The 72,089-nt window shown below is 41.2% G+C and overlaps 1 long non-coding RNA gene across 1 annotated transcript; it reads left to right on the top strand.

Moving 5' to 3' along the window:
• Positions 1-27,267: 27,267 nt before the first annotated feature.
• Positions 27,268-30,325, top strand: LOC119902188. Its single transcript, XR_005444309.1, has 2 exons — positions 27,268-27,911; positions 29,119-30,325. It is a non-coding gene; the product is annotated as an uncharacterized LOC119902188 (long non-coding RNA).
• Positions 30,326-72,089: the final 41,764 nt, after the last annotated feature.

The raw sequence follows: 72,089 nt of genomic DNA, 5'->3' as shown, positions 1-72,089 counted from the left end.
AACTGTGCAGTCCTCTTGTCTGTATGTTATCATTCACACCACATGTGTTTGCATAGAATTATCATGTTTATGGAAATATGAACTGTAAGAAAAAGACTATGTTCCTCCCTTTGTTGTAAAGGCGACGCCATGCAGATGTTGAGTGCATTCAAGTTGTAATCCAGCCGTCTGTAGACAGAACCTTTGACATACCCTGAAGTTAAAAGAGATGATTGCGTAACACCACATGGCCAAAACTAGAGGACTCAGAGTAAACATTTATAGTAATTCATCATTTAGGCACACCTTGCTTAATATTTCTACACCTTTACCCCCCCATAGGCTTAAAAGGGAATTTATCTCAGCTGTGAAATGTCCTGCTGTCCTCGAACAAAAACATCAGACGCTGGTTAACCAGTGACTCTGACATGAAAATTTCATTGCACAAAGCACAGCACAGGCTTCCTGGCGCTGTTTATTTTTTGAAACACATATATTTTTTAACTTGCCGAGAGCCAAGAGAATACTTAACAAATTACAAGGCTTTTTTGCTGATGCCATGTATTTTTCAATTAATACATGAGTTTTTAAAAAAGGCATAAAACATACGCAATGTGTGCATTTTTTATAAAGTATATATTGCTGGTAATAATAGCCTATACCATTGTCAGAGTCATGTTCCTTTTAAATATTAATGTCTCAAAGTGTCACAGCACACGGTGCATTTGCTATTAATTCACTGTATGGTTTCATATCTGGCTGATTGTTAGACGCACGTGTTCCTGCATCAGCTGGAAGACTTGTTTTGTGCTTAAAATATCCTCTGTTAAGTAGTAAATGTTATTTTAAATTAGTTTTCCATATAGCTGGTAACGAAGGTTACGATATGGTAACCCTAGTTCTATAAGCACAGGCGGAGCCCTCTACTGGACTCTATCGGTACTACCTCCTCCAATCACAGGCACGCACTTGCCACTGAAATGTTTTCGTGCACGTAGCCGACTAATAGGACGTTGCTACTAATACGTGTGTGACGTATAAATAGCAGTGTCCCTACTGCCTCAGCATCTGACCGCGGCAGGACTCATCGGTAGAGGGCTCCGCCTGTGCTTATAGAACTAGGGTTACTATATCGTAACCTTCGTTCTATCTCATATAGGCTCCGCCCTCTACTGGACTCTGTCGGTACAGTGGGTGGAGCCCGATGATTGTCCGCCCTAGCCGTGACAAGCCAAATTCCACCACACCAACCCGGTCGGCCACAGGCCGGCCAAATCCCCGACCACCACCATCACCTAGTGACAGAATGGTGGGACACCCCTGAGAAGGTTGTTGGACCGATAGGGGCTTGGCCTGACCATTAACACCTGCACTGCCCTGTCTTCTCACTGAAACTGTATTGGCAGTTGTATGTTCCCCCTCTACACCCAGTAGTCACCAGATCCTCACTTTTCAGATCCTAGGTCGCACTTGCGAGATGGATCCCGAGAAGGAGCCCGACATATCCAGGAGATACAAACGGGCACAGTAAGGGCCAAGATGCCATTGTGCAGATCTCCTCGACACACACCCCGCTGAAAAAGGGTCGTAGACACTTCCCGCCCATGTACAGGCTTGGAAGATTCACTCACAAAGCCAGCTAGCCAGGCTCTTCTTGGACAGGGTTTTACTGACTGCACTATCACTAAAACAGACGAACAGCTGACCAGTGCATCGAATGGGGGCTGTGTGCTCTACATAGGACGTTAGCCTAGCACACATGGACACAACAAATGCACTCTCCCCTGGGGTAGGGGGGTAGAAAGCATTCAGATTTATTGTCCTGGACCTGAACATGCTCCTTATGTTCATAAGAACAAAGGAGGTGTGTTGTCTCAATCTGGCTGCACTGTGGACAGCGGTCGCTGTCTTCTCACACCCTGTAGAAAGCATATCACGAGGGAGTGGGTGAAGACTGTTCTGTCACCAAACCCCCTGTGACAGCAGAGACAGCATGTCTGTAGCATGTCTAAAACTAGCTAACTAACTAAATTTATGAGAATTAATACCCAATTATGAATTCTAATATTCAGAAAATATTAACCATAAAAATCTCTCATTTCGGGGCACCACCAGAGTTGTTATTATCCTAGAGTCCCTGGACCTCTAGGTAGCTTTTAATAATTATACAATTATTCACTAGTGATCGGTTAGTTAATAATTGCTCAAATATCTTAAATCAATCAGTCAGTCTCATATTTAAAGGGTCAATTCTCTTGGCAGGGACGTAGAAATAGGCACCACACACACACTTCCTTGATTACAGTGAATTTATTAACTAACTAAAGTGATATAAAAGGGTGGTTAAATACATCAGGGCAATAAACAATAGCTAAACAATGAGAATGGAGGTTCGATTGTGAGAAGCATTTGACTCATACGGCAGAGGAGAACTAATGAAAGTGTTATGGGATTGCGTGGTGTGTGGACAGAGAGGACCCAAATGCAGCACTCTGAGGGAAGGAGGTTTATTGAGGGAAAAAGGGAGAGAGGGACAGGAGTGGAGGGAGAGGAGGACGTCGGGGAAGCACAGGCACGGGGAACCAAGGAGACAGGGGGCCAGGGAGCCGGGGGACACAGGGGCCGAGGAAGCGAGGAGAGGCAGGGGAACCGGGAGGACGCCGTGAGGGAAGTCCGAGGAGGAGTGGGCCAGCGGATGAGCCCAGCCGAACGGAGGACGAGGGTGAGTGTACCTGGGAGGGAAACCGACAGAGAGACAGGGTTAGAGATGACAGCGACAAGGCACAGGGTAAGTGTGAAAAAACAAGAAACATGAAAGCCTGAATGTGGGGGTGGCACCGGGTATGGAGCAACGACGATCAAGCGAGGATGGTGTGGAGAACCGGGGTTGAAATACAGGCAGTCATGAGGTGATTATTGGCAGGTGTGGCAGGCTGACGAGGTGGCTGATGGGATGCAGGTGCAGGTAGTTGGCTGGGCTCAGGAGCAGAGGGAGAGAGAGCACACAGGGGAGAAAACACAGGGAGGCAGGCAGAGAACAGAAAACCAAGGAAAAAAAGCAGAAAACTGATAAAAAGGACAAAAAAACCAGGACACTCACCGTCAGCCGGGCTGCCACCACAACAGAAAGTAAGCTATGAGTTTAGTTAGTTTGTTTGTTGGGTCTTACTGCTTTTTTGGCGGCCTGCTTTGGCCTGTTGCACGGGTCCCACGCTAGCTGCCCAATCCTGGCTTTTTGCTAGGGATTCTCCGGGATTCTCTGGGGTTCTCCATGTCTGAGTGAAGAAAAACCTCAAGGGTTGGCCGTCCTCCGTCTGGCAATTCGGCTGTTTTCAGGTTTCCTTCGTTGCCGCTGGTGAGACCACGTGCCTTGCCGTGTCTGACCTCTGTGAAGTTGGCTCGACGAAAAAGCTTAAAAAGGGAATTTGGTCATTCCTGAATTAGACCAGTGTAACTTAACGGACTGATAACTTTAACAAAAGAAAGAAAGAAAGAAAGAAAATAAAACAAGTTGCTGGAACTGAGGTAAAAATCGATGTCGCAGCACTTCGCGTGTGTAGCTTCAAGCGAAACAAAGGCTTCGTTGCGCTGGTCGGAATTCTTAGAGCGTTGCCGGGAGAGGCACGCCGGACACGTGCCGAAGCGTCCAGAGAGCAGAGCGGAAGAGAAGAGTGAGAGACGTCGTGTGTCGCTCTTTTGTGGTCTGGGGCGTGGTTCCCCCAGGGGGCGTTTCCGGTTTCCTGAGGGACTGACTTTCTAAACTTTTAATGTCTAGAAAAGAAAAGAAAATCTATTTGCACGTATTATAATCAAATATTTTCCACAATCAAACCTCAATGGTCAAACAGTTGTACCGTTGTAAATTAGGCATTTGGTAACAGGAAAACAATTGTCAAATTATTGTTCATGATAAATGAGTGACATTTATACATTAACGTCATTTCCGACGATGGTATGTAATACTTATTTCGTCCACTTGGGGGAGCTCAGGTTACATGAAGAAAGCTTAGATTAATCCAAACAATCTTTCCTTAGGAACAGGGGAATTTAGTTATTTAGCCTTAAATTCAAGCCGGCAATTAATAGAGTATAGTATGACATTTCTTTATCATAATTTCTAAAGGAATTGTGTGAGAAAGTATTGTGAACAAGCATTGGTTACACATAAGATGAAGGAGCGTCCTTAATCTTGCTGAAAATAAAAACACTGCAAAAGTAACTTATTTAGATTCTTTTCAGCAATAATATCAACAACAGATAGCAACAACATGGTAACATAACTACTCAAATAGAGGCAAACGTAATCAAGTAACTAAAAGATTTAATTAAACAGTTAATGCTTTGAGTCTTTGGAGACTGCCGTCTTTGTTTACACAAGGTTCAGGGGGTCTGTGGTGCTCTGGATTTTGTCACATCTGGGTGTGACAAGGAGTATCCCTTTGATGGGATAATGAAACACAGAGCACGGTTGCCACGGTTACGTGTGTGTGTATGGGGGGGGGGGCAGTTTAGGGTTTCCTGCCGCCCTTCAAGGAGAGTTCCGATAGGCTGTTTGTAATCTCTGGTTAGTTTCTTTATCATTTTAACAATTCAGACACCGAGAGACTTATCTCAGCTGTTGCCAAAGGTGGCCAGTTTCACGATCAACTGCTCATGAATAGCACTTAGAGAAAGTGACCTCTCCACCCCCCTTCCGTTGGTGTCTCTTCAGCCGTTTCTAGAGGGTTGATAATTAACCTCCCTGCTTCTCTCTCTTTTAGGAAGAGAAGAGGAATAGTTTTGAGTAGTTCAAATTTATTTAATATAAAAGGCACAAAGGAGGAAAACGCACCACCACACTAGAAACACAACCTGGAGTGGATTGTGGATGTGTGTGTACAACAACACTCACTGCACTCCCCTGGCAGGTCCCTCCCCATCCAGTGAGAGACTCATCTATGAAGACTGACATGGATAATGACACCCTGCCGAGCAGCACCCGCACTGCCAGACACTGAGAGACCCCCAGAATCGCAGGTCCTCCTGCACTAGATTTGAGAAGGGGAGGTGTGCATGTCATGCACAGAGACAGCCTGCTTCAGCAGAAGTTGCTGGATCTCGGCAGCCAGGAAGTCCACTTCCTCTTGAGAGGATAGACTGGCTTCCATTATGTCCAGGAAAACTGGTGGTATGCAGCAGAACTGAAGAGAGTAGCCTCGTCTCAGAATGCTGTCCGCCCAGCTCGTCAGCATGCAGCGGCGTCACCATTCTGCATGAAAATGTGTACACGTGAATAACGCATCTTCGGCACTCTCCACCGCCAAACTTTCCATAAATGGAAGTTTAGCACAAGGGGGGGCCGGCGTCGAACGGGCTCTAGTGTCTCTGAACGCGCCAGGGCCAGTTGCTCCCTGGTGTCTTTGAACGCACCACAGCTTGCTGCTCTGTGGTGTCCTTGAATACTCCACGGTCTGTCCACCGTGTCACCGTGAGCGTGTCGTCAGTGGAGCAGTCAATAACACAGCTGCCGAGTGAAGCCAAGTCAGGACAGGGAATCCTCTTCTCCACTGCAGCGAGCTGCTGCTGAGAGAATGAGCCGCTGTTCACTGTGATAAAGTGCCACGGGCCGCACTGCTGGAAGAGACGTGTTGTCTAGTTGCGTCTCTCCGGCTATATCTGACTTAGATTGGCGTTAGCTCGACTCATGCCGTTGCAGCCAGTCAGCTGAATGCTGCGCTGCTTCGGTTGAGCATATGTTGACAATGTGGTTGTGTGTTTTAGGAACACACACACTGTCAGTGAGCTAGCAGTGTTCCCGTGAGTGCACGGGGAACGCAGAGTTAGCTTGCATTGCTGCATTGGGTCACCGTCATGGCAGCAGCCCTTCATTCGGCTGCCAGGCGATATAGGCAACCCGTTGCGCGGGCTGGACAGCCACCTAGCAAGGAGGAAGCCCAGGTCCTACTACCGTCTTGCTCGGATGCTACCAGGAGAGCGACGTGTGACATGGGCTTCTGTCCCAGTGGTTCGCCCTCCCACTGTCTCTCTCGAGCTTAGCGAGAGCAGTGTGGGCCGTAGGTCGGATCATTAGCTTAGCATCGGTGAACGTGCAGTTTTGTGGAGACTGAAACGCGTTACGCACCGAGCCGAAGATGGAGGGGGTTCGGTGGGGAGGGGAATGCTCTTTAGGAATGTACTGTATTTAATCAGTTGAACATTCACAGCATTTTCAGCGTGTACACAGCAGCACATGAAACACAAATGCATGCTGGACACATAACGGAGGGAGGCTTCCATGTGAAGCAGAGGCAGGGTAGACAGCCTCACCTGCTGCAACAGGCACTACTAGCCGCTCGTGGAGGAAACGAAACCAACCGAAGCAGCGAGCAATCTCTTTCGTCCCGCTATACCGAGAGAGACCTGACTTTGGCTGTCTCTCTCCGGCAATAGCGGACTAGCCTAGCTGCGCTGTGATTGCTTGGCGAAAGAGATGTCGGCAGGGCGGCGTGTCTGTTTATGTAACACGCTTTCACCGCCGGTGAGCTAGCAACGCGCCCGTGCGAGTCCTCGTGGGTGCGCTGGGAATGCAGCTTGTTTCTGGGCTGTCACGTCGTGGAAGCGGACCATTATGGCCGCGCGGACTCTGCGGTAAGGACGCCCACCCTCACCCACCCTCTCACTCGGTTCTGACCGGGAGAGCGGCGTGGGCTGCGGGGCGAACCGTTAGTTTAGCGTCGGTGAGCGCAGCGGCGCATTCAACACGGCTAGCTCAATGGGATGGGGTTGGTGGTGGGGAATTAGCACGTTTAAGAATGTAATGTGTTTCTAAACAGTTTAACATTCACAAGCATCACCACAGTGTGCACACAAGCAGCACAAGTTGGAACAGTGGCTACGTGAACACAAGGCTGCAGGGCGAACCCTTAGCCTCACCCCAGGAGTTAACGTTAGCTCTTTGATGAGAGAAGTTAACTTATCTCTTTGAGGAATGTCACAAACATGTTTTACTTAAAAAACGGTTTCCACATTCTCAAAAGCCTTACCATAGTTTTACACAAGCAGCACATGTAAAACAATGGCATCTTGAACACCATATGGGGGATTGTGGCAGCGTCAGCAGGCCTCTCTCCCTCCATAACGGTCACTTGGCCAGTCGCTCCCTTCCCCAGCCGCAGGTCGGCTGGCGGTGGGTGAGGGCCTGGACTCGTCCGGGCAGGACATGGGTCACCTCGCCCGGGTGTAAAGATAATTTTCATTTGTGGAGGTGGTGAATTCAGTGAGCAGTTCGCCATTTGCTCAAGTAAAAAGGAATGCTGAGGCAGTAGGGACACGCACATGTATGTCACGCACGTATCGGTAGCGATGTCCTATTGGTTGGCTACGTGTGGAGCCTGTGTGAGATAGAACCCCATTAGCCAATATGGTGTTAGGTGTCAGCAAGATCTATTCTAGTTTTAATCTAGTTTTAGTCATCCAGGTCAAAATCTACCCTTTTACACTTTTGTATTGAATATTATGCCATTTTCAGATCGATATTGGAAAGCTCGGTCCCCTCATTCAATTTAATGAGAAACAGAATCATACAAACAAACCAAAAATAACTGTAGTGTCATCCAAAGTGTGTTTAATTGTCTTATGCTTAAATTGCGGCTTTATTTCTCTCTACCAAGCAGTGACACAGATGTGATGCACAGAAAAGAGTAACTGTTTACATGATGATGAAATTATTAGTGTCTTGTTGTTGAACTGATTCCTGTTGGAGAGTTTAAATAACAAAAATAAAATCAATATTTGCCACACTATAGATTACATACATACAGCACACCCATTATTTTCTAACCTTCCCACTAGAGGGAAAACCACTTCACAATCAAGCGCTGCCTCTGTTGACTGGCGGATTGATAAGCCACGGTGTCAATCATGCCTCCAGGTGACGCTGTTTGCAGGGAACAAAACATAACAAATTAGCATCTGTCAGAGGTTGTCAACCAGAGTGCCACAGCACTAGGTCAACAGCTGCCGGGGATTTGATTAAAGTGGCTGCCAAGTTCTCGCAAAAAGCCTCAGAAAATAGACTGCAAACTTAATTAGAAATGCATTACCAGCAGATCACTTCTATCCCGGATGGTGACAAAAGAATTTGTAGGCCATTGACAGAATTATTCTTTATTCTTTTGCCGCTACAGTATTTATTACAATTGCTGCGAATCTGAATAACAAAAGCAGCGCTCCTCTGGCTCTGAAAGTGAAAATAATTACCGGTTTTGCTCTGGAAATGCGACTTGTGGAAACATTCTTTTGTTGAATTCGGAAGCTGGTTGACAGGCAAGCTCGATCCCATTTTTGGGCTGAAACCAAAGGTACTCAGACAACAGAGAGCATGCTTTATAGGCTGGTACGATCCTATAACTGCTTATAAGTGACTGACAGGCAGAAAACGTGTCTACCTTAATATACCTCCTTGTATGCATGAATACATCCTTGTCACCAGCACTGCATACTTACCATCCAATCCATACGTACCTATTCACATGGAGAGCAGACGCCGTGACAGGGTCCCTGCTGAAAGTGACACTTGTGGTGATTGATGTTAGGGGCCCACGCCTGGCTGGTCACTCTGAGAGCCTTCTGTCTCCCTGTTGCTGTGTATCGGTTCACCCCCCCCTCTCCCCTTCTCAGTTTCTGTGATCGGAGGTCATCAGTGGAACTGTCAGCGTGCAATTTCACTTAGAGAAATTGCTGTGTGAGGTTGTAGGCAGACAAGCAAATGGAGTGTCCTGCCACTAAGTTGAGCAAGTCAATATGACAGTTTAGACATGCAACTGTAAGTGCAGTGACAAACTGAACACATGTCTTGATTCTCATTTATCAGTTTGTTATGCATTTAATTTCATACATGGTCTCTTCAAGTGCTGTTAGAAAGCTCAGCTTTTTTCATGTTGCATTATTTTGCAGATGATCGCCCTCGGATGCAAAGTTGAGTTTCTAGCCCAAACAAATGTGTGATTGATAATACATTTAAAGATTCTGTGTTTCTGAGATGTGTAACTATTGATTGGTTTACAAATTGAACTACTTGTCTGGTCCTTACAGTGGTCTTTCATGGTCAAATGTTGTTTTCTCTTCAAATTAACAGCTTGGAAATATGAAGAAATAACGGAAATGGTGCCTTTGTTGCCTCCCGCTACAGTGAGGTCAAAACGTCAGCGCAGATTTTGCGACTAAAACTGTACAAATAAGACAAAAATAAACTGTGTAATTCTCAAACACCCTCAAAGGGTGAAATGCACCGCTAACTGCATCAGAAAGCAAATAGCTTCTCAGTGCTCCAGCGCACGTTTAAATGAGGTAATATGCATACATTTGGCGCAAATGTATTTCTATGGAAATAAGCCTCATTGCAAAAAATGTCCATTTCACAAACACCAGCACTAATAGCCACACGCAGTTAGAGTGAAATTATTAGTGTCTTCAGATAGTTGGTGGTAAATGAAACACATTTAGAGATGTCACACCCACACTTTCCAGTGATCATGGCAGCGGTGATAGTAGCCAGGTGGCACAACATCATATGTGCACAGATGGCACAATCAGTACAATACCTATATTCAAAAACTGGAAAACAAGGTAAAACCCGCAAAGTCCACTGAATCTGCCTGCGTGGCGTTAAAAGCATTGACTAGAACCGCGGCGCAGCTGTGAGTCCACCAGACGCAGCTCTCCGCAGAGAATAGGTAGTTAGTCAATTTTTGAAAAAGCCGTGTTAAGCAACCTGACAGGAAGTCAGACACAGATCGGCATAGACAATCCAGTCAGTTTTCAAAATAAAACACCCTGTGCAGAGTCCCGATCATGAACAATAATAAACACAGTTAAAACAGACAAAAAAAGAAACAATTTAACTACGTAGCCTACTTCATCATAGCAGGAGCACAAAATGCAAGCACTGATTACCAAATCAACAAAATCTAACCGTGTCAGCAAAATCAGGCGGGCAAAACGCTCTGTTTGATGAAATCCTCCCTGTGTGATATGCTGCTCGCCAGACGATGGAACAAAACAGGGTCACAGAAAGCTGTGAAGAAGGTAGTAGAAAAACAAAAACAACAAATTAACAACAAGTCAATAACGTGGGGCAGGCTACACACTCCCCTGCTGAAATGCTTCTGAGACGTTTCCAGTGGGCGTTGACCTTGACGGACTTTCAGAATAACAGTCCAGTAGAGAGCAAAATAAAGACAACAGCTCTCCATTTGCCCAGGCGCGTTAGGGGGAGAGCCCTGTTTAAGCACCCCAGATAAAAATTAGGGCAAATAGCAGTCACAAGGGATACGGAATTCATGGTGCTATCAGTAGCTGCAATCCATTATTCGGGACTTTGCCCCTGAATGTATTTATATATCCCAATTTGACAAAAGAGTATTAATAATACAAAGAAGAAAAGAAAATGCACATACATTACAGTCACACTATTGCTGAGTCACCATGTTTTGTTTAACATAAAGCTTGTTCATATATTTGAAAGACAGAACAAGCCTGCCATACTGCAGTGGAACCTTTTATATATAACAAAAATTCATAGGATGAGGATTAATTGTTCAGCTAAGAACCAAATGGGAGTGAGGGAATGCTATGCTCAGGTGAAGGGAAATTATTACCAAATACCAACTGTTGCCATAAGCCGATTTGGGTGTATTGTTTTGTTACAGCTGTATGAGAACACTCTAAATGTCCCCAAAAATGGTTTAATTAGATGCATGACCAGAACATATGGCCCACTGTGTGCTGGTAACTGGTGACTTCTTGGGAAGCTGGCATCAGAAGTGGAATAAATGTCAGCCATTTTTTTCCTCATGTAAAAAAAGACATGGTGACTCACTTTCAAAGCAGTGATGAATGCAAATAAATGAGGAGTGAATGCGCTCAATAATCCCCTCCCCATGCATCCCAAGTGAGTGTCAGGGAGAAGTCACATCAAGGTCTTGTTCCCAGGCATCTTCCTGTCGTCAGTGTTGGAGGATTGATGAGTTGAGCAGCATCATGTAACACTGAGACATGACCTTTAAGATTTGTTGCAGGACTTATACATTTCCTCTACAGGGCTGTGTGGCAAAATAAGTAGTAGAGAAGTTTAATGCTTCCTGAGTCTTGTAAGTGTCGAAAAATATTTTTTTCGTGGAATGTAATGATTTTTTTTTCATTAAGGATCCTGTTTTTATTTTCTATTTAACTCTTGTAAAACTTTTTTATATTTCCCTGTTGCTTTTATGTTTTATGTAGTTGTATGTTGAAATGTGCTATTCAAATAAACTTGCCTCGCCCTCGAACTGAAGTATCAAATGAAATACAGTTGAAGGTCTTTTTAAATAGAATTAAACAATTTTCTGAACCATAATTTTTAAAAGCTGGGTCTGTGGGCAAGGGCAAAAAAGGAAGTTATGAGGGAAAAGCTTAGTGCTTGCTAATAGTTAAAATGAAGCCTGAATTGACACCACACTCTTACAATGTTCTGAACCATGGGATTTATTAGGTGAATGTTAATAGAATCTTAATAATAGAAAATTTAAGTCATTAGATCATTTGCCTACTTTTGCCCATCATTATGACTGATCCTGGTTTTAAAAAAAAAATCCATCACTCAAGTGTACATTTGTCTTTTAATAGACTAAATAAAAAAGCCAGGGTTTGCTGTCTTTGACTGTGGTGTACACATCATGCTCTCTTCAGACCAGATATAAAGATCTAAAATGAGTAAAAAGTCTAGGAAACTAGCCAGACTGATCCTTTGAGCCTGAAGATTAACAGAATCAGATATTCAGATCATGTCTCAGAGCCAATAAGATGATAACACAATTTTGTTGGAAGTAGATAAACAATGAATAAAGACGTCACACTTACTTTGCTGCTGCCCCCCTCCACTCCTACTTTTGGTTTCATGTCAAGACTTCTAATAAGAAAATATGCAAACAATATGCTGAGAAATATGTGCATTGCTCTGCAATGATTCATAAGAGCGTTTTTAATCCTTTGTGGTGAATTAACAAAAAAAGTGCATTAGCGGGCATTCATTATGCAAGGCAATGACTCAGAAGTAATGTGCAAAATTACTAGGACTTTGCAATCCATTATTGTGACTTATTTTCACACTGGGTGAATAGAAAAGAGTGGAATGGAACAGAAAAGTTGGACTAGACTACTTGTATTTAGCAGCCTCATGGAAAGACACACACACACACCTTCAAGCTATCTTTCTATGAATGTCTTTTTAGCAAAAACATGTCACATCATGTCACTATTCTGCAAAGGCAGTGCTTCTATGTTGCATGATCTGATGTGGTGTGTGTGTGCAGGCACCTACTGCATATGAGTTTGTGTGTGTTAGTGTGTGTGCTGTGATTGCATGCGATTGATTCAGCGTTCACACATTTGTTCGCTGTCATTTATTAGCTGAACCAGACTGCAGCTTCAACCTGCTGGAGGCAACACGAGCTATTTAAAGAAATCAGAGCCAAGTCACCAAGTCTCTAAATGAAGAAGGGGGCAAATGAGGGCGAGACGGGGATGGGAGGGAGGGAGGGAGGGGGCGGTGGGGGAAACAGAAGCGCAGAGGGAAGGAAAATGACAAGGCGGGCAGGGAAGCAAAGGGTAGGAAATTGCGGTAGTCAGGAGAGAATGGAGAGAGAGATGCTGAGAGAAGACGGGAGGGGAGGAGTGCATGAGCTGTGGAGTGCTGCTAAGACAAGAAAGGTGCGGGGGTCATAGAGGGGGAGAGATGGAAATTTGGAAAGATGGGAAGGCAAGGCCAACTACCAGAGTGAGCGAGCATGATATGAAGGAAAGAAGGAAGTAAACAAGCCTCACTTTAAATTGAAGGGAAGCTACACATGAAGGAGGAATGGATGGAGAGAGGGAACGAAGTGAAATGCAGAAAAAAAGTCAAGAAAGGAGCTACTTAAGCTCCTTTAAAATGGCAACTAGAGATTGTTTGCAGATTGTGTCAAAATAAAAGGTTAAATCTAAATGCCGCAAAGACAAAATACTTCAGGAACTGTAAGTGTCTCTTGAATAAAACAACATCAAGAGTCTACAGCAGTGGTAGGCAAATAGTGACCTATAGGCCAAATCCAAGTCACTGTTTATTGAGTGTGGTTCAACTATCTATTATGTTTCAAGTTTTTTAACGCAACACAAAGCATACGTTTATGAAGGAGTTATTTTATAGTAACATGCTGTACAGTGACTCTGTTAGCACTCACTACCTAATGCTAGTGAAAATTACATCTGCCCAATGTCTGTACTAAAGTTCATGGCTCAAAATTCAGGGATCACACAAGTCATTAGGATTTATCGGACCTTGAATATCTGTACATAATTTCATTGCAGCTATTCATTTATTGTTGTCCCATATTCCAGTCTGGAACAAGCTATGCACTGACATGTTACAAACAGAAAAATGGCAACTCAAAGTGGTTCACCGCATTTTAGCTTGCGTATGATAGTACCTTTTGAAACTTTTGATCACCCAAAGCATAATATGAGAAGGAGTGAATGTGGCTTGTTTTGCTTTACAGCAAAACTTTCCTGTTTGTTTGCTATTGTCAAAATGCTTCTTCAAAACGCATGCAGCTTTTGTCAGCAACAAACCAGACCCCAAGCCAATTCGGCCTTTTTTTTTGTTTTGTTTGAACTATAGCTGCAATTAAGCCATGTCTGCTTGTTTTTAAAGGGGATTCAAATGATGCTGTGTCTCACTGCCCCAAGATATAATGCAATTTAAGTGACTTCATTTTACCAGCAAGATGATACATTGTCCCCAGTAGCATTGTGGTACTGAAAGTTGTGAGAAAGTTCTGTGAATTATCATGGAAGGAGGAACTGAATTTGAGCCATTGATATGCTCTGTTTTTAAAAAATGGCACACATATGTAAAGGATACACACTTTATTCCAGTAGTTTGCAAAGTCTGTGAAAGTCTATGATTTCATTTTGCAACAAACCAAAAACAAGAAGTGCCAGAACTGCGTACTTTAGAGTATTGATGAAATTTCAGGCTGATTGGTGTGACCAATCATGACCGATGCTGAGGTACTAAAATGACAGCATTTTCAGTGTATTTTAGACGCACTTTTAAAGGTTCAGTGTGTAATATTTCTGAGGATCTATTGACAGAAATGCAATATACCAATATACCAATACCCATATGTTTTCAGTGGTGTATAAAAACGTATCATAATGAACCATTATGTTTTTATTACCTTAGAATGAGCCATTTTGATCTACATAACCGTGGGCACCCCCTTCTATGGAGGTCGCCGAACAAACAGCGCTACAGAGCGCGTTCCGTCATCAAGGCGTTCTTCTTCTCCTTGTGTAATTCCGTCAGTGTCGACGCCTGTCACTACATTAAATGCGTCCCTAGGAGAAGAAGAGAAACTAATAATAATAATAATAATAAACAGTCTCTTTGTAGTTTTCTGGTTTATTAGAAGAAAGGAGAGAAGTGATATTTGGACAAATGAACGAGCACACATGTTATTTAGCAGGGGGGCTGACAGCGTGTGTATCTTTATACCATTGCATTAATTTCATGTCACCTACTTATTCTCCAGCCTGTGGGTTGGCTTTGCCGGTTATGTTAGCAAGACAATCAGCTGATCAATGACGTTAATTGGCAATAAAACCGTGATGATAATGTTAGCTTAGAGCATGGAAGCATCAGCCAGCTATATTTTACTGCCCTGGTAGAAAAATCATGTAAGGTTAGTTGGATTGGTTTATTCTCCAGTGCTGGCTTTGGTTTGTGGTGTAAAAGATGTAGTTGGATTAATTTCATGTAGTTACTGTCTCTCTCCAGCCTCTGTTTTGGTTTTGTGGGTTACCTTCCTGAGACAATCAGCTGATCAGTAATTGGCAATACAAGGTAGCTTACAGCTGGAAGCTCAGATCAGACAGCTAAACCTTTACTGCCCTGGTAGAAAAAATATGTTATTGGATTAGTTTCATGTAGTTCCTCTCTCTCCAGAGCTCTGTTTTGGTTTTGTTACATTCCTGAGACAATCAGCTGATCACTAATTGGCAATAAAACGGTAGCTTCCACCACTGAAGCTCAGATCAGCCAGCTAAACCTTTACTGCTGGTAGAAAAAATATGTAGTTGGATTGTAAATTCATTTAGTTCTTCTTTAGCCTCTGTTATGGCTTTGTTACGTGGACAGAAATGTGCCGTTACCTTCCTGAGACAGATAATGAATATAATTGGTAATGAAACGGTACCAGCTGGGAAGCTCAGTTCAACAGCTAAGCTTCACATTTTACTGCCCTGGCGGAAAACATGTATTTGTTTTTACTGCTAATGGTGATATGTAACTAGACCATGTGCCTATCAAGAGACCAACAATAAATATTTTCCGAATTCGAATTAAAAAAAGGTGTTTTTTGGATATTGATTTGCCAGTGCACACAAATGTGTAATTTGTACTTTCACATGCTAAATGCCCATTAAAAACATTGCACCGTTTTAACACAAGCTGAAATTATGGCTGCCAGTACTACTTTCTAGTTTCTGTTGTATTTTAAAACATTAAAAAAGACATCTTGTAGCACTTCATTGATGTGGCTGTTGTTTATTAATGAACAAATAATAATAATATTTTATTGGTTTTACTGAATATTTAAGTAAATATAATTTTTTAATATATCTATCTAAAGAAACCTAAATTCTTGACTGGCAACTCTCTGCTATCTCATAGATGACATCTTTGTCCTGTCTCAGTCACCGTAGCTATACAACTCGCTTGGATAGGGGAGGGGGGTGCAATTCGCAACCCTCACCACTAGATGCCACTAAAACCTACACACTGAACCTTTAAACTTGGCCTCAGTCTGTAGGAGTGTTGTTAGCACAATCTACAACTACAGCACCAACTAATTGAGTAGTAATCATAATTACTGCTTAATACACTGAGATTAATGAGAGAACTGTTTCTGCACTGCCGCTGAGTGGCTAAGGAAAGCAGCTTGAAGGAACTGTCATGCGCTAAAATACAAAGCCATCTTAAGATATATGTACACTTTGAGGTGCTCAGCAGGGCTTTCTGTATATTTATATTTATTTTATATATAAATGAACCGTCTTTTAAACTTTAATTTTGTATCAGTATGACCCATGGCATCATTTCTAACCTGTTCTTCATCTATGTTCTTCATTATACCAAGGGTAGTTGTTATGGGCGGTTTCAGATTAAAATAAATGCAGTGATAATGAACTGTAATAAATTTAACATGCTCTATTAGATTACACACAATAAAATACAATTATGTCACATTCAATAGTAGTCCAGGGTAATATAGGGGGAGCAGAAAAAAAGAGTGTGCCTATAGAGTAAGAGAGGCATGGAGAGGATCCAAGTTAAGACTCTGAGCCAGGAAAAATCAATATTGCAGAGGAGGGTCAAGGGATTAGTAAAGGGCCACTGACACAGTCCTGGGAAGAAACCTTTGAATGATTAAGAAAATGAGAGCAACAATGCAAAAGGGGAAAAAAACACAGACAAACAGAAGTCTTGCCAAGCCGGGGTTCCCCTGAAAAACAGATGGGTGGTGATCCAGTATGTACAGCTGAGCTTTGATAATTGTGTCTTACTTAATTGTAAATGCTCTCCTGCTTTAGACAATATTAAATTTGGCTTTGGGACTTACAGGGAACAAATGAACGTGTTACATCTCATGTGAGTGCGGTGGGAAATGGATTTGGTCTGTCCAAAATAAACGGATATAACGGATATGGCTTAAACAGATATGGCAACAAAATGCAGTTTGAAAATGTAAATAAATCTTGACCTTGTGGAGCCCCAATGTATAGCAGTGCTGTGACATTGAATGCAAAGGCCTCTTTTGCTCTGCTGCTAATTGAAAGACTAGAAAGTTATTCTCAGTCTTTTCACTGCACTTGAAGGCACACAAAGCCTTGTTATAACCTAACACGTTAGAGGCATCATTAAAAGTCTAATTTAATCCATCTGTCTGCTGGTGATTGCATAGAGCAGGCTCTGGAATAATGAACATTTTGTGATTTAGATACATAATACTTTGATAATATTGTCCCCTCGTATTTAGCTATTAGCATATCTGAAGTCGCCGTTAAACACATTTTAAGATGCAGCAGAAATGAAGTTTGGAGTTCTCTCCAAAATGATGTTAAGCACTTAAGGGTTGGATTCAAAGGAGACACACACAACCTTCAAGAAAACAACAATCCCCCTCTTCCCTGCCCCCCCCAAAAAGCAGGGAATAGGACAGGATATAATGATTAAAGGGACAATCTTGAAAGAGTTTTTTCAAATGGCGCTCATGGGGCTGGCTTATTGAGTTAGAAAAGGATTATGGGAGTCCACTGGATTTATCCAAAATGGATGACTTACATAGAAGGTGACAATGATGCTGTTAACTAGGGCTTTTAGTTCTTTCTTTATTTGTTCTTTCAGTATTTCTAAATATAAATCTAATTTTTACAGATGCCATTTAATAATCCAACACCTGAAAGCTTTTCAGTCAATTTTACAGCTTCAAATCCATATTAATACCATAAATCTGGGACTGACGATTGCGATATCAGCACCGTAATAACAGTGAGTTGTCATTGCCCCTTCATTATTTTTCTGATTCCTCACATAAATTTGTCATATGTTCTCACAGTACTTAAACTATACCCTCCAGTCATTGGCTCATATCCTGCTCCATCCCAGCTGCTGGTTCTGTGACACCTGGCATTACCAGGTGTTTTGTATCCATATTGGGAGGGGATGTTATTTCCACCTGTCTCTTAAATGTCTCCTCATGCATACATACGCTGGAATCCAATTTGTTGTTCACTCGCCAGACTGTCATCAATATCACAACCTCTTATAATAGTCACACCTTTTGCAATGGATGGTGAATACCTCGGGTAAAGCGTTTTCGTGACACGTCTGTGCATTTGTATCCTCTGTCAAACTAATGTATATTTTTTTTATATCAGAGGAATGTGTTTTTATTTGCATTGCTCCTCTGTAGGAAATGCTCCATTTTTTTCTGTGCAAGCTTTGAAGTAGCCGCATGGATCCTTGAACACCTCCAGTGGTGATGAGATTTCATTCTGCACTGCTTTTAGAGGTCCAACAATGCTGCATTTTCATGTGAATCATTGTTATTCAGTTATGATGGCCATCGCTGCATTCTTAAAATGTCCAAACATGATACTGACTTCTAAGCTGTTCTTAAAACCTTTTGTGTCCGCGCTTTTAATGTGAAGCAGCAGCAATAGGATGTTCGGTTTGAATTAGCAGTAAATGAATACAGCTCTGGTGCTGTTAAACACAGTGAACAGTAAACAGTGAGGATATTATCAACTAAATGAAATTATGCTGGATTACATACATTCATTGTTTCTTGTGAATCCCTTGTTCATGTGAAGATAATCTGAACGGCCACAACCAATAAAATCCAGTATAACCAAAATTTCCCTATAGGAATCTCTAAAGGCTTATCTCATATAGAGAGACAATTACTTAATGTAAAGACATTTCATGGCTATTGCAGAAATACAATCAAAAATGTTGGTTTAATATCATAAAAATCTCTAGAATTCCAACTTTAACCGAGTGTTTTAATTTCCTGACCTTAACAATATCAGCCAATCATAGTTTATTTGCCATAGCTACACTCTTTCTTAAACCTTAACCATGACGTTGTTAGTTACCATGTGCAGAAACTGTAGAATGAGAGGCTTTTTAAAACGTTGCCCTCGACCAGAACCTGGTGTTTTGCAAAATGTTCCAATATTAATTTTTGTCTGCCGGGTTATATTGTACCAACATACGGTATGAATCATTTCCTTCTGTCTAGCTGAATAAATGAAATTGGCAAAATATATTCAGACTTTGTCTGCCATCATAACAGCAGGTGGCAATGCAAAAACATGAAAAATAAACAAAACCCGTAGACAAAAATAGTACAAACTATTCAAAGGAACAGTTTTGAACCAGCTAAAGTTGATTTAAGGATGAAACACAAGCAAAAATGAAACACAGTGGTCCTAATGGGAAGTGACAAAGGCGTGAATAACTTGAAATGACACGTTGGATCAGATCTTAGCGATATTTCAGAGATGAAAGAAGCCTGACTGAACCAGTTTAGTAATATGATGATTGAAATGCAAAGAAGACTCGAAATACACCCCAAATTTTCGTGGATACTGGCATTACATGGATAGATAGGGAGCCCAGGGATTGCAGAACTGCCTCTGCGATGGGATTGGAACAGATTAAAATTTCTGTTTTATCAATGTTCAACTGGAGGAAAAAAAAATCCACCATGCAAGGAAAGAAATGTGGATTATGGTAGTTTTTGTCAGTGTGGTTTAGTCAAAGGCACTCGCTCAGTATTATTCTGATTTTACATGTGTATTCAACAGTGTACGTGCTGAATACACATTGTTGTTTTGTATTTTTTGCCACTGTATTAAATTGTAAACTTAACAAGCACCAAGGGGGTAATTTCATTGTTTATTCCTTCCCAAGGACGACTTAAACTTGATGATATTATCCATAAAGTACTTGTCTTTGTTTGATCTGTGTCATATTGAATACATTGCCTGTAATTTTATGCGCATTGTCTCAGTGAAAGTCCTTCATGTGTGCGAGCTCTCTCCTCACACACGTGAACACACACACTTGGGTAATCCCATGAGGGAAATTAGCGTAAGTGTACATGTTGAAACATAAGGGGCGAGCGTGCCAAGGACACCGTTTAGCTGTGTTGTTTTACATCGCATGGAGCTAATTGAATTTTTACGTGGAACACACTGTTCTCGTACTTTCTAATTATACATCTGCAATTCAAATACATATTATGAAATTGCCTCTAAATGAGGACATTATTCCATTACTAAATTGTTGCATCTGTGCTGCCCTTTTTAGCTTATTAATTTTTTTTTGCTACCAGGAAAAAGGTCATGCTGATTGTATGCTGAAGATACAAAAGAATTATTCCCGTGGGTTATATTACTGCTAATTTTAATAGTAATATCACTGCTCCTGCTAATATAACAATAATTATTCATTCCGCACATTTCTTTACTCTTTCTTGACACTGCAGCCTATGGTTCACTACTGCCGTCATATCATTAAATAAATTATTACTCTTAATAGGCCCATGTATGATTAATGAATAGTGTATTAGCTGACAACAAGCCATATCTATTTATTACAGTATGTGACCGCTTGCAATTAAAAGAGAACCCCCCCCCATCGAGGGCAGAGGATCTACTCATTTCCAAAGTCACGCTCAGAACACCACTAACTGTAATTACCGAACAGCTATGCCATAGCTTAATTAGACCTCTGCACTCTGAGCATGTCGGTGGTAACTAAAGCACTTTGGCTGTGTGGAATCCCTTCCCTTTCAGCCACATGTTTGCGCTGAAGTGAGCTTTTAGAGTGCCAACAGATTTCCCACCATCTTGGGAGCCCTAGACTCAAATAACAGGGTGGGTGTCAGATATGATGAACGTACAGCTGCGGTGCCGTTGATCAAGAGGTATACCCCCCATATGGACGAGTGCTAAATAATGTCACGCAATGGATAGCCCTGCAAGAGAGGTCTTTGTTGAAAAATGAAAAGGATAATGCAGATTCTCTGTTTGTTTACTTCAGTTAAGTCTAAACTATGAAAACATCATTATGCTTTTGGCCATTATTTAAAGACCCTAAACATGATTTATAATTAGAGTACAACTTGCAAAGTGTGGCATTTGAATTTATAATCTTGCCAGAATGTTTCACAATCTCATCTTGTTTCAAGACAAATCAATGCACTTTAGAGACAAATACGAATGCTTAAACAATTTACAGAATCATATTTCCTCTCTGCTTTGCATGCTGAGCAAATGTTTAGCCATGCATTGCAAATAAAAGCAAAGCTTGTTTTTACTCATGGAACATTGTTGTGAGACACTGACAGTAACTCGCAGAAGACGCTTCCATTCAAATAAGGAAGATTCAGAGCTAGGTGAAGAGCTGTGTGGTATCCATAATTCAAAGCATTTTACTGACTAACCTGCGCCAGGCAGGCATGGCAGGTGGGGTTCTTTTATTTTTGTAGTAGGGAAGAAAATGTCTTGATTGGGGATGTGAGTGCTTTTCTTCATAAAGATAAGTGAAATATGAATATTCTCAATTTAGCATGCTTTTACAAGTGTGGTTTTGAATGCAGAAGACCTAGTTTAACTGTATCTGTGGCTCCAAATGGTAGCGAGAAGTAACTTTTTAAAGTTAGAAGATTAACAGGCAATGTTGTTAGTGCCAAAATTCAAAAACTGGACTACTGCTGTGAATTAAAAATAGATGTAAATTTATTTTTTCCTAATAAATAAACGATCATTTCGAACTTCAGCCTGCATCATAGCACATATTTTAGTCTTTACTGCTAAAGCGCTGAAGACTAAAATATGTGCTATGATGCACTAGTTTTTTAGAGTAAACTACATAATTGGTATCCTGTGTTGACTTCATATTTGTCTGAAGTGTAAACAGAGAGTAATGACTGTACCTCAGAATAATCCAAGGGCACATTTACATGATATATGAGTATTTTTCCCAAGTATACTGTAAGTGTGTTTGTGGGTGGTAAATTATATTAGCTAGGCTTTTTTCTTCTTAGATTGAGCACAGTATTTGGGACTATTTTACTAGTTTTATCATTTATCATCCGTGTAATATAGGTAATTTTAAGATCATATTCCTCGGCAGAGTAACCGGTGCATCCTTTTGGGGTAGTCGACCTGTTCCTAGGGACCCACTGGGCACCTGGTGAGCGGGATTGGAGCTGGTGTCGGCCCCGTTCAGTCTCTGCTTCATTCTGTTTTCCTCCCACTGTGGGTGCAGCCTTTCCATTAATTTAGTGATACTGACGTTTAACATTTAACATAATTATCTCTATCGCTAGAATTAATTATCGCTATCTTTTCAACATTTAAAAAGAGAAGATATTGTCATCACATTTAATGATGTCTAATTGGCTCTTGATTACGTCTAATTCTTTTATTTGTTTATTTTTATTCTTATATTCTTATATTTTTTGTTTATAAGTTTACCTTTTCCCTGTTTTTCCTCACGTTGAGGGGAATAAACATATGGCTTCTTGGACTCTCCTCAAAACAACAACAACAATGCAAAACAAGTCTGAACCTAGAACCAAAGCTTCAGGTTATGGGTCATTTCATATTTCCCGTAGTGGATAAAGACCCTTAAATGTATGAGTAGGTGTATGCATTAACGTGTGATACGTGTGTATGGCCACACTGATTTCATGTACTTTCAACACCCACTACAAGTAGTTGTGCTTTACCACAAATATTATAATTCATGTATATTTTTTTAACGCATTAAGTTTTCCTTTTCCTCTTCTCCTACACCATACATGCGATGTAAAGGAGAGCTGTAACAGCATAATTGTTGTCAGAGCGTTGGTGCTGCTGGAAACATGCAATTTTTACCGAATCTATACTTAATAGAGAAAATGGCTGTACTGCACAAATACTGATGTTCAACATAAGAACAATAACAAGGAAAAATAGCTTCAATAATCCTCAAAGTGAACTGAAGGACATATAGCCTGCAGTGCTCTCAACCTACATGGTGTGTGGGGACCTTCTTTTTTTTAGACGTGATAGTTTCCATGATCGAATGATGTGATTCAGCCATGCTCACTTTGGGTGATCTGCTATCATTAGAGGCGGTTGCTCGGGTGACCTTTTCATTACAGGTGAAAATAGTGAATGGTGCTATTAGTCAGCTGCAATGTGAGCCTCCAACAAAAAAAACAAAGAAAGCCAACACTGAGACACATTTTTCACCTATAAAACCTTTCCAAAATTAATTTCTGTACACATCCAGATGTACATTTCAAAGCAAGTTATATGTCATCTGTGTATGATTGCTGACATAAGTGTGTTATACTAAAGAGTGCTGATCCTTTCCCGCCAGCTGGAATAGGTCATTCACCTGTAAAATGCCAACCGCATCATGTCCTTTTGAGCATTTTACCTTTCATATTTAAGGTCTAGTCAGCCTAGCTTCAGTGTGATGACACAACCAGAGGGAGCATTCAGATCAATACAAATCTCATTTTTGATAAACTGACAGGTGAGCCATCCCTACCAGCCGCCACTGTGGTGTGTGCATCGTGCATTACTGCATCTCAACTTGTCTTTACGCTCAATATCAGATGAGTGATGATGCACAAAGTAGTTCCTTACCCGAGCCAACTGGAGGCAGAGGAAAGTGTTGAAAGGGTTTTAAGAAGTGTAAACTACAATAGGGCCAGTCTGTATTAGAAAGAAAAGAGCAGTATTTTTTCCTCCTATGTTGCTATTAATAGTTTTGCTATCATATTCCCTAATAAATCATTTCACAGTGATGCTGGATGGAGTACTTAAATCAGAACTTTTTAAATAGCTACTGCAGTAAGTCTCAATTGGTAATCACATACTGTGACACAAATTACTGAGGCACACGTTATTTGTTTCTAATATTAGACTTTTTCTTTAAAAATGGTCCCTCTTTGGCCTCAGTGTTCTTGTTTATATTAGAAATATTTTTTTCTAGTCCAACAAGACCCCTGCGATATTCCATTCCTAATAATAATTAAGATTGGATTGCAATTTGTTACTGGTGTTGCAGCATAATATTCGTCCCTTTATTTTGCTCCTATGGGCTGCAAAGGTTCACCTCGTGTAATCACATACACAAATTAGACTTCTATGCTATGCTTTTCTATGGTAGGCCTATTTTCGATTACATTATGTATTAATTTCACTATATTTTAAACAGTATACCTTGTGTATGTGATGCATCCCTGTGCTTGATCTGGTCAAGGTGCTCCTGTCAGCCTCTGCAGCGAGTGGTGAATAGTGTTTGGGTGCATGATGGTCACTTTGTGACATGGGCTTTGGGACCATTTACATGGCGTTTAGCGCCAGCAATCCTTAGGAGGAACATTCAGATTGGACGATTCTACAACATTTCTTTTGGATTATCCAAAAGCACCCTGGGAACTGTAACATGCTTGACACTTACAGCAATTGCATTGTTTTTTCTCTTTGACTGTCTCTTGACACAGCAGATGCTTCTTAGTATCCTAAATCATTTTTTGCTATTGCAATATTTATGCTTTGATAGGATGTGTTTACCTGGACAGGCAGCTGTGTAGATTTCAAAAACTTGATAAAGTAAAGTATTCTATTTACTTATTCATTCCTCTTTCAGAGATCTCACATGTAAACAGTGTTTTTTTGTGTGTATAGACAACAAACACAACTGCCATTTCTTTTGTCAAGTTTGCTCCAACCACAGAATTTTCCCGCTGGAAAGGAATAAGATAATCAGAGACCCTCAGTCTCTGTAGAGGTGTTCTTTTCTCCCCCCCACCATAACCTCTAGTGACAGAACAATTTGGACTGAAACATTGAACACAGCCAAGACCAAATTAAAGCAACAGCACTAGAAGACGATAACCAATTTTCAACTTGTAACGCAGCAGCTTTGTTCTCAAACTCATCAAATGGTAATTAAGCTTTTCCCGCCGGGGTTCACGGTTTAGTGTGAGCGGGCGAGACAACAGAGCGCACAAGTATAAAGAACTCCACACTACAGAAAACATATGCACACACAAGAGAGTGCCTTGAAAAAAAAGAGACATATAAATTGACGGTACTAGTCTCAATGTTTTTCCCCATCCCACAGTGAAAGTCATTTAACTTTCCCCTTGGAAAAAGCTCACTCAGCTGTAACATTAAGTTCCCCAAGTTTCTATTACTCCACCTTAGAAGTAGTTCAAATAAAGGGACGTGATGCGATCCAGTGACAGACACTGTCAGGATTCACAAAGACCTTCAATCTTAAGATATCAGGCCTTGGCAGGGAGAGAGACTTGATAAATGAAAAGAAGCTGAACAAAAGTGCGAGAAGCACTTCTGTGAGTGGCTCCTCCTCAGAGTCTTTTTGACATGTCGACAGCTGATACTGAGACAGTAATGGGAGTTTGACATCGGGCTCATGGGCACCCAGCCTAGCACGACTGAGGTGAAAGGCTGTCCCATATGCCTACCCTGGGTGTGGCAGGCGGCAGCCCCCTCTCCTGCCAGCGTGGAATTCCTCACTCTCAAAAAACTATTGAAAGGAACCAGGTTGGGCATGAAACACGCCGGATGCAGACAAGCCTTTTGGGATTCAGTAAATGCTCTCTGCACGTGGGTTTGACAACAAGAACACTTGGTCTTTTGTTTTGAAATGTACCACTGTGGAAGCACATGCAGTATAACAAACCTACCAATGTGTTAACTGTGTTGTCAATTTGTCGTCACAGAAAATGAATCAGCAAAGATTTTGATAATCAATTAATCCTTTTGAGGGTTTTTTAGAGGACAAAATGCCCTCTCTTCTCTTCTCTTCTAGAGTGCAGTCCTTTACGCTGTCCTTAGCCTCATTCTGCCTTGACCATCTCTTTCTTTGGGAAACAGCAAATCAAGCATCAATCAAACAATTTAGCCATGAGGCTTCATAAATATGGCAACCAATCACAATTTAACCTCATGACAACCAGACATTTAATGGTTGTAAAAGGAAAGCTTGAATTAATTTCCCATTTGAGGGTACAACTCTTAACCAGCAGGCACTAGGGTGAAAGGATCAGGCATACAACCCCTCTTATTGCTGGTGACGTACTGGTCCTTTAATAACATCAAAGCAGTGAGCGTTATCCTGAGAAAATCTGTCTGATCCTTTTGGATCAGACGTTTGAGCTGCCCTATGATGAAAAGACTAGAAACTGGCAAAGGCTGCTTGTAGATGTGACACAGTTTTTAGCCTTTTGTCGGCTTTTGCGCAGTACATTAGACAATTTCCGCCCTGCCGTTTCAAAACTTAAAGTATTGTATCTACGTTTTAACAGGCTGAATTTCCAAGTTTGCTTTCAACTCGCTACTTTTGCCCCCTAGGCACATCATCTTTAGTCTAATGTCTAAAACTTTGAACCATCTCTGGGATCATTTCTTTCATCTCCCTGCGTTTTGCCCAATATGCTGAGGCACAATTAGGCAGACAAGAACTAATTTATACTCAGTGGTGACAAATGGTCAGTGAATCGTAAAACGATATAATTACCTTTCAAAAAATATGGCGGACCTCATTTAACTGACGTTAATTAGTCACTGTTTGAAACTACAGTTGAAATCCTTCCAACTGTGAATGGTTATACAAGTCCTACTCATAATTAGGCTCTTTACTTTTGCAGATATTATCTTTAGGTCCAGTATGTTGATACGAATATTATCTAGGGAGTTGTTCCCAGTTTTTCAGTATGGGCACAGAGCCCTGTGAACATTTTCAAATACATTTTATTATATATTTGCTGCGCTGCTGAGCAGAATGGTCAGGAAAGTGATGTCCTTTTAACTGACTGACTGACAGGCTACCCACTGACATGTTGAGGAGAGGTACGCGACTGAATCACACAAAAAATAAACCCAATTTTCAAAGTTTTGTCTAATTCAATGTTTTTATTTAAAAAAATATTTTTATTTTAGCCCCATGTGTTTGTCTACTCTGATGATCTAGAGTGCAAATGCATGTGTCCAGGAAATGTCAATAGGGAAGCATCATTGTCTAAAGTAGCTGTCAAACTGTCCAAACAGTTGTTCACAATTATGTGATGGATGCAAATTGCAAGGCAAACAATACACACAACATAAAGTGTGGAGAAACCTTTCTCCACACTTTATATTTGTGTCTTGGATTAATGTCACAGGAACATCATATTATAGAACAGAGTGACAGGTAGAAATGTGATTAGGAGGATGTCCGAGGATAAAATAATTCATGCAGTTTCAGTAGATTTGTTGTGAGATGATCAACAGCATGCAGGAAAAAAATATTCTGCACAAAATGATATACCCGTGCTCATTTTCTTGGGAATAACAGGATTTAACCTCTTCAGGCCTCTTAAAATAATTTGCCCTAAACGGGGATGACCTGGACATAACCCAAAATGTTTTAAACCCCCTGTTGCTGCCGCAATTTGTACTATTTCACATCCCCTCTAACAGTAACAGCAATGGACACCTTGAACCTCTGCATGGGCAAGATCGTCCTGGTCAGAACCAGTGTTGTGGGATCTGGTAGGGGAAGGTTTGGTTATTAGCAAAATATTAAATATATTTGATAAATATTATACAATTATTAATAAAGGTTAATAAATACGGGGCACCAATCTGGAATCAGTCTGCAGTCTCGAAAAGGGGGTTGCCCACCTATAAATGCCAACATTTAAATACATCATTGGGGTGGACAGTAAAGGGTGAATTCAAGCACTGACACACACTGTCACAACCAGCTGTTATCACAACGCAAACACATAAATAACCACAGGCAACTGCGCTTTAAAAGTACAATAGGATTTATTTAACTTAATTAACCTTAGCAAAGATAAAATAATCAACAACTTCAGCTAATAAACCACTATCATCTATTCTATGCAAAACAAAGCATACAAAGGGCCTTTTCTGTGGTTGGACCTAAACAGCCCCTACAGTTGAGTGTTTTAAGTTTCGTCTAAAGACAGATTTTTATTCTTTGGCTTTTAACTCCGCGTGAGTTGTGTGGTCCTCTGATGTCTTTTATTGTTTTACTGTATTTTAGTATTTAAACCTGATGCTCTTATTTTGTTTTTACAAAATTTTATATTAATTGTTTTGTATGTTTGAGTCTTCTGTGTAGCACTTTGGTAACTTTGTGTTTGTAAAATGTGTTATAGAAATAAAGTGGATTGGATTGGATACATCAATCAACAGAGGGGAGGAGGGAGGAAAATTGCAGACATGACTGTGTGGGTGTCTTGTCAGCCACGGATCCAAAATGGCAGGTAGGCCCGCAAAGCTTAAGAAAAGGGCTTAGACCCAGAACCAAAATGGCGTGGAGCACAGCTGGAGTTTAAGCTACAGCTGTGGGTCCCGTGTGTGTGTGTGTGTGTGTGTGTGTGTGGAGGTTAGTATAAGAAAAGAACAAAGAGAAAAAGAGATCACACAGTACCCAGCAGTGAACTTGCATTCAACGGCTGGTCACCATGAAGCAGCACAATGCACTGTGCATTTCTCAGTTTGCGCGCAGGAAAGCTGCCTTTTGCACCAAATGTAATTAATGTTTCATTATTTATAAGGGGGAATATTTCCCATATATTACCTGTATGTTTAGCTAATAGAGGGCAGCATAAAAGAATGGGGGTACTAGCCGATACACACGCCAACATGTGAATGGGGAGTACTGGCACCTATTTTTTTTTTTTCATTTCAAGCACTGGCTGCAGCATGCCAGTGACAGCCAATAGGCCTACATATTAACTCTTACACATAGACATATGGAACAAGGGTTGAGGGATCATACGTGGGCACTGACATCCTTTTTGACCCCCAAAAGGAATCAAACCATACATAATGATGATATGAATGTAAGGTACATGGGCTGGACTACAAAGTACATAATACAAAACAACTATGACCAAAAATGTACAACTTATTTGTATTTAAAAAAAAAATTGAATCAGAATCAGAAAGAGCTTATTGCCATGTAGTATTTTACACGTTCAAGGAATTTGCTTTGGTGTTAAGGCACTACACGTAGACAAACATACAGTTGACATAAATAAATGTAGAAATATATAATTATGGAATAAACAAATGTAAGTTATATAAGAAGAATAGAAGAATAGAGAAAATGAATACAACTATTTGCAGACAAAGAACAATGTGCCAGATATTTACATGTGCATTACTCTGGTTTGTGTTGTGCATACGTATTGCAACGGAAGAGGATATTGTGTAAATAATGTATATATGTCTAAAAGTAATAGATGCTTATTTAGCTAATAGCACCATAGATGTTAAAAACATCAATATGGAGTTTCTGTTTTTATGAAGTGTGACCATCTCACCGTAATTGGCCTGTTGTTGGAATATGCATCGGAAAGTCACAGCACTGGGGTTACTCATTTGTATTCTAAATGCCGGCAGAGCCGTTTAGATCTGAAAGATTGTTTGAGCATGTACAGTAAATTTTCTTTCCCTCCTCTACAGCAAACACCATTAGTGCACATCGTGTCGGGTGGTCCCATATGATAATCTGTCAAAGACCTCGTATTTGATGCAGTTACGCTCTGACTGTCAGCAAGAGGCCCACATAATTGGCCATGCGGTGTCTCGTCTACAGTATGCATCCAGGGTCCAGACCAAAAAAGCTAACAGAAGCTACTCAGAGATTTTTTCCCCCATATTTTACTTTTGAAGCATTAAGTTCCTCCCTGAGATTGTTAAAGCAGAAGAATTCTTGACTTATTATACAGCAGTTTTTATATTTCATAGTCTCCCAGTACTGATGGGACTAATTTCTGTGTCTGCTATGATTACCCCTTGGTTGGCATCCATTACGGGTGCACGACTCTCATCTCGAGCCAAGTCATCCCTTCCTTACACACAGCCCCCCCATTACAAGGCTGCTGAAATCCATTCCCTGCTCACAGTTAAATCACAAGCTGCAGGTTTCCAAATGCTTTGTACCCTCACGGAGGCAAGCCCCCATTCATCAGCTACAGCAGCACCTGGGAATAGAATTTTTTTTTTCTTTTTTGCTTCCTTGGTACGCAAACTGTGTGTGTGAGTAGCAGTGGGAGCTAATGAATTGACGGTCCAGGATTATTCAAATGAATGTGTCCCCTCGGAAACTACAGTCTTAATGTAGAGGTCATTAAAGTGTTCAACCAGCCTCTTCTTATATCTATCAGGGTTAGATTCAGTCAAATTAAAGCACTGAGCTGGCACTAAAAAGCATTTGAAAGAGTCTGTCGAATTTAGCTAAGAGACAAGAGAAGATTGTGGAGATATCGGCTTGGCGCCACCGTGGAAGTGCACTTGAGCAAGGCAGCAAACCCAAACCTATCTTTTCTGTTAAAAGTTTTTTTATGAACAGAAAAACGGACTAAATGAGTGTGTTTGCTAAATGAATGTTATAAGACAGCAGTCACTTTAAATCCCTTTGAGGACTTGCTGCTTCGCGATTGATATGGACTGGAAGTGATCCTGACTTGATGCCCTGTTGGTTTTGTTTTTATACGCCTCTCTCTTTTCCTGGGACTATGGGACTAATGGAGAGTATCCCCTGACACAAGACTAACTGCTGTAACAATAACATTTGAGCTGTGTTGTTTTGCCTCTGGTGACCTGTCTGTTTAGCTCTGTGCCACTATGTTCCCCTAGAAAACCACAAAAATAAAGTAAACAGACTAAATGCGTGTGTCTCTGCGTATGTGTGTCACACCGGGCAAGTTACCTTGTTTCTTCAGCTTTGTTCCTGTTTAGTTATTTATGGGCACTGTGGCAGTGAAATAGTCCAAATTTACTCCAATCAATGCCCCATCACAGAAATGTCTCACTGGAGCTGTCGTGCTGAGAATAATTTTCCTTTCTGCTTTACATAAATGTCGTGCCTTTCTAGCGCGAGCTGGCTGAGACCTTCAAGCAATTTAAACAATTTTAGATTACTTTGTTTGCTCCTCTCTCTTGTGTGTGCGTGTCTGTGCACAGCTCCAAATGGACATGAAAAACTGGAGATGGAAAGTCAGTGTTTCAAGCAATTGCTGTTTTCTTTTATATGTTTTGATTGTGTTGTGGGTCTTTTTAAAGAGATTTGCTTAAAGAGAAAAACAAATGAGGAGTGAGTAGGCTGCCCTCAGGTGAACTGCTGATTGCAGTTTACATATTTATGTTCTCTCATATTTGCCCATGCGCGCCCGTGACTACTGCACATCTTACTCATAATGACAAAGACCATTTAAAGATCAAATACAGCGAAAGCTTGATGTTTGTCAAATCAAAGAGAAGCACTCCTGACTCTCCGCCTCACCTATTCCTCTCCGGATCTGTAATGGTGTCAAATGTGTCATTTAGCTCCGTGGTACCTAAGGAACAGACCACAAGCAAAGCAAAGCAAAGCAAAGCAGTATTCCAACTGCAGAGCGGAGGCAACACGGCCGAAACAATATGCTCCCCTGCTTGTTCGTCACTCTGAGATAATAGCTCTTCTAAGGAGCATTGCTGTACAGGTTGCAAAACAGATTTATGATATAATTACACAAAGAAAAGACAAACGAGCATTCTATCTTAGACACACACATGCTTTCAAACGGTCCCCTTGGTGGGTTGCAAATATGAAAAAAAAAGGGAAATCTTCAAGTGTGTCCATGGTAACAGAGCAGTCGAGATCAACCTACAGCTTCTCTCGTTTCCCAAGGAAGTCTAATCCTTCAGAAAATGGTCAAAATTGGTTTGAGGTCTCACATTCTCACCTGAGAGGGAATGCATTTACAACAACAACAACAACAACAAAAAAGCAAATTATGTTTTTGCACAACAGCTGCAGTGAAACATTCGTGACAGTCCTGATGGAAGGCAGCTGGGATGGACACTCAAAATCGGCCACATACACTATGCGTGCTCCTCGACTAGCACTTCAGCTGCTCTCTGACACCTTGATTCGGTGAGTGTGTGTGGTGATTGTTAAGCGGCCCGTGAAGGGGATTAAAGGACTGGAGATAGGGAAAGAGGAAGGATAGGAGAGATATTTTCCTTGTTTGTGTTTTATCTATTTATTTGCTCGAATTCCCCTTTTGACTCACGTGCCTCTGGCATCAGAACCGTTTCTTTGACACTCCTTGACTCTACACTGGTCAAAAATCAGTATATACTGTATATTTTTTGACAGCATACTGTATATGCATGTCTGCAGGCTGGCATCCTCATAATATGGTTCTAAAAATAGGAAAATGTCATCATTGACCTTTTGCTTTTCATTTGATGTTACCCATGTGGAAAGGCTTTACCGCGTCTTTAGGTCATGCATCAAAAACTCGGCATTAAAGGGTGAATTGTCACAAGGAGTGTCATGCATCCTGTGGAGTTACGAATTTGATGCTGGCTTTGATGTTTAGTCTCTTTGTGGAGCCGCTGATGTTTGTGCTCACATATTATCATGGACTGGAATACCAATAAAATCAGAAAGTTCAGTTGTGCCCGTCGCATCTTTGGAATTCAATCAAAGACAACAAAATGTTTAGAATTTTTTGAGAAACCTAGTTAAATAAATGGCAATAATGACAGTATTGAACACAAATGTAAGGGATCTGTATCAAGATTGTTGTTTATATTATGGATTTGTTTTAAAAAATTACTTTTGACCAATGTATCGTTGTCTATATTGGTATTGGCCTCATAAAATCCTGTTTCAGTCAGGCTATAGTTGCAACTGTTTGCGTGATTTTGATTAACTGGATCTTTGCTTTGGAATATGGGAATATGAAATGCTAAATCCTTATCCAAACTAACATGCTACAGAGATCCACTCCGTTTGTCAAAGTATAGTTTTAAAATGTTTGTTATTTCAGTTGGTATTGTGCTTAAATGATGGGTATTTCTAAATTAATAGTATCAAATTACTAAACAGAAAACGGTGGTATGGTATCAAGTAGTACTCCAGCATAGGAATATGTTGGGGGAATTGTACTTTTTTCTCCGCTACATAAATCTGATTTTACATTGGCTCCCAAGATTTTGGCCCGTGCAGCAGAACTTTTTCTTCTTTCCTCTCCAATTAATCATCCCAAGACCCCTCAGATTTATCTTATGGCCCTTTGGGAACCACTGGACTCAATTTACCAAAAGTACAGTAGTATTAGTACTAGTTGAATAAAGTCAGGACTAGCTCCACCTCAACAACAGTACAATGCTCCTCCATTGATGAATCAGTAATAATAAGCTAATGCAAGGGATCAGTGATGAAATAAAATATAATCCAGCAAGGACGATTTGATTAATAGATCCAAGAGATTTGAAGATAATATAACATTATGAGGATGGATCTAAAAAATCTGCAAAGTTATCACAGCAACGATCACTGTATCTTCTGTTTTGATGACCACATATAAAGAGAACCCAAAAATCTGCCTGGAATGTGTGCTTGCATTTGTAGTTGCATTGCTGGAGGATTGCCACATTGCATTGCAGCAAAAGTTGTACAAATGTCATAATTCTTCCTGGATGACCTTGTGTTTTTCACTCTGCATTGACACCCACGCTGTGGCAACATCGTGGCCTCATTGAAATGAATAAGTGGGCTGCTTTTTTTTCTCTTCCACTCAGTGCAGCTGTCTGTCAGAACACAGCCTTGGTACAGGGCTGCCATGTGTAGAGGTGTCATTTTCGTCTTTGTACTTCTTACTATTTGGAATCTGGGAGGAATAAAAACAACTTTCCCACATTCAAAACACAAGTGTCCTACAGTAACATAAATCCTTGGTACAGTATATTCAATTTATTCTTGGCAGTAGCACCTTCCCTTGCTGCAGGCACTACAAAAACCTGCAGCACAGGCCAGCTTAAAATAAGCACAAATGATAACAGCAGTCATAAATATAAGCTAAATAGAACTGTACATGTTTACATTGCTCTGAGCTTGTTTAGCTTTAGCATTTATTGGCTGGTCTTGTGTCAACAACTGAAATGCCAATGAGGGATTATAACACAATTAAGATGTATTTAGTGTGACAAAGTTGACTAATATTTTCTAAGAAGTTAATTTCCTGTCTCTCCTGCAGCTGAATAAGGCCTGAATGCCATGATTAAATTTCATCTAATAAAAGGCCACTGGACAGACAAAGAGGGCTCTGCATTTCTGGTAAATTAAATGCAGTCTGAATTGATTCAGGCATTGATTCATTCAAAGTCTGACCTCTGCAATCTCCAGTTACACACATGCAGTGCAGGATTAGAAGATATCCAGCATTGCGTCCTCCAGTGTGCATTTGTATATTGTCGGCTGTAACGCATGCCCTTCCCTGAGCAAATTGAAATTGCCAGCTCCCCAGAGAGTGTGCATCTTTCTCAATATCACTGGAAAGTGAATCCCGGAAAAAGCCTTGATCACCCCTTCTCTGAAAACAGCAATGGATGAGCCACACGCTTTCTTGAGGCCTGCCCAACATCAATCGCATTTACTGAAGGTACAAAAGGACCTTTTAAAATCTTCTGAACTTTGCTGCAGCACACGCTGTTACCTTGTCCTCAATGCCCTGTCACAATGAATTGGCTTACGCTTTGGTAAACATATTTCCTGCTCTTACTTTTAACACTGGTTTCTTCCTCGTGTGTGGTGTTGTTTTTTTTATAAAGTTGTGTGTGTGTGTGTGTGTGCACGTTAAAGTGGGAGAAACTGTAGTAAGAAGAATTTATGATGATTATCTATCCCTCTTAGGAAAATGTAAAAAGATCTAAACTAAGTAATGTGTAATTAATCAAGAGTTTTTCTGACTCATGCCCCCATTATCCTCATACTGTAAGTCAAATAGCTTCTTTCCCACTAAATATAAATAACTAACAACATCTTAATATCCATTTACTTAAACATGGCGTCAGTATTATATACAGTAGTGTGCGCGTGTGCTTCTGAGTCTCAAAACAGGCTGCATCAACATGAATCCTCCACTTGATTTCACTGGCTCCATTAGAGGAATGAGGCTATGGGCGAGCGAGATAGCCCTCATTAGAGAAGGAGGGAGAGAGAGAGAGAGAGAGAGGAAGGGAGGGAGGGAGAGCGAGGTGGTTCTCGTGACATGGCAGAGGGCCAGGGTCGGTGACGGCTGACTAATGACTTTCACTGAGGGTGTCAGCCTCAGATTTATGTCCCCCTCCCATGCCCGAATCCACTCTCAGTATCTTAAAGCAAGAGTTATTCATGAACTATAGGGGCACATACACAGGCAAAAAAGGCACCCGCACCCTCTGAGATTTAGAGCCGGAGCTCTTTGCCAAAGCGAATGCACACACACGGCCAGTGATGTAGCAGTAAATAAAATGCTGGGCAAACTACAAGCTCCAGACGGTGATCATCATAAGACATCAGGACCACAAATATTAACAAATGTCAGTTAGAGAAGCAGGAAAGCATTAATTTATGCCCTTTCCCCCTCTTAAAGGGTTATAGCAAGCATTGTAGAGATTGCCCTGTTGACAGTGACCTTTAAATGATGAAAACATAGACACAGCATTATCCAGGAGCTAAGTTATTTGCTCTGCTGTACACAAGAACATTAGCATGACCTAAATAAAGCACTAAAAAGCTGGTAATGGTTTAATATTGGATTGATTTTGACAGCAAAACTATACTGGAGTGTCAGTCTGAATATGCATATTAGATTTAGTTTCAACAAAGAGTCTACAGCCATGCTAGCTGGTCTGTGAGATTGTATACTGGCTTAGCAGTGCTTTGTGCTAAATGCTAACATCAGCATGCTAATATTCTTAATGATGATGCTAACATGCGGATGCTTAGCAGGTATGATGTTTACCACATTCACTATGTTAGTTTAGTGTGTTAGTCTGCTAACATTTGCTTAGTGCTAAAGCTCAAAGATGCAGTCAATGCCACCATGTGTCATGGAGGTAGCACACGTCTGTTTTCAGCCTGTGTCAAGGACTGCCATGCGAAGGGAGCTGTGGCTTCTTAGGTTTTAGCAGTTAGCATTTCCTACCAAATAATTATTTGTTTTCCACATTTTAACGCAACTCATCTAAAAGGATTAATTGCCACATTTGAAAAGTATATTTTGGCCAGGCTCACACTAACAATTAAAGGAGTACTCCAGCAAATTAGTATTACCCTATCCTGACTTTAGTCACTAGTATGGGTCAAGCTTCAAATGCAATGGATCCCACATTTACCATAATGTAGGCGATTCCCTAGGGCACAAAATGTCAGGGAGCGCCCAAGAAAAAGCCAATTTCAAACCTCGCCTAGCGCTCCAACACTGTCAGGGCTGGCCCTGCAACCAATAGTATCATTATATTTGACTCTCACTGCGTAGTAAATGCCCACTTCTTTCAAACTACATGCTTGCAACACATGCATTCTGTTATTAACTCCAAACACAAACTAAGACAACCTCATCAGGGTTATTTTCCCAGACTTTAGAAAGCTCATTCAGAGCCACCGAAGACATTGTACAGCTGTTTTACAAGCTGGGTTGTACTCTTCGTGATGGATAAACTGACCTTTAAATCAAGGAGTGCCCCCTTAAACAGTTTTGTGGTTGTCCAGGGATAAAACAATTGGCCACAAACTGGAAAAATCCTGCAGCAGTGTCTTAACCTGGCTGCTTCAATGAACACTGTTGGCACTGTTTGTGGGTGAGAGGCCAGCGCGGGATCATATCTCCTGGCAGCACTAGTGTCTTCTACCGGTTGGTTAAGATAATAAGCCTTCTTGAAACCAGCTGAAAATGGCACATTGTGGTTTTACACCGTCCTCAGACTGGCAGAGGCATTGTCTGGGTCAAATGTTCCACTATATATAACTTGTTAAAAACAGGGGGAAAAAGACTTAAATGTTTTTATAGTTCATTCTACATCCCTGAAACTGAAAGGTAGACCTAGCCTACTATACATGCATAATCACAATATAAACAACATCATAAAGCACAGAAATAACAGTTTTTTTCCAAGGGTGATAATCACTTGATTTGCATACAGTGGCTAAGTCAAGCAGCTCATGCCGCTCAAGATACAGAGATGCCTTTGAGCATAAATAGGGAGAGAGGCAGAGGGAGAATTTCACACGTCACACATGGCGGATGCTTTTAATCCAAATAGCTTTACTGTGCCCTGAGTGCATAACTGTGCAGCAGGTGTGAATAAGATGGGGAGGGTGTCGTGGGGGAGGCGCACAGGAAAAGAAAGGGGTGTTGGCAAAGGCATGATGAGGGAATTATCTGGACTGTGTATGTGCGTATGCATGTACCATGTGTCTGGTCCACAGAGTCTTCTCTTGCTGATGGCCCCTGTTATCCATGTAGGTTAAATGTCCAAACGGTAATCAAAGTGGAATGGTCTCAACGTCTGCCTAATCCAGACTGGCATCAAGAAGCAGGCAATCTAAATGTTTTCACTTGGTGATCATCAATCGCACAGGGTTTTTTAGGGCTTCACAAAGACACATACACACACACACCCCCACATGCATATAGTTGTACAGTCATTCATACTAGAAGATTAACTGTGATATGCACACACAAACACACACACAGACAGATTTGTGAACATTTCCACAGAGTGATTATCAAGCGCATAAGGACATTTGAGAGTAGGGAGTTGGAGAGCCCAGCCGGTTACTGAGTATTTGGCAAGCTAGGTAGGGGAACCGTGATTACAGTCTGAGTGCTATTTTTCCATCGACCCCCAGATGGCTAATTGAGAAAGGTTTAATGCCATCATCATTTGCAAGAAAAGGGACAAAATAACCCTTGAGGTATGAAACAAAACAGATATGTACTATATTTGATTTGCTTAGATACTATGTCAGTGAAATTTGAAAGGATTTAAAAGGTAACATTTGACCATGTTGCATTCAGGTCTCATGTTATGGAATCACCACTTGAGTATTTGTATGTCGTGGATTAAGTATATTATATAAGCTAGTTTGCAGGGCATGTTTTTTTCCCCCACTAATTAGAGCACCTACTGAGAGCATGACCTGCTAGCTTAGTTATTTCATCATCATGGTACGTATAATATTCCACATTAGTGGTTCCAGATCTTTTTATCTGAAAACCCCCACAGCCCTGTCAGATGAACTGAAGTACCCCTTTATTAACACCACCTGTCATGTTCCAGATGTGTGTTTGAATTAACATTATTATACTGTATATATAAAAGTGGGTATTGTTCCATTTTACATTTTAACAGTTTTTAATTTACATTTAACTAACTATTTCAACTTTTTATTTTATTTTTTTATTTTGCAATTTTAACAATTTATCAAATACCTTTTGCTATCTATTTAAACGGTAAACTGTTTACTTTTATCTGACCATTCAAACTAAATATTTCAACTGTTTATCCATTATGTTTAGCTAATTCTTTCAACAATTTTTCCATTACTGTTAGTTAACAATTTCAACTGTTAATCTATATTATAACGGTTTTCAATAACTGGGAAATAAACTGCAAACTATTTCTCAACCGTTTTTCCTTTAGGCAGTTTTTTCAATAACTTATAGCTAACTATTTCAACTGTGTAGTTCTAATTTATCTATTCATTTTCAGTCACTCACTCATAATGTTTAGGTGTTGTAGCTGACTCAATATGTGGATATATTCTTTTAATCAAATCACAATTTTATCTTTTTTTTTCAAATTAGTTGAGGCACTCCACAGTCTTTCCACATAGCTTCTAACAACTGCAGAAGTACTGCCCTGGGGTACAGGTACCCCTGGCTGGGGATCACTTCTCTGTAGGACTTTGGGTCAGTGGCCAGTAATTTGGATTTACCCAGTGGTAAATAACTTTTCGCTCCCTGCTGCACTTGCCAGCCACCTTAAAGGTTTTCTTAGATCTTCCAAGGATTCAGTGGTGAGAACTCCAGTACAGGACCAAATGAAAGGGCATAGCAAGTCATTCAGGCTTCTTGGCTTCTGTTTTGTAACGGCCAGTGTGACATTTTTATTTTTCGTTTTTCCCTGAATGTGTAATAACAACCAACATCACACAACTGCAGTTAACAAGGACTCACATAGAACATTTGTAGGGGAATGACAAATAAGATAATGAAAAATATATGGGTTTCATTCATTTACACTTCTGAATGTATGAATTAAATATGGACCCTCAGATTTTGAGAAGAAATAGAATTTCTCCTCTGAGAAAAATTACATCACCATATAACAACACTCAGGATCATGAAAAAAAGTGAAAATACTTTTTTTCAGTAGTCAAGCTGTTGATTTAACACATTCCAAAGACTTACAAGCTAATCTAATACTGTAATTATGTTTATTGGTGGGGAAATGATTGAACATGTGTTATATTAAAACTGCGGGCCCCTCACAACTTTGATTATGTTTATTACACCTCAAACACCCACATAAATTCCAAGAACTAGGTTTCTGTAGTGTGAGCACAATTTTGTGGACGGAGCGATTACAATGCAAAATAGAATTTATCAGAGTATGTTTTAAACCAAACATTTTTTGAAGATTATTTATAATTAATACAGATTCTACACTGGTATAGTTACACATCTTCTGGACATGTATGCATGTTCTTCCTGTCATTACCTGCCTTCAGTGCGATGCTCTGAGAATTTTGACCCATTTACTGTAGGACTGATTTTCTGATGAATGTGAATACAGGAAACGGAATCTTGCTCAAGGATGTTTTACAGGGCAGATGCTTGCTCTAACAGGGCTTTGAACACAACGTCTCGGGTTACGTATGTAACCCTTGTTCCCCGAGAAGGGGAACGAGACACTGCGTCGGTAACGACACTATGGGAACGCCTCTGGGCGTGGCAGGGCTGAACTATGAATGAAACTACTCCAATCCCATTGGTGTTACTAGAACGGTAGTGTGTGACGGCGTAGCCTGTGGGGGTATATAAGCACGCCGGCACATAGGACACATTAGCCCTTTCTATGAAGCAAGGCACTCCATGCGGGGTGAGGCGGACTGATGCAGTGTCTCGTTCCCCTTCTAGGGGAATCAAGAGTTACATACGTAACCCAGGACGTTCCCCTTCGAGGGAACTCGAATTAAGTCGGTGACGACACTATGGGAACGAGATACCCACTTAGGCCGCGCCGAAACCCCGCCTGCCCCCAGCGTACAGAACCTGACGGCACGGCTAGGAGGAGAGCGCACGGGTGCCGGGTGCAGAAGGAAGGTCCAGACTGTAAAACCAGATAAAAGTGTGAGGGGTGGCCCAGCCAGCCGCGTCATACAAATCCTGGAGTGACGCCCCTGTGAGGAGGGCCTCTTACGGCCATAGGTGAAGCCAAACCGCGCACCTGATAGGCCAGGGAATTAGTCTGAACGATCCAGTTTAGAAGCGGGGGAGCCCAGCCTTGGGGGACCCGAAACACACCAGCAACTGGTCTGCTTTCCTACACCGGGAAGACCACAGAGTGTAAATACTCAATGCTCTAACAGGGCAGAGCAGATGAAGTCTCCCGTCCTCCGCCGTCACATGAGGTAGGGGATGAAACGCCTGCAGCACCGTGGACCCTGCCAATCTGGCCGGAACCTTAGGGACATAACCTGGACAAAGGTGCAGGATGGCCCTGACCCTCCCTGGGGCAAACTCCAGGCATCGGGGAGAAACCGTTAGTGCCTGGAGACCCCCCACCCTCCTCAGAGAGGTGATAGCGAGGAGAAAGGTCATCTTAAGGGTCAGGTGCTTGGCCACAGCTGACTCCAGGGGTTCAAAGGGGGCCTCAGCCAGCGCTTTGAGAACCACTGCCAGGTCCCAGGTGGGAACCCTGGAATGAGTCACGGGTCTCATCCTGCGTGCTTCACGGAGGAAGCACACGACCAGTGGAAGCCTCCCCAAGGGCCCATCACTCAGAGGGGTGTGGAATACACACATACAGCCACATACACTTTGAGCGTGGACGGGGAGAGGCCAGCGGAGAAACGGTGCTGGAGGAACTCCAGTATCACAATTACCGAGCAGGTAACTGGGTCCACCGCCCGTTCTCTGCACCAGGTGGTGAACACATTCCACTTTAGGCCGTACATCCTTCTCGTGGACGGGGCTCTGGAGCTGAGCAGCGTCTCGACTGCTCCTGTTGTCAGGCCCGCCTCTAGGAACTGCACCCCCTCAGGGGCCAGACCCATAGCTGCCACAGGGCGGGGCAAGGGTGAAAGATCTGGCCCTCCGCCTGGGACAGCAGGTCTCTCCTCAGAGGGACCTGCCAGGGCGGGCCCTCGAGGAGCGATATTAAACCCGAGAACCACACTCGTGCCGGTTAAAACGGGGCTACTAGTAGTAGACTGACGCCGTCCTGGCGGACCCGCTCCAGGACCTATGGGAGTAGAGCGACTGGGGGAAACGCATACAGACGCGGCCTCGGCCACGTCTGACCATGGCATCCAGCCCTAGCGGGGCTGGGGGCAAGAGGGAGAACCACAGGGGACAGTGCGCCGTCTATGGGGCCGAACTCTTCGCATAATAACTCCACCACCTTGGGGTGGAGTGTCCATTCCCTGGGCCTCAGCCCCTGTCTCGACAGCAGGTCTGCTCCTTGATTCTGGGTCCCAGGGATGTACATCGCTCTGAGGGACAGCAGTCTCTCCCCCTACTCGAAGTCTCAGGACCTCTTACCCCAGGCCCGCCAAGACTGAATGACGGTTCTCAGATCCGTCTTCCCGGGGGGCTGTGGGCGAGAGCGCCGTCTTGCGTCCCAGGTTGGTTGAGGGGGATCCCGTGAAGCGACGCTCTGCTTCTGGCTGTGGCGGTAGGTGCTGGACGAAGGCTGCGTCCGCCTTTCCTGAGCCGTCGCGGTCTTGGAGTCTGACCGGTGGGGGAGATATCGCTCAAACGCCTCTCCCTGAGTTTTGGCGTTCTGGAACCTGCAGACGACAGCATTCACTGCTTCGCCAAACAGGCCAGAAGGCGAGAGGGGCGCATCCAGGAGAAAAGCCCTCTCCTTTCCCTGGATGCCCGAGAGGTTGAGCCACAGATGGCGCACCAAAGCCGCCACGGATCGGCCAATGGAACGGGCCTATTCCTTGGTCACACGGAGAGCTAAGTCCGTCACTCTACGGAGCTCAGTCAGGTCCTCCTCAGAGGGACCTCCCCCTACGTCGCAGTCCCGAAGGATATCGGCCTGGTATGACAGCCATCGTGTGCAGGCGGGCACCGGCTCGACCCGCTGCCATGTAGGCCTTGCCCACCAAATCGGACGTCATCTGACACGGCTTGGTGGGGAGCGCCGGCGTCCGGGATGAGGGATGAGGCGAGGTTGGGAAAGAGGTAGCTAGCCAGCGCCTCCTCCACTCGTGGCATCGCTCCGTAGCCGTGTTGTCTGATCTCCGTCACGTGGCCGTAGTCCAGCCAGGGGGACGTAGACAGCCGTGCAGAGAAGGGTTTGTTCCAAATAATGGTAGGGGCCAACGCGGGGGTGGCGCTCGGTGTTGCAGAAACTGCTCGTCTAGTTTGCTGCCCACCGATGGCTGCTGCACCACCTGTGGCCAATTAATGTGCAGCTTGGCCACAGCCCGTGTCACCACTTGTAACAACTCCTCGTATCCTGGCGAGGGCTGATGACGTTCCGTTTCCCCGAAGTCATTCTCCATGCTAAGCAGATCTAGCTCCTCAGAGCCAGATCGTGCAAGCCTCTCCGGACCCCTCGAGTGGGAGAAACCAAGAAACGGGCTCCCCATCTTGGGACAAGGGGAGGAGGATTCCGTGGACGAGGACCGGAAAAAGGTCTCAGCTGTTCTGGCACCCTCGCCGATCTCGCGTTGCGATCCCCAGGATCGGAGCCGCCACGAAGCCTCAGCGACCACGGGGCCTGTGCCACGGGGGGAGCGCATCCGACCATCCTCTAGAAAAAGAGCCGCTCGAGACCTCAGCACCCTCAGGGGCAGGGCCTCGCAATGGTCGCAGGCAGCCCCCTCGAGAGCTGCCTGGGCGTGCGACATCCCCAGGCATGAGACGCACATCCCATGGGTATCACCTTCCGTGATGAAACGCTCACATGGAAAGACACACTGTCGGAATCGCTTTGACATGATCTGCTTCGTCTCGACTTCAGGTAGGATGATGGAGCTTCCAAACATAGCCAGAGTGCCTGCTGAAAAAGAAAGAAGCTAATGTGTCCTATGTGCCGGCGTGCTTATATACCCCCTCCGGTTACGCTGTCACACACTACCGTTCTAGTAACACCAATAGGATTGGAGTAGTTTCATTCATAGTTCAGCCCTGCCACGCCCTGAGGCGTTCCCATAGTGTCGTCACCGACGCAGTTCGAGTTCCCTCGAAGGGGAACTGCTCTGGTTAAAGGACACACTCAGTACTCACTGATTCTATTGCCCCTAATTTAGAGCTTTACTTTTATGTTGAATATTGAGTATTAAGGGCCGTCCACACTAAAAATGATCACTATAACAATTACTATGAATATAATGTTTTAAAAATTAATAAATTTTAAAATGAAAAAAACCCAAGCAGTCCATATCACAACTATAATGACAAATATTTTTACAGCTATTTGATGAACAATGGAAACAGCCAAAATAAATTTAAAAATTTAATAATTACACCTGAGATATACTGACAAACAGTCTATGTTGCAGGTGAGGACTCTGAAGTTCATTGGTAAAGGTCTCAACTGTTGTCCTTTTGCACGTTCACAAGGATACCATCAAATTTATGATGACTCATATGAAAGAATGATTAAAGTTTGTCTTCAAAAGACATCAATTCTCATAACAGTGTTTGATTTTCCTAACTCCATTTATCTGGTTTTCTTTTTGTTTCTCTGCATAACCTGCAGCAGTAACAGGACATCAATATCCATTTTCCTAAGGGATCACTTTTACAGCTATTTGATGAACAATAGAAACACTGACAGCCAAAATAAATTAAAAATTAAATAATTACACCTGAGATATACTGACAAACAGTCTTTGTTGCAGATGAGGTCTCTGAAGTTCATTGGTAAAGGTCTTAACTGATGTCCTTTTGCACGTTCACAAGGATACCATCAAATTTGTCTTCAAAAGACATCAACTCTCATAACAGTTTTGGATTTTCCTAACTCCATTTATCTGTTTTTCTTTTTGTTTCTCTGCGTAACCTGCAGCAGTAACAGGACATCAATATCCATTTTCCTAAGCTGCCAACAGATGGAGCGCACAGTGCATATTTGGGGCCACTCTTTAGAGAACGTTATCGTTCATCAGTTTGGATGCCCACTTCATTATCGTTATTATTCATTCTTGGTTTGGTGGTGCTGGGTATTCTTCTGGTGAGTACCCAGAGTACATGTCAAAACCACAACAAAATGAGCAAAATTGCTGCTTTAATTTGGTTTAGTAACCAATTTACAGTATAAAAAAGCACTTTTGATTATTAAAAGGAACATTCCATACAGTGTGTGTCTGTATATATATATATGATGTGTATATTATGTACTGTATGGAATGCTCACATATAGGATGAATTGCCAGTACACTGACTTTTTCCCAGTTTCCTCCAGACATTTGAACAGAATTGTGTCTGCTATTTTCCCAGCCAGGCCTTACTTGCAATGCAAATTTCTCCATCAGTTGTGTTTAAAAATAGCCTATTCAGGCAAACTAGTGCATAGTGCTGGCTGCAAGCATACAAGCTGCCCTGCCAGTAGGTGTGATCGTGTGTTGAAGTAAGAAACACTGGCAATGATATCAAATCATTTAATGTGAGCCAAAATTTTGAAGAGTTTTAGAAAACTCCCATGAGACTGGGACGCCGAAATGTTTTGATGCCCACTAATATGGCTAGAGAACAAGCGTTTTCTTCCAAGCTCACTCAACGCAGATATATATTTATCTTCAAAATAGCCCAAATGTAACATGCAAAGGGGCAAAAGTATGTGGGACCTATTTCACTATTCAAATACATTATATAACAACAAGATATTAAAGCAACATTATGTAAGGTTTGTTTTTTTGTGTGATTTGGAGCCCCTACTGTTAAATTCACCTCTGTCGTATTTAAGGACGGCTGTACAGGTGCATTTGTTGTGGTAGCATTACTTATGATCACAAACTAGTAAGTCAACAACTTTGCTGACACAGCTAAACATCAAGCAAGCACAATGACACAAGACACAGAAAGCCAGCTAATATGTTTTAATTTACTAGCCCAACAGAAAGAAGGCCAGCTTAACATCTGTGATGCAACCTTTCAGCTCTTTTAGCTCACAACAATGAGTAAAAGCCAGCCCTATATTGACTCTTGTTCTGTCTCTTGCTCGGTCACTCTCTTTTTCTCTTACTCACTTGCTCTGACAACATCCTCTTTGGTCTCTTTGCAGCCTCTCTTGCGGTCTTTGATATCTATACTGAGAATACTGAGCTAGCTTCTTCCAAAGAACTTACACAGTACATTATATACTCTTTGTTTCCTCTATAGCCATTGTTGTGCTGCCCACTGTAACTTAGCACAGTGGCAGGTGCTGCAGGCCCGGAGTGACCATTCACCCTCAGTGTACCATCAAAACTATTTTGAAGCTGTTATTTTAAGATACAATTACTACATAATTTTGCTTTAAATCAAATCCATTGTCTGTCACCTACACAAATATTTACTATATGCAGCATATTTGCTGCAATCAGTTTAGCTAATTAGCAGCAGCTATTGGTAGGACAGGACGTTCAGATGCTCAAGTGGCCAGAAGGTGTGTGGGCAGGCCTACACAGCCATCATGTACTCAATTTATGAACTAGACATGGCAGATTGACTTGGGTCAAGGGCAGAACCAAAGTACCTTTGCTGCACCAGCTCTGTTATAACTCCAGGCCAAAACAAACACTTAGTTATAGACACACATACCTGCACAAGAACTCGCGTGTGTGCACGTTCAACTACAGGTTGCACAACACGCAGTCCCGATCAGCACACAACCTGCTGTGAGCCTTCATGGCTCAACTCTTTCTGTGAGTTCTGTCACTTCAGTGTGTTGAAGTGTTGCTGCAGGAAGCATAAAAGGGGAATCACCAGTCATCTTGCAGTAAATGTGACAGAGCCATACACAAACACACACACACACACACACACATGCATGCAGGCAGGCACACACTGCAAAGCTCACACTCAGCTGTAGAGAGATGACACATTATCAAACCCTTGCGGTGGTGTACTGAGACTCACCATCATCTACAGCTTGTATTGTTCCAGTTCCTACTCTGTGGATCACTGTACTGGTTGGCTTGGGGGGCTTAAAGATGGAACTATCTGTTCTGTATGTAAATTCAACAGAGCATATATGTAGTGTGAATGTATGTAAATATCTAGTCAGAGGTTAAGAATAAGGGTGCAAAATCCCCATTAGCTTTATGTCTTTGATACAGATTTTTTTGAGTAAAATGATCATATACTCCATGACAATGACTCATGTAAGTTTTGAACCCAGTGTGCGTATTTATCAATTGTTGCATTGTAGGAAATCAGTCCACACGGACCAAAAAAAAGACCATCAGTAAAAGCATTTTATAAACTTTCTTAACCTATAGGAAATGACTCAAGGGGTAAAAGTTGGGCAAGGTTGAGAGAAGACAATGTTTAAGCATACTAAAAATTAGTTTTCACAAGAACCGAATAAATTTTGAATGACCTTGTACAGGATGCAAATGAGAAAGCATGCTGTCGCTGTAGACACCAAGGTCCTTTTTGGTGGAAAATGCAGCTTTGCAACAGGGATGACTGGTCTGTCACAACCAACAATCTCGACAGTAAAAAAAATCATTTTTGATCACTTACAGCACACTCATTCATCTAACAAGACTGCTGCATCAATTTTTAGCCTTTTTTTTTTACTTTCCATTTTCAGTCCGGCAGTGTTATATGAGTGCTAAATAAGTGAAGTACTCCTTTAATAGCTTACTGCAAATGGAATAAGGATAAATTTAAGATTAAAGATATGCAGGTCCGCGACCCTGTATGCAGGATAAGCGGTTGACAATGGATGGATGGATGGATATGCAGGTATCATATTCATTTCTATTCACATAAAGCCTACACATAAAAACTGGTGCTATTTTCTGCTTGAAAATGTTTTAATTGTCTAATACTATAAGCTGCAGCTGTCAGAAAAAACAACTCTAAATAACTCTGAAGTATTTTTAGTATTAGGTTAACTTTCAGCACGATTCCTAGGGGTGATTCGGAAATACTTGATAAATACTAGCCCAGGTCTGTAAAACTCAAACAAAAATAATATATGACCTCAGTGTTGATTTCAAGCTACAGTTTCCCTGATGTCATACAGTCTATTTTACCATAGTTCAATATAATGTCAGCTGAACATGTCATGTCGGTGTGTTCTGTTTACGTGTCCTCCTCCGTCCTTCCACCCACAAACAAGTTCCGAAGTGTCCCTGGGCCCTGCGAGTCCCGACAGAGATTAATCTGTTTGTGCCTGTGTTTGTGTTTGTGTGTGTGTCTAAGTGTGCTGATGTTAAAGCTGTCCATCTCTGAAAGAACCTCTGGTCCCATGAGTAACCAAACTGACACACAAGAAATACACTCATCACCCCCCGACCACACACATACACATACATATTCTTAAGGCATGAGTAACCGGAGTTGGAAGCATCAGGGGACGACCTTACGTCTTAAACTGAATGTCCCCCTTCACAAGTGATTTGTGTCCAAAAGCCAAACTCATCCTCCCTTACACCCTCAATTCTTCTTCAGAACCCTTTGAGGAGACTCAACTTTGACATGGACTTCCTTACACAACTCCTCTTTCTCCAATATCTCCACTGACACATGTTGCATAACACTTGGCTTTAGTCACCCAAGTGTCTTAAGTCAGAAACATTTTGCAGCGTAGGTTGTTTTGTTTTCTTGGGATGTGGGCGATACTGAATTGACGATGGCGACTGGCATTATCAGGCTTCAGCTGTGTAACTGGGACTGATGGAACTTTTATTCATTCACCATTCACCACTCAATCAACTGATGACAAAGACTGAGCTGACTCACTATTCAGGCCTTCACCAGAATTTGTAGTTTAGTCAGTGTTTACTGACGTCAGTCTCTTTGAGATTGAGTTGGTATTGTTGCACATTACCTCAGCTGACTCTCCCATGTACACACGTGGGTTTTTTTGAGATCTTCAGAGTGTAATATTATCCACCATTTTTTTCTCATTATTTATTTAATAGAAACCCCTCAAATGCAATCTGAAAGAAAATGTGAAAATGACCAATATCTGTCTATTAAAACTAAGCTGTATTTGGGTGCTAGTTATGAAGTTGCAGGCGGTTTACTTGGCTTGTACGCCATTAAGTTCCTTGAATTTGTAATTCCGCACTTGGGAGTTTAGGTGACCTAAGTCCAATATGATTTTGAGCAGCTAAATGTAGCTTGCTTTAAAAGAGTGCATTTAGCATTGGACTCACGGTTAGGGTTGGGTATCAGTTGGATTTTAACAATTCTCAATTCTGACTCCTTGAGGGGCAGGGTCAAACAGGTCACAAGCCTATTGCACACAAAAAACTATCTGTTTTGAAAAACAGTTACACAATTCATTTTAATTCATATTCGAAATCAACTCTATAGTTGATATATTAGTATTAGTAGTATTAATACATTAATTCTTTCACATCCACTGAACTGTAACTTTAACACTGAAACCCTTTAAAATAGCTGGTGCTTTTCCTCGGCTCTCGGCGGGCCAGATAAATCCTTGCTTTCATGGCATGCTACAGCATTTGAGCAGAATGTGCATAGACATCCCTCAGCAGATATCATTGTTCAAGGGTTGGAGGAAAACTGATCTAAATAGCTTGACCGCTGGTAGTGGGTTGCAAACTCTCTTTCTCCCATCCTTTCCTCCAGCTCAGTGTAAGGATTCAGGAAGCTTTTTATTTTTTTTAGCTCTTTTGGCTAATCTGTTGCTACACAGTTGCACAATATGATATTTTTACTTGCTCTGCTTTTCTTGTGCATTTTAAAATGCACAAACACTTATCAGCTTATCAAGTCTCACCTACAGGTTTGAAAGATAAAAACGTAAAAATATGTCTCTTCATTAGTAGCTTCACTCAGAAAACCAACATAACATCTTCTTCTCTTTGGTGTCCTGTAGTACAAAATGATCACAGATCTACTTTGACAGATCAACTGCTTTAATGTAAGTTCAACTCATTAAGGGAGTAGCGTTGCATGCAAACTTAAGATCTAAGTTCAGAAGATATTACTTACAAAATAAAAACTCCTGCAGTCAGTATATTTGTGTGGGTACTTTCCACCAAAAAGAGATAACCTGTGTGGCAAATTTGCACACAGGCAGCGAAGCAGACAAATGAAACATGAATTAGCAGGTTCATTCCACAGCACTGACTGCAGGGTGTTACCCAGCTGTGAGATGTCACACAGCGGCTGGCAAGTATTTCATCTGTGGTGCCACCGAAGTGGTAGCTGACAAACCCTGATTAAGGCACTGAACTTTGCTAATGGTACTGCACTGTGGGTAAACCTGCAATAACACATGATATCCATGTTAGTACCATATGTGTACAGTCAGAAATATACAGCATTCATTTTGGCACTTGATTTTCAATTAATTTTTATTTATTTAAGTCTTGACAAAAATGTGCATTCACATCACTGTTTTGTTGCTTTATGTTAATGAACACATGTTGTCATCATTTTTGTTGTGAAAGAAGAGGTTGTCAAAGTATTTTTCACTGTAGTGTCCATTTACAAAACTGACAATGGAAACATATGCCCTAAAAAAGATCCATATTTCCTCGTCTACCTAGATCTCAAAGAAACAATATATAAAGTCCAAACATCTGGTGTTTTTAACATGCGAAGCGCTGGACAAAGTCAAGTGAGGACAGCAGGAATAATGCTCATAATGCTTGTGTTTTCTCTTTGTTGCCAGCGCCTGGAAAAACAAGCAGGTTGGATTCTATTATGCTAGATTAAATTGGCCGTAATAAAGTTTGCGTGACGTATGTTTAAATATTGATTAAAGGGGGTTAAGATGGATGACCACTGCAGAAGTACTCACGTTGGATTGATGCTACACTTTTAAATGTCTGCTGCTTCAAAAGCCTCAAGGCAATTCCTTACGTTTCCCGGTGACAGTAGACAATGTGGCCTGTGAAAACATCCAAACGTCTTTTCACAAGCATAATTAATTTGAAAATGAACCTGAAACGGATCTCAAAACAGTATACATCATTTAAAACAAGCACACAGCGACATACGTGGAAGTATATTTATGCCCGCTCATTTTACACCCAGTGCTAGACTAAAGATGCTTTATTCACAGGAGCTCTCTGTGCTCATGTCAAGCCTAATTTGTTCTCCTGCAATGGATCTGTGCATACCAGAGTGACACTACAACCTCTGCCAGCCAGAGATAAACTCATAATGGAGACGTGAAAGCAGTTCGTCCACAAGAGTGATCAGGTTCATCCACACAAGTGAGCAGGTGGGAAGGATCACCCTGTAATAAACACCGACTGTGTTTTCTTCTATATGTTATCTTAATTTATTTTAGCAGTCTATTACACACAAGCCTGTTTTGGTAAAAAAAAAAAAAATACTAACATGACTTAATTATTTAGGTTTGTGTTTGTGCTCTTCTTTTCATTGCTTATTTCTTTCCAACTGAAAAGAAATGAAAGATGTCTCAACTAGGTGGAATGTAAGGCTTTTATGTTTCGTGGAAGTGGCCTTGGTAATTGAAAAAAGCTTTAGACTGAAATCTCTGATGCTTTTCTTAATTTATCATCTTTGATGATTTCACCTGAATTATGAACACAAAAGATCCTTTATCTCTTAGCTGAAATATTAGATAAATTGGCAGAGATTAAATCTTTTTTTCATCAAGTTGATTACTAAGACTAAGGACATGTCAGGCCTTTTAAGATTCAACCAATTTGCAAAATGTAGGGTAATGCCTCTAGTTTCCTCTGAGATCATAGCTTTTATAATACAGGCCTAAAAAATGCATGACAAGACAGATAAAAGAAAAAGTGCGAATACCAAAGGTAATGGGAGATAAATAGTGTCTGAAACAAACAAAGGGTTAATAAAAAGTGCTTTCCTCATTGATTTGCAGAATATTTTTTCACTCATGATGTCTGCTGCTCTAAAGGTCAGATGAGAAAAAGATGAAAGTGCAACCTGGAACATCTCCTCCAACAAAGCTAGACAGGGGAATATTGATTTGAGGCATAAGGAGCAGAAAACCAGTGAATACAAGCATGGATCATAATCTAGTCGAGATTTTCCACATATAGACATTAAAATGGGCAGCCTTCTCAATTTAGTGTCATCTAGCCATATTCACAACTTGAGGAGAAAGAATCCACTTGAAGGGAGAAAGAATCCACTTTGCTCTCGGGTAAAATTCTTCAGTCTTCAATAAGTCAGCTCATCAAAATGCTTCTTTGATCCCAGGTTCCCATAAACTTTACAGAGACAAACAGTGGATGGAGCATCTACAGTAAAGGTACAACTAAAAAACAGCAGTAACAGATTGCAAAATGAACTCTATGTTTGTAGATACCTTTTAGAGGGACTGTATATGCTCATGCACAGTGAGTATCTGTTTGGTATGTGTCCATGTTTACTTTCCTTTTACCTCTGTTCTGGTCTCCACCATCTCCTATGGGAAATTCTGGCTGTGACCATGTTTATTAAGTAGTTGCTAACTGGTAGGTTATAGTTGTTTTGTCAGAGCAGTTTTTTGCTGAAAACAGCGGCCTCCTGTGGCTGGATATCAAAATGATGAGTGCCATAAGACTAAATCAAAACAGTAAAGTTTGGGCCGTAAAACCAAAACAATGAACTGAAAGAAGCTAAAATGCTCTGTAAAGCTCAGAAGGACTGCGGATTGGGTTGATAATCACTACGAGCGAGCCCCTTCATATTACACATAGTCATTCCATCCATTGTTAATATAAAAATATTGATAAGTGAAGCTATAATGACAAGGAGATCAGCAAAGCCATACATCTCAAACAAAGTGTTGTCATGCAATGTCACGTAAGAAAACTCAATGAAGAGTGACTTGAATGCTGCCATTTTATAATTTCATCCCTCATAAATTTGAATAGGATGCTGTTTGGTAAACACACACTGCGCATTTAAATTCCAAATTTAAGTTCAACTAGAGCGCCATTAAAGGGGGCAGCCCTGTGTGAAAGAGAAATTTAGAAATAAGTGACATGTCACAACTTCATTTAACATTACTCACTGTCCGCTCTGCTGTCTAGAGATAAGCTAGCTAATAGGTCCAACATCAGTCCACAATTATACCCCTCCACCCTAGTTTTTTTTTTCTTCTTCTGACCCTCCAGATGCATCTCTGTGGCAAGGCAAATGTCACTAAATGCCAGGCCAGGCTTACCATTCCAGAAGCCAAATGTTAGATCATCTGTTGTGTCAATTTCCACTCAGCCTGACCAAGCTGTTCTCTGGGTTGGTTCTTTTTAACCTTTGTGACAGGAATATGAGATTGACCCCTTGGTCTGGCTGTCTTTAGATCCTGAGGAGGTGGTTCAAGCTGGGGGGAAATTAGGGATAAACATACTAAACGTTTTCATTTTGTCTTGCGTTCTTACTATCAGCCAGTTGGACATTTATTAAGAGGCACTCAAGGAAATGAGACAACTTGTTATTGCTTTTAAAGTGCACCCTATTATTCATTACAAGGGTGATTCATCAAAAACACAGGTGACATATTTTGCCCATTCTTTAACAAACAACTGCACAGCCGTAAACAGTTTGTCACAGCGGTTTAAAACTTTTGGATTCAAACTTCCTGACAGTTTTCACATCTGACGTTGTCCACTGAGTGATGGCATCTGGAGTACGATGAACCTTTGTTGTGTTAATTAAAGCTTTATGGAACGAGGCAGATGAAGAATAAGCAAGGCCCCAAGCTTCAGCCAGGCATGTTGTTGGAGTAAGAATATTGCTTCCACGTAATTAGGTTTAATATTGTAGTTAGAGGAGTAAATGCAGCTTTATGAGAATTCAAATCCAAACAAAGCATCACAATCAAACACTGACACAAAGATGATTGCCAAGGAATATAGGAAACAATTAATCATATCCAAGGTATGAAGAAAACAGCAGATTATGGGTGAAATTCCCCTTATGAAAAGAAGACTCTGAGAGCACACACATCTAGCTATATTGCATGCCCTGTTAGTTAGCTATGAAGTGAAAATGAGCATCCTGCTCTGTGGGACTTAGCCTGACAAGTATGTGCAAATGGAGTGAATCTCTTCAAGTATACCCCTGGTTACAGTTCCCTCTCTTTCTCCGGTCTCTCCCTCTTACCATCTCCCACAGTGACACTCAACATCTGTAGCCACTGTGACACAATCTGCAAGAAATCCATAACCATAAATCTGATGACATCTCATCTGGGTGCTGGTGGTGGTGCTGCATGAGGGGTTGTGGGGGGGGGGGTTACATCCTCTCCAACACAGGAACAATATCACCGTCCACTAGTCAAGCGTCTCCAGTACCTCCAGAACCTTGAAATTAGAACAACTGAGCAGGGGATATCATCTACAGACAGTTCTGCTTTTTTTATCCACTCTGACACACATTCACAGGCACATATTGTACTATTCCGTCTGTTGATACATTAGGCTAATTTGGCGTTTTATTAAAAATCTTATATGGGCTGGTCAATGTCGTTGGCCACTAATACTATAAATGTTCTTCAGTGGCGCGGCCGCTACTTCGGAGATAGCTGTCTCTACTCCGATAATGAAACATGCCTCATCCTGCAATGAAATGAGACCTTGTAACTTTTGAAATTACCCATGCTCCATGCATGAAAAGTTGAATTCATTAGCAATAAAACACACTTTCTCAATTTAATGCACTCTGGGGTTTTGCAGCTACAGCTTCAGTTGGTCTGGTATGACCAGTAGCTTTTGGTGGCTAATGTTAGCTAAAGTTTTCAAACTTTGGAATAATATTGCTTTGTTACAGGCATGACTGAGTCAGTTCACTGACTTAATGACACTTCTCTGCTCGTGCTATAACTAGGCTGCGTTCCAGCATTATCCTGTAATTGTAACTCATGGCCATTGTTGTTGCTGTTCAGCAAAAGTAACAGGCTCACTTTGAAGCTACAAAATGTGTTTGGTATTTTGTTGGGATTGAGCAAAAGTATTCTTGACATGAGAAGACTTTTTTAGCATGATGATAGCTTTTCTACCCTGAAAAGAACTAAATAATTAGAGTAAATAGTGAATATATCCAATTTATTACAAGGAGAATAGTAAAGTTTTCAAAAATAGAGAGCATGCACACAATTAAAAAAGGGATGTTCGCAGCTTTGATACAATGAGAGAAATGTGAATGCTCTTCAACAGTGAGGTGGAATACATTAAACATACAGTATCAGGAATAATGGAAGATTTAGGTTAATGCTGTTTTCTTTGTTTTTGTTTCCACTCTTAATACATTAATGCATCTTTAATGCATTTGAGACCACATGCTCATATATACATATATACACACACACACACACACACACACACACACATATATATATATATATACACACACACACACATACACACACACACACACACACACACACTGTGTACATATAACCAGCCAGATTTAAATCTACAATCAAACCTTTAACTTTTTCAATGCTTCGCAGTCTACTGTAAAATCCATTAATCAAGTAAAATATCTGGCAAGTACAAAGAACCCTTTTCTCTATAAAACTCCAAGTCATATTTCCTATTGTCCAGTAATGTGTTTTAAGCCTCCATGATAGCATCAAGTTCATGCTGTATTCTGCTCCAAGGCTATCTCCATGGTAAATAGCCTGCGATAACCATCCTTATTATGTCTGATGCTGCCAAGTTGTCACCATCTATGAAATAACACTACTATTACCAGCTAATGGTGAGCTCTACAAAAGACAGATTTCGAGTAAAGACACCATTAATTCTTCAGGGGTCAAATACAATAAGTGATTGTGTATGTGTGTGTGTGTGTGTGTGTGTGTGTGCGGATGTAAAGTATGAGATTGTATAATGTTGCCATTCAGACACAATGGAGGTCACTAGAGGACTCAGCAACAGAGAGTGTTGTGCTAAAGACATCACATCAGTTGAAAATATTAGCTTAAGCTTAAGCACAGATGGATAGTTTGGAATGCAAGGGTAATTAGAGCTTGTTATGGCAATTTATGACAGCATAACAAAATATCTTAGAGAAGCTGTTGAAGTAAGATTAATATTTCATTGTCAAAACAATGTAGAAAAAAAGCCATGTTAGTATAACATGTTGTAAGATGGGCAATGACCACTTTAATACATATTTAACCTATGCCAAGCTGTAAACGTAAACCTGTTAAATTCCCAAAATGCACATTTAGAGAGCTGCTATCAATAAATCATTTTCCCGGTGTAGGTGATTAATAGTGTCAGGTAAAAAGCCAACCTGTGAAATGTTCTTAGTGCTAATAGGAGGGTGGATGATTTTACCACAGCACCCATGCTGGTTTATCAAGAGGTGGCTTACATGTAGCAGTGCTGTTTTTGGGGCAGCTAATGTTAGGTGATGACAGCTTTTGGACTCATGCAGAGTTTTGAAGGGGTTTTATCAGGACAAATATCACTAACAATCTGCTGCAGAGAAGAAAGACACTAATTAATAGTTCCAGGCCTTGGTGTGTCATGATAGAGGGATTTCTAAAGGTTGTTTGATTGCGTGTTAATGTGAAATCTCAGCAGTTTGGAGTTTTAGTTTTATGTATATTTTCACCATGGAGTATTGTGGTGCCATAAAGCATTAGACTGTTCTTACATTACATTGTACCTTATGTAGTTTTAAAGCTGATATTTGGGGTGGCTGTGGCTCAGAAGGTACAGTGGGTTGCCTGTTAGTTGGAAGATTGGCCGTTTGATCCCCATTTTCCTCATTCTGCATGTCAAGGTGTCCTTGGCCAAGATACTGCACTCCAAATTGCTGGGTGAATGTGACATAGTGTAAAAACACTTTGAGTGGTCAGAAGACCAGAAAGGTGCAATAAAAGTACAGACTAATGTTGCTTTAAAGCTCTTGTTTTCCCCCGGCCATTTTGGGGCAGTGCAAGCTAAAAACACAACACTGACATAGTTTGACATCCAGCAAATGAGGAACCGCATTAGTATTAACTTGGAGTCATGTTTCAGGCCTCCAAATGTAAGACCTTTTAGCTCTGTTTTGGTCTCTACCAACTGCTGAAGTCAAACACTGGTTCTACAGCAGCTAAATGCTTCCCTCCATTAATTTGCTACTTTCTAAAATTCTCTGTCTGCTGTTTGGAGCTGGGCAGGTGGTATACAGTGTTTTTTAAGCTAAAACAGCTTCCTGGTAACAAGGTTTATTAGAGCTCCGTGGAGCTGAGGCAAACTGTAGAGTTTGGAGATGATTCCTCGTGGGTTTGTCAATGTGACAGTGTGTCTTCACATTACACATACTCATTTGAGTTACTGTTAATGTGAAGCTATTAATTAGAGCAGCTTCAATATGACTAACTCCTGTAGTTGCCTTGTGGCAAGAGGAATTTTTTCAAATTAAAGACAATATTTTCCACAATCAAGAACTTGACTGGAAAAATTACCACTGAGTTATCACCACCACTGCAAGTCTCAACAAAACCGGACAATGAATTGCTCTGCATCCACGAAATGTTTGCATAACTAAAACTCTAATCTTCAAAGCATGATTCCTCTGTTAGCACTGCCATTGTTCGATTCACTTTGACAATGAAGGAATTTTCCCTTTATGAATTCAGCTCCAGTTCTCAGCATGGAGGTCGGCCTGCTGTGCATTTTACTAATACTGACTTGCCTAATAGCAGCTGAATATGGCAGATGCTCTGACTAATGCAGCTCCAAGTGCGGTGCACAAAAAGTGCAAGCAGCCTGGGAGATGAACTGGCTCTTTGTAGACTGGTTTAGTGATCGGCCAAATGTTTTATTGAGTGAAATGTTTTGACCAATGACATATGAAACATAAATTTGTATTGAACACAATGTTTGATGAATAGGTTAACAATGTTTAAACTCAGCTCAAGATTTTCCCTCTGCAAAGCACCACTGGGGAGAGACATGAGTGGGGGAAAAGAAATTGGAAAGCAGAATTGGAAGTAAATCTATTACTATGCATCAATACAACGTGAGCTTTTAAATGCAGAAAAAAGGGGTTTGAGCAGAGAAAAACACTGAAGAGGTCAGAGAGGATGTTTGATTCTGTTTTGCCTGTATGCAGCATTTCGATTGGCCTGAAATTGCCCAGCAGGCTCAAATTAAATCAAACCACAAATCCACAAATAAAACATGGTTTTGGTTCAAGTAAACAGAGGCAAGCAAACGGAGTACTCTCAAATAAATAAATAGCACTCCTCTAGTTGTTATCTATTTGGCTATTTGGAATAAAACCCATTTGCTTTGACAAAATGTCAAGGAAAATGGGTGCTAACGTCAGAATTTATGTAAATGTAAAACCCTCAGCAGCAAACGTACTGAACAGGCACACAATGTGTTAGTCTAGTCAAACTTAGTAAAGAAGTAAAGAGGAATTGTGTTGATCTACCTATGAAGTAGTTACTATATCAGGGGCCAGATGCATGAGCTGCAAGGATTTGTATGTAAAACTGTGCACACACAAAGACAGAAACAATCTGAGCTACCTCTAGAAAAATGTGTACTGATGGTTCTGATTTATGTCATCTGACACATTTTCATCTTTTAATTATCAGTTTATGTGCAGGAAATGGCCCCAGGACCGTAAGATAGAAATAATATGTGAACGCATGTTGAAGTGTTAATTCCATGATCAATGCTTTGGGGTTAGAATGTTAGTCTGTATGATGCGTTCCAGGCAACTCGGAATTCGTAAATTTCCGACCTCTAACTACAAAAAGTACCATGGAACGCCACTTGAAGTCGGAGTTCTTACTTGCCTACCTATATATGTATCCTGACTTAAGGAGAAGCAGCTGAATGACGTCACACAACAATGGCAACTCCCATGGAAGCACACATTTGGTAAACCACAAACTAAAAGGCATACTCAAAAATATATTTGCCAGTATTTAATTAAAATAATGCATACTATCATATAGTAAAACCTGCTCTACATGTTGCCACTGATAGGTACACCAAGGGCACTGCTGAGGGTTCAACTGTGTGCACCTTACAAAGAAACTTAAGCTTTACACGGTCTCTAGCCCAAGCTGAGATAACCCTGGTGATCCTCATCGGAAGCACTTCATGTGTAAAATCGTTAGAGGGTCTCTTTAAGGTGACCAATTGATGCCTAGATACACAGTGCAGGATGCCTGAGGTGCAGATCAACCAGGACAGCAAATGAGCGGCCCTCTCAGCTGCAGCAGAGTAAATCTGTATTTGGCTATGGGACGTCACACTGTAGAGTCAAAGGTGATTCTTTAACCAGACTGACCTTTGTGGATGGCGTCATGGCTACATTACAGACCTGCATATTTTGATTCATTGCAGAGCTGCTACAGCTGCAGGTCGAGTTATAATAATAATAATAATACTTTGTATAGCAACTTTCATACAGGGGTTGTAACTAAAATGCTTTGCAATAAAGTAGAGAAACAAGAGCATAAATAAAAACAGGCCAAGTGCAAGTACTGTGCGATAGAACCAAGCAATCCAATGAAGAATAAACAAGACACAGCTAATAGCAAGAACATGTATGCTGAGAACAATACAACATGTTAAAGATAGAAATAGAACAAAGACATGAGAATAATACAATATATGAAAGACAAGAGTAAAACAAAAGGAAGACTCACCATTGTCAGGTGATGATGAATAAGTAAATGTTCAGAGCTTGCATTTCATATCCACGGGTAGGATGCAGTTAAAAAAGGCTGAGCTGCCTGATTTTCTTGTTTGTATTTAAACAGCAACAGGAGGGTCTAAAAGGACTGAAGGATTACAAAACCAAAAAGAATTAGTGATGTTGACCGGTCTCAAACCATTAAGAGCCTTGTAAACAAGTAAAACTTTTAAAATCATTCCTAAAAGACACCGGGAGCCAGTGCAGGTTAGCTAAAACTGGGGTGATGTGCTCTCCCTTTCCTCTTCTGGTTAAAAGCCCTGGCAGCAGAGCTCTGAAGTTCTAAACTGAAAAAGGGGGAAGGGACTATTCAGGGTGTTTCTTTGCAACGAGCATGAACAGATAATACAGCTTTCATAGTGAATCCAATAGCCGTTAAAAACCCTTCAAATGCATTAGTAGTCATGACAATTCACAGCAAACCACAGTGTGCCTGTTGGGGAGCTGCACTGCCTTGCTCACATGTCACGTCTTGGGACATGCTGAGGTGACTGCTGCTGCATTGTGTGCATCAAGTACAAAGCATCATACACTACAGGCACTTACCAAAGCCCCTTGTCATCATGCTGATCTTATTTGTAAATTTTCTTTCAGATTTAATCTTTATAAATGTTAAGTCTCCATAGGTGGTGTTGTTTTCTTTGTCTTGTCAGTCATGGGTCCTTTTTTTTTTTTAATTAAGACAAATTACAGAAATACACAGGGGGGAATAGTAGCCATGTACTGTGCTACCTACACATTCATTGCTCTTTGCAACTGCTCTGCCATGTGTTTTACTATCATATCTATCTATATGCATTGGAATTGTTCCTGTAGATTTAAATTTGCCTTGAGGAGAACGGCACATTATTTAGTGCTGAGTTTATAATGGGTGAATTAAGTCCATTTGTTTTCTATCCGCTCTGTGTTACTCGATGTCTCGTTTTCACCAGATCACTCACAGTGATTTAATACATTTTAAACCAAAAATACTTGTAGTTGGTTGTGACCTAAGCCTTGCGAATGAAAGCGCTAATTTTTAAACTTACCTGAGCAACTTTGAAACTTCAATAATTTACTTACTTGCCCAACATTTTCTGAGAAATAATGCATTTTTCACAGTAATGACCTGTCACCTCACAGCATCTGTTTAACAAAAAGTAAATCTGAAAAATTATATGAACTGGCGCAACCATAAATCACTATTCTCTTCAATGAAATGGGGCTAGAGAAAAGCAGAGCATTTATTCATGTGAACATGTCCTGGGTTGCTGTGACGCATTATTTAACGAGGGTACCATGTTAAATAAGGATCAACTCAGTCGAAATGTCACAGTATGAAACTGCAGAGCACACATGTTGTGTGGGTGTACTTTGAATTTCAATTAATTCTGTCATCCATTTGGTTAAAGTCGGTGTCACCTTTTCCAAATGCTGCCTAAACTGTATGTCATTTTGAAGTGAAACTTTTCAAATGATATGCTCTTGGACAGCTTTATAAAAGGATCACTCCACCCACAAATTTTTAACATGGTTCCTTTTTGTTTCTGTTTTTCTCATAAAGACAGTTTATATACATAGCACCACTACTTGAACTGAAAAGAAAAATCAAAATGCAATCAGCTTTGGTCTAATACATACGTATATATATTGTCATCACAAATTGTTACACCAGATATTTTAAAGACAATGGGCCAATGCAAACTATACATGTCATTCAATACTGTATTTATTTCTTACTGCATTTTCTGTTAGTTTAGCTCTAGCACTGACACAGTAAACAGGCAGAGTAGATGCAGGCAACATAAATCCATAATGGTCCAGGCATTGATCCAGAAATCTAGCAGAAATACTCAGACATAGGAGATGTATGAAATGGCAACCAAACAATTGTGAGGCAAATACTTCAACACACAAGAGGGGTGGAGATTATGAGACAGAGAAGAAACACATTAGGGCAGGTGCAAACAATCAACCCAGGAACACAAAGAAGGGAAGCAAAGCTTCATAGCACACACTAGGAAGGACACTTACAAAAAACAAAAAGGAAATCACCAAAACTCAAAAACCTAAACCATGACATTTTCTACAAACTATGTCCTGCTGAGAGCTCAACACATTGCAAGTGCAGAAATTTTTGCTAATTGAAAAAAGCATTAGTAAATGGAAAAAAATATATATATCAACAATTCATATGCAGCATAAAAAAACATGCGGAAGTATAGAAAACACAACCAAATAAACCCGTTGCACAGCCAGGTTGCACATAAAAAATGTAAAAGTTACAAAGCAAAATTTCTGGGGAACACCTGCCCAAGTTCTTGCTGTTGTTGTGGCATCATGAATTAAAAACTATGGTTGCCCATACACTATGGGCCTTTCTGAAACTAGACCAATCCCCCTCCCACTCCGTCACAGAGTGTGCTCTGGTCAGAGTCACCATCGAAGCCCAATCGAGTTCCCTTAATTAGCGTGAAGGGTATTAATACAGCAGCCAACTTTTGGCGAACTTTCCTCTCCGTAGCGGAAATAGGGTCCTTGAGATGACAGAGACATTTGAGGCGCCTTTTGGCATTGATGCTGTATTGCAAAATGTCAGGATAGTGAGAAAATATTTGACTATTCTGAAAAATCATCTCTGCCAGCGTGGTCAGTGAAGTGATGGGTAACATTCAGTCCACAGTAGGGCTGAAAGCCTATAGAGAGAAATAAAACTTACTCCCATGCCTCCCTTGTGGCATTGTTTTTCTTTGTGAACATGTTGTCATGTTCCAAAGTCTCTTTCAATTAGCTCCTTTGTTTTCTTCACAGTCCCTATAACATGGAAACATACCATGTCAGGGAAAATGCAGGTAGAAAATGTATTTTAAAATTATGCACACACTGAAATTCCAACCCCCACTGAGAGTTAAATTAGCATATTACTGCTAAACAACAGCTCAGAAAATAAATTTTTTTAATGAAACACAATATAGGGCTTTAGGCAACATTGATAACCTTTGTATAGTTTTAGCCTGTGGAATTAGATGCCATACAGGACATAATTACTTCAGGGGTTCTTGTAGCTCCAGGTTTATTTCTGACCACATGTGCAGGTAATTTCAGTGGTATGCTACCGAGTCTTTCACGTAACCAGCTAAAATGCAGAATTTTGTAACAGTCTCTAACAGCCAATAGTGTTAGAAAAAAGGAGAGGCAAAATATAAAATACAGAAAAATACAGCAAAATATGGCAGTGGGCAGAAATCAAATAAGTCATATTAACCATAAACCCACTTACATCATCAGTATATAAAATGTGCAACTGTAAATTACACTTCACCAAGTTCCACTAGACCCACATGGAACTTCCCGGAGATCGCACAACTCAATGCACTTAATGTCTATTACCTTCAAAATGAGTTACAATTAATGTAAAACCTGTAACATTTCTTGAGTGACAAAGTCAAAAATATCATGGTGTGACTTAATGCACGCTAGCATTACCATGAAATTTAGTACACAATAGTCGACGATTGGCGCCCAAAATCTGAGCACACAGTTCCAGTAGTGCCTAAATCAAACCATCTTGTTAAAATATGTGATAAGACAGGTGATGCCATTTTGTACACTTGTACAGGAATATTTTACAAGAAATGCATGCATTTACCTACTACTTTACACCAAGTCACAGCACCAATCCCTCTTACGCATCATCGCACGTTAAATGGAAGAAAGGCCATGATGCACTTGGCGAAACAAGAATGCTACTCAATGCTGCTGCCTTATGACCAAAGTCTGCCACCACATGTAAGACTGGAAATTCACTAACAATTTACGTCACACTTACTTTAAATTGAACAATGTTTCTCTCAAACAAAGCAACAAAGAACACATGTATTTACATTAAACAACTTTTAGAACTATATTAACTAAAGTGGAAAATCACCTATAAATAGATTTACCACCCGGCTACATAGTGATTAGAATAGCTAGTTATGAGGGTGGTGTGGGGACAGAGAAGACCCAAACGCAGCACTCTGAGGGAAGGAGGTTTGAGGGAAAAAGGGGTAGAGGGACTGGAGAGAGAGGTGGATGTCGGGGAAACACAGGCACGGGGAACCAAGGAGACTGGGTTCCAGGGAGCCGGGGAACACTGGGGCCGAGGAAGCGAGGAGCGGTGGGAGAACAGGGAGGACGCCGTAGGGGAAGTCCGAGGAGGAGTGGGCCAGCGGATGAGCCCAGCCGAACGGAGGACGAGGGTGAGTGTACCTGGGAGGGAAACCGACAGAGAGACAGGGTTAGAGATGACAGAGACAAAGCACAGGGAAAATGTGAGAAAAAAAATAGAAACATGAGAGCCTGAACATAGAGGTGGCACTGGGTATGGAGCAACAACGATCAAGCAAGAGTGGTGCTGAGAACCGGGGTTGAAATACAGGCAGGGATGAGGTTGACTACTGGCAGGTGTGGCAGGCTGACGAGGTGGCTGATGAGGTGCAGTTGCGGGTCGTTGGCAGGGCTCAGGAGCAGAGGGAGAGAGAGCACACACAGGGGAGAAAACACAGGGAGGCAGGCAGGGAACAGAAAACTAAGGAAAAAGCTGAATAACTGGTAAATAGGAGAAAAACCAGGACACTGTCAGCCGGGCTGCCACCACAACAGCTAGTGTCCTCTAGCCTGTGACCTGGAAGTGGATCTAGGTCCGACATCACTGAGGATGCCTCAGTCCTCCAAATGCATCTTAAAGGAGATGAGGTGGGAGGGAGTGAGGAACCACGGGTGCAACCTATGCAGAAGTTTTATTAACAAATAGCAACACCCCTTTCATCTGAATCTGTTAATTGATTGCTGTAAAATTAATAATGCAGGACTGTAATATACAGAGAGATATACAGCTGTACAGTCATATACAGCCACACACTCACAGTTATTATAATTAGCCCAATAATATCATCCTGAGCCTGAAAAGGATGTCAGAAAATTACAAGGCTATATATTTTTATTTATGCCTTTTTATTATTCCCTCACATCTGCTGTGTGCTTTCAATAACAAACATATTTTAATTATCCATTTGTGTTATCCTTGACGCTGCAATAGATCTATTATCAGTATTAGAGAAACAATCATCAGGTTCCAGGTGCGTTTAATTATTATACACATTTAACAGTTGAGATGTGCGTCATGAGTTATTGCTGTCATTTTTGGTGAATCAACATTCCTCCGTCTTCACATCTCTCTCTTGCATCCCTTTTGGGAGGAGCTAAGACAATTGCTGGAACACACCCTATCTATCTACAGTTGTATAGACAAAATCTGCAATAATACCTGAATCCTACAATCAGAATGTTAAAATTGATATAAACTTAAATCTCTAGCTCAATTTCCAACACCATGGACTGGTAGGCATTTCCAGTACTTTCTGTATTTGGTGAATGTGTATCTCAATTTATTTTACTTAAAATGCAGTTCATGTGTTGTTAAATTGATGTTGTCTTCATTTGCTTGTATTTTTTTTATTTTTGCATGTTTTTTTACCGTAACCAACAGCACAGTAAGGGAAGCATTCCAACAATACAGTCAATTATCCTGACAGCAAGAGGTCTGATACCTGAGTTCAGAACATGCATTGCACAATGTTAACCATGCAAGAAGGGATTTACTGTTTAAATATGAGTTTAATATTGTAGTGATGCCCTATTAGGACCTTGAAACATCTCAGGTCCCTTTGACACAGAGATAAAAATTAAAAGGATGGTGTTGTAGGAATAAATTGACGGACAAACCACTCAGTCTAGATTCTTCAATTATATGCGTCATCAACATGGATTAAAAGTAAACCACTCGGTGGGGGACCGGAGCCATTACTGGCATGATGAAAGGCAGACGAGTGCTGGCTTGTCAGTGAGGGAGAGTGTGCACTTTTTACCTCTGGACTTCATTAAAAGGAGATTCACCAGGCTTAGCCTGGAAGACCACTGCTGCCGGTGGGGTTGGGGTAAAGGCGGATGGGAGTGCAGAGACTACGCGGTACATGTGTAGCTGCACGTGTGCATGAAAATCTGTATGTGTATATGCTTGTGTGTGCACACGCTCATCCGCCTCATTCATGGATTTGTTTTGGGTGTGATCTGTTCACACGCTCCTTGTCGCAGTTTTGGTTGCAGAACTGTTTATCATGCAGTGGCCTCTCACTCCCCTCACCTTGTTGGTCAACAATGAAAGACATCCGTTCCTCTGATGAGGGCTGCGGGGTGCGAGACACTCCTTATCGGTTATTCCATGTGGCCTTGGCATTAGCATTGATAACTGACGAGCAAAACATTTTTCTTTTGTTTGTTTTAATTAGTGCCGTCAATTCAGCAAAAGCTATGGTGTGGCAAGGTCACCTATAAGCCAGTAAACCTTCATTCCCTACATACAGATGGCAAAGACAGAGGCAATGCAACATCGCTACCTCATCCTCTATTAAAGTGGCCATATCATGCTAATTTCCAGGTTCATTATTTTATTTAGGGGTTGTACCAGAACAGGTTTACATGGTTTCATTTTCAAAAAACACCATATTTTTGTCATAATGCACATTGTTGCATCTCCTTTTTTTACCCAGAGTGAGGTAGCTACCGAGTGAAGCGTCTCACTTTTATTCGCTCTTTGTTGAGAGTTGCACATGCGCAGTACCTAGTTAAGGACTACTTGCAAATTACAAGCAGAGCAGGGCCGATCCTGATAAGCCGGTAACCAAGGCTTTGGTTCAGCTGTACATGTTCCTGAACCAGCTTCACAACCACAGCAAGATGTTTCTAAGTGGTTAGTTATTAATTTTTAAGAAGTTTATCTTTCATATGTAACATTTAAACTGTGCACTGTCTTCATATCACAGTAACTCTATTGACTGCCTGGAGGGAATCTAACGTTCTGTAGGGAGGGTGGGGGTGAGGGGAGGCAGCAGGCTGACGTCTTGTCACTGTGTGTGCTGCACGTCAGTGTGTTTCTCCACCAGTGTTCATGAGGCCGCTCCCCTCTCTAGCCACTAGTCGAGCATTATGCTACATGTTACAAAGTGACAGATAGGTTACGGAAGTAAAGGCTGGACTACAAATGACCTGTTATCAGGCAGTTCAGGAGCAGTGTTTTCTGTGGGAGGTGGTAACTCCCTTTGGGGTGGACTTTGGGCTTTTTCACTTTGCAAACCTATTATATGTACAAAAAAAAAAAATATATAATACAATAAAGAAAAGGAGAAAAGCCAAAAAGCATAATTTTAGCTCTTTAAGCCATTCCTGTCAACCCTTACATCTTTCCTGGGATTCTCCAATATTTTACCGTTCTATCTCGGTGTGCTTCTTTTTAAATGTTTTCACATTAATCCGTATTTTTAACCTTTCTAAATAAAATAATAAAGCCGCTGGGAGTATTTGATGTGTTTGCTACATTACCCTCCGGTAAAGCAGGTGACAGTATGTAGAACATCAAGAAGAAGAGCAGCAGCGCGAGGGGACCAGGTTGGATGATGCATAGCCCTATGGGGAACTTCACTCTCATATTCCAGGTATGCTTTAAGCATATTTTACAAGCACCCTAGATAATTTGACTGATTGTATTCATCTTTTGCCAAATTTTACTGAGACGACAGCATGTCATCCTACTAAATGCTGAGGACCAGGCCTACAGGTTGACTGATTTGTTGGCTGGTGTCATTTTAATTAACTGAACATTATTATTATTATGACAAAGAAGGTACAGTTACATTTACATGTATTCATTTGTCAGACGCTTTGGAGAAGTTGATCCACTGTGCTGTCTGGATAGTTATCATTTGTGGTTTTGAGGGGATTGTCTCAACAACTATTACATGTCACATTAAATGTGAATCTGCAATGATTTGAAAAGCATCGGAAAGGAAGGACGGACGGAAGGGAAAGGGGGATAGATGATGTAAGGAGGGAATGAATAGAAGGAAGCAAGAAAGAAAGTTAGATTATTAAGATTGCTCCTTCACCTTAAATTAACTCGACTGCATTTCACCCAATCACAAGCAATGAATTATTCAGCGGTTGCTGGCAAAGTTAGTGATAGTTGACAGTCCATCAAGATGTGGAGCTTTAACAGCTGCTGGTTCCACATTAGCATGAGATGAGTTTATCTTTCAGCACATCCAGTGGTCCTCAGGTAGCACTGTGAGCACTGTCGGAGCTGCTTAGGTACTCTGTGTTCTCCCTGCTTCACTACCTAGTGCTAATTAGCGGAGTGACCCAGTGACCTAGCACCAGCATGCAAACCATCCTTTCATATCAGGGGTTAAGCCTGACCATGAAAAAAGATTTTGTAGTTTGTACATATGAAACATTGACTTAGCCAAATGAGCTGAGTAAATATACGCCAGTTCACAGACAGCTCGTGTCTTGCCCAACCTCTTATCTGGTGTCCTCAGATGCAATCTCGATGGAGAGCTGACAAACTAGATGGCTAATTTCCTGACTGGGAAGCCTCAGCATGTCCACGTGGAAAGCACATCTCAGAGCCGTTCAATCAGCGGTCACTCCGCAGGGCAGCATACTGGCATCTTAATTCCGGTTTGGGAATACAAGGTTTGGCTAAATTTACTACATGTAAACGACTTGGTGGTCTGACTTGAGACTTGCCCTTCTAAAAAGAAGTTGTTTTTCACATGTGCTTTGCTCCGTCTGGCCCCCTGTATGACAGACTTGGTCAGTACAGTGATTCAGCAGTCTGCTGTCTTTTGCTTTTACCATTTATATTTTGCGACATTTACACAGATGCCTAACATTTTGGATCTTATTCTTTATTTTTCAAACATGTAATATGCTGTATAGAACATGTTAGACACCCTTTCTCCTTTGTTCGTAGAACAGGGCTGGGGTACCAAAGGATAGCACATGAAAATTTTATTCTGCACATATCATTTTCCTGGCTGGTTGAACACATTATTTTTGGTATTTACAATTTACAGTTATCAATGAAGCCTTAAATGATAACATAACCATAGTCTGTCCACGAAAGCTTTAACTAAAGGGTATTGGGAATAACTTCTATTACCATAATCATTAATATTCAGAGTTTCAGTTTTTTGACTCTGAAGCAGAAGTTGGACTAAACTGTCAAACTGCCATTCTCTCATCCTGACAATTCTTCAACAGGATGGAGACAGAAAGTAGACATGAGAGGCGTTTTCATATTGAACTGTCACTTCTCATGGACATTATTTCCATTCGTAAATGTATTACTACGAACCACACTGAGCTCTGCCCAACCACCCGCCACTGAAACCGACACAGATTCTGGCTCATCTGTTGTTTTATTTTTAAAAAATTAGACATTTCAAAGAAGGCCTGTATTGAAAAAAATCAAATGAACACAGCCACTATTAATCTTCTATTAATCTATAGGTTATATCAGCCGTGACTGGTGCTTTACAATCCACTCAATTAAGAAGACTGTTTAAACAAGACTATTAAAGTATCTTCCAAAAGAAGTATTTTGCAAAAGTATAAACCCTCCCCCACTGTAGATGTGATAGGTGCTTGTAAAGCTTGAGTTTATATTACACAGGGGCTCAGGAGGTAGAGCAGGTTGCCCACTGATCAGGAAATCAGCAGATCCCCTGTTGAAATGTCCTTGGGCAAGATACTGAACCCCAAATTGCTCCCGATGGCTGTGCCATTGGTGTGTGAAGTGTGTGTGAATGTTAATTTCTGTTTCTCATGAGCAGCTGGCACCTTAGCCACTGCAATCAGTGTATGAATGTGTGTGAGTAGGTGAATATGACATAGTGCGAAAGTGCTTTGGAAGACAAGAAAGGCGGCATACAAGTACAGACCAATTACCATGTTGGTTGCCACGGATTCCATGCCAATCTGGTCACCAGATTACCATGAGCTGAATGCTTACACTTACTATGTTGCACTGACTGCTAAGTACAGCTGAGGGTGATGGTTTTGGACATTGGACAAACTGACATTTTGACCTGATGACGGCGATAGAGGGAGGTTTATGTTGATTTGACTTCTTTGATTTATAAAAAAATAGCATAAACATAAGATTATGTGTTTACTACTGTAGCTTGATATCTGAACAAAGCAAACAACACTATCATAGCATGTGGTGTAGGCTGAATTTGTTCCAAGATTGGCATCAGGCATTATTTACTGGTTGGAGAAAACAGCAGGACAATAAATAATTTCACAAGCTTGTTAGCCAGTTGAACTCTGAGCAGAACCCTTCTGTAGGCCAAATCATAGTGTTTAACGTCCTTATTTTCAGCTCCAATACATGCCAGTGTGGTGAAAGAAACACACAGTGAGAATTTCTTGATTTATGTAACCATTTAAAGAATTTTCTTCACTTTAGAATGTAAAATGTAACCAAGACAACATATCTAACTTACTTGGTTCAGATGTATATTTATACTGCAAATGATGTGAAATCATTTACAGTAAATAAGTAATGTTTGTCACACTGGAGGAAAATAATAAACTCAGGACACCTGTGCAGCTTAATAATTGCTGTTATACTTTAAAATCCTAACACAACAGGCCACATTAGAGTTTATTATTGCTATAACAATTCCTTTATTATTTTTAGGGTTGCCAACTGTGTCATACAAATCAGACAATCTCATCTCACGCCCTAAAACTGCTTTTCAATTCTAGTAGAAATAGATGCCAAGCTGTGTGTTGTCTGCTCAGTGGTCCCATCCATACATATTGTAATACCTGTGTGCATGAACATCTGCTCACAAACTATGATTGCGCTGAATGGAGGACAAACCCATATATGGAAAAGTGGATCACCTGTTAGATGACTTCAGCTTCTCATTTGTGCATTTGTTTTATTGTTTTGCTGGTGTGAAAGCTACACATTTCTGTTTTTGCACATTTGCTTTATGAAAAAACCCTTACAACGGAGGCTGGAAATAGTAATCAGCTGTTATCTGTCCGGTCCTCTGCGGAGTACAATATCATCTGTTAACCCAATCCAGTCATACATATGAAACTGTATGCCTCAGGCTGAGCCGGAGAAGACCACAGAATATATCATATGATCAAAGAATTCATCCAGCATGCCTGTCGAATATGAGCAGAGTCACGCAGCTCAAAGGCACCAGGTCAGCTAACAGGCAAATAGTGGTTAGATTTACGACACTGCGTCTACTAGGTGTCCTTGATTTTATAATGAGACCGTTTGGGCTCTTAAAAATATTCATAGCTGGTGGGTGGACCTCATTATTGACATTGCGAGCAATGCAAATGACTGTTGCTTGAGCATCATGAATATCAGGGACAAATGTGGAATGTTAACACGGCTCTATCTACGGTAACAGGACAGTCGTGGAAGTCAAAATGTATCTGTAAAAAAGTATCACTATTGCTAGTGCTGCCTCTATTCCTCTTCTAATTTTAGTTTCAAAGTCAAATCTAAAGCTCTGTTAAGGGTGACACTGCAGGTTTTCCCATTTTTGACAATAATACAGTGATGCCTAAATGCTGTCACATTTGCATTTCTGCTAATATTAATTGTAAGTTAATGTCGATCTGACCGGAACGTCAACAGCAAACTCCTCTTCCATACACCAGCCCAGGTGGTGGCGGTATGCAGTTGGTTTGCAAACCGCCATTTAATGCAAAAGAAGAAGAAGGTCAGCAGCAGACTTTAAAAAAAGGAGATTTATGGCGGGATGTTTACAATAAAACTCCTGGAGCTAGTCCGCATTAAAATCACAACCTGCTTGAGTGTCGCTATGTTTGGTTTGTTTACGATGTGCAAATTCGGAGGTTGTCGGAGGAAGATAATCCGGTGTCTGCGAGGGATGACCCGGTCCTGGTCTGCCCCCTAGTGGATTCAGGTTTAATCCTCCAGGTACACGCATCGCCTACGTCTGTCTATGCCTACGCATTATTAAAAAGCAAGTATATCCAGGGCTTTAGGGATAAACCAGCAGAACCATGTTGCTTTTTTTAAGCAAAAAGTCCCCGACTTCTGACTGAATGGGTGCGAGGATGCAAAAACGTTTTTGGGGGGGGGGTGAGGCATCATTTTCAATTTAAAGTCTACTTAATTGTTTTGATTGCTAGTCTAGTTTGGAATGAAAAGCTTCCAGTATGCACATGATTACTGTCAGAATAATGTCACAATGTCAGTTGCATGTCAGAAAATTTACCTACTTTTCTGCTAACATTAGCTACCATAAGCTACTGGTCGTATCAAGCAAAGAAAAGTTGTATTAGCCAAACTCAAGAGTGTACTGAATTGAGAAGGGGCACATTGTATTGCATTGCAAACATTTTTACTTATCTTGCATTTGAAAGATTACAAATGTGCAATATCCTCACTTCAAAGAGATCTCAGTCTCAGTTTAAAGAGACAAGAATGATCCTGTACACACTCTCTTTCTACACCATAATAGCAATAAACAGATATGCATCATTAATAAACCACTTATCATTCAGTAAAAGTTTTAACGGTGTGTAAGAATGTCACCTTTTCTGCAAAACTAAAAATGAATAGTAAAACGTTCTATTTAAGCGGCTGCATGTGAATGAGCCAAAAGGAAAGAAAGACAGAAAAAGATCTTCCTTGAGTTCTCACCTGCTCTGTTTATGTATTTGCAGCTTGCTCCGTGTGTCAGGTTTCCTGAAAGGCAATGAGGTGTGCTGGTTTATTCCTGCAGCCATGAGAGCAACTTTTAAGGGGAGGGGGGAGTGGGGGAACTGCTAGTTTATCACAGAGGCGTACCCTGAAGCCCACAGCAGGGCCACTAACGGCCGGAAAGAAAGCTCTGATTTGAATCTCACTCTCTCTCGTATTTCTTTAACTCTATTTCCAAAAAGGCTGCCTCCTAATCACACCCGCTTGTCCCCCCCCCCACCTTTTCATTCCCTCTCACACATCATATTTTACACAAACCTCCACCGAAGCTTCATTGTGTGCTATTCTCCCCGAGATGTCGTTCATCATCCTCCTCTGTTTCCTCAAGCTGAGTTTTAAACTTATCCGCCAGCCGAGATGATGCTGAGCAGCTCGTTTCTCAGCTGGAGTGATAACTATCTTTTGCGTGCCTGGCACAGGCGGACCTCAAAAACTCTCCCTGCGTGGCTCTCCTCGGGGCCAACCGAGCGTTATTGATTCAAAAGTTTACTTGATTAATTCAGGTAGTGCTATAATGGGAGGAGCGCTCAGCTTGTTGCAGTTTGTTGTCAGCAGAGTTATACCCACATTCACACACAAAGATACACACAGAGACACACGCACACACATGGAGAGAGCTTTGTCCAGAATGCTAAGCTCCATGACAACAAATTGTTATGTAGGATTTGGATTTGGATTTGGATTCACCCAAGCTTATGCAACTGCAGAGCTCAGACTCAGACCAGACCAAAATACTGTGGTCCGTGTGATTTGCTTTGCTCCAAAAAAGGCCATTTGCAATACCTTTTTTTCCCATTGCTTAATCGTCCTGCAAATAGATTTCCCATTTCTTTATGAAAGCATGGTTTCAGTGTTTATGATAGGTTTGGGGTTTCCTCTTTACAAATGGATTATTTAGCTTATTTAGAAACACATGCTTTTTATCAAATGACCCACTTTCATCGTAGGTTCAAATATGTCAA

Source organism: Micropterus salmoides, unplaced genomic scaffold (assembly GCF_014851395.1).
Source record: "Micropterus salmoides isolate LMB-PRFRI ecotype aquatic unplaced genomic scaffold, ASM1485139v1 Ms_hic_scaffold_1, whole genome shotgun sequence".
Classification (NCBI taxonomy): Eukaryota; Metazoa; Chordata; class Actinopteri; order Centrarchiformes; family Centrarchidae; genus Micropterus; species Micropterus salmoides.
This window is presented reverse-complemented; position numbering and strand designations above follow the sequence as displayed.